Source organism: Euprymna scolopes, chromosome 5, assembly GCF_053919585.1.
Source record: "Euprymna scolopes isolate OS-2025 chromosome 5, ASM5391958v1, whole genome shotgun sequence".
Classification (NCBI taxonomy): domain Eukaryota; kingdom Metazoa; phylum Mollusca; class Cephalopoda; order Sepiida; family Sepiolidae; genus Euprymna; species Euprymna scolopes.
In genome coordinates this window covers 111,244,827-111,316,915 of record NC_136486.1, presented here as the reverse complement: position 1 = coordinate 111,316,915, position 72,089 = coordinate 111,244,827, and the positions used below count along the sequence as shown (strand labels likewise).

The following is a 72,089-nucleotide window of genomic DNA, read 5'->3' as shown; positions in this document are numbered from 1 at the left end:
GGGAAAAGAGTTGGGTGTTTCACGCGTAAACGTGTATGCATATATTTATGCGGTTCTCATGTAATCATCGAAGTTAAGCAACGTTGACCCTGATCAGTACAAGATGAGTGACATTTGGGAATACCAGGCGCTGTATATAGGAGGACGTCGATACTTCCCTGCAAAAATTGCAATGCTGAATGCGTAGTATCTGTTATGTTGTTATGTGACTATCCACCCAGACATTATCTCCTCATTTGGGCTGGGTAGTGTAGTATATGCTCGTTACTAATGATATCAGCCTCATATGTATTATATCTGAGCTTTGAGGGGTAGTACGCTATATGTCATTTCGTCATGATACCCTCTTCCCGGGCATTATCTCATGTCTTAAAGTGGCAATACATTATATATTCGTTGACCAGGATATTATCCTCACAAGCATTACCTCTTAATTTGTTTGTTTTATTTTATGGTGGTAGTGAAGTATCTGTTCCGTGCACCTGATACCATCCTTTCAGGGATTACCTTCATTTTTTTTTAAGATGGGGATAATGATATGCTAACATATTTTTGCTAATACAATTAGCCTATATTATATATATTTTTTAGACTGTCAGTCTGTTCCACTTTTTACTGAAAACTAATGAGTCGATTGGGTGAAAATTTCTTTTGTCAAAATGGATGAAATCAAATCGATTCAATCAAAATTGTACGCATAACTGATCATCTTTATGCCTAACAAATCATGATAAAATGGAGCTTTGGAGTCAGTTTGTAACTAACGTTAGTAACCCTCGACTCTTAATAATAAAAACCAACTCGTATGCAAATATATCAATGCTAGTAAAATAAATGAAGAAATCTTTTTTAAAATTGAGAAAACTTCTTTATTTTTTTTTTAAGAAAAGAAAGTTTTCTCAACTTTCAACAAATATGTTGTTTTTTTAAGAGACATATTTGTCGAAAGTTGAAAAAACTTTCTTTTTTTTTTTAAAAAAAAGAAGGCATATTTGTCGAAAATCTCAGCCTAATGATTTTATTTACTTTCTAAAAAAAAATGCATTAGTTAGTTTTTAAATTTTTATAATATCTCTATGATATTTTTAAGTGAAGGAGATTATTTTTATACGGTTTAGCATATTTTTTTTTTGTTTTTTTTTGTATATTCGCTTTTGTAATTAAGAGTTAAGGCTGGCTGTTTTTATAAGGATAGCTCTTAAACGTATTATTAGACTTGTTAATGAAAACATCAAGAAATGGTATTTCATTATTTACGTTTGTTTTTGTTTGTTTTTTTTGTTTTTTTTTTCCAACGGTGAATTTAAAAACAAGTTATTTTTGGAAAAGTTCTGTAGATAATGTGTTTAGTCATTGTTTCCAGCTAAAATAAGAATATCATCGACATAGCGTAGATACACAAATAGTTTTATAATGTTAAATATTCTATTTTTTTAAGTTTATCACATAGAAATCAATAAAAGGTGGCACATCAGAACTCCGTTAATTTAATTGTAAATATTTCCTTTGAAATAATAATGAAGTACTTAAGTGTAGCAAATTGAAAGCAACTTTTTTTAGTACAGTAGAACCCCGAAATATGGTGGCCCTAAGATACGTTTTTTTTCAGGTTACGATCCTTTTCCGACCCCTGGTTACGTTATTTGCCCCGCCTTATGGTGCTATTTATAATGTTATTTGATTATATACGTGTGTATTATATACTGTACTGCATTTCGTTACTAATTTTTAATATGTACTGTACAAAATTTCTACTCAATAATTTTTCACAAATTTTGGTGGGATACTTTTGTTTTTTTTTTGCTTAACCTCTACTTATGTATTCAAGGCACGTTGTGTGTGTGTGTGTGTGTGTGTGTGTGTGTTTGCGTTCATCCGCTATGGACTCAGAAAAGGTTGGGTCGATTTTTTAAAGTTCACACAAATGTACTTTATGTGCCTGTGAGTGTCCTGAGAGAGGTTTTGTATTGGAATGCCTCCGATAAGTATTGAACAATTCTATTAAAGAAGAAACAGTTCGATTTTGATAAAAGTTAACATCCTTAAACAGCCTGACATCACAAGTGCATTTCAGAAGTTTTATCACCACACAAAAAGAAAGACTCAGAATATAAAATCAATAGTAAGTCTTTGATAAGACATGAGCGCGTTCAAAATGAATGTTTCTGTATAGAACATAATTGAACTATGATACTTTTGTATTTTAAACTTAAATTCAAGCCGTTATATAATTTTGTAGATAAAATCAACAGTATAATTTCCACAGTAACTACACGATAGAACCATAAAATCGTCACCCTAGAAAAACATGATTCCATTTCCGTTTGATGAAAACCGATTTTCTTTCTTTTCTTTTTTGTTGTTGTTGTAGACGATCTACCAGTTGGCCAGTTGTGTACAAATACCAAGAGCGATAGAGGCCTTTTATCATGTCTGAAAGTGACAGAATGTTGAGCGAGCGAGATCGAAGATGCGTCGTTGTACAATTCATGCTTTCTACAGATCCAAGTTATGACAAAACCATTGTCAGCAATCTCCAAATGCATCGCTGGATTTCCACGAATAACGAATAACAGGGATGTGCCCAGGGTGATGAAAACAAAGTTTCCGGCCATGGTTATGGTCTTTGGTGTAGTTTCAAATGATGGCTACATCATGCAACTCATATCTTCGAAGTCGAGTTGAAAGTCAACACTAAAGTGTACTTGGGTGTGCTGAAGAGTGTGGTCATCCCCTACTGCAATCAGGTGGCCGTTGGCAGATCCTAGGTGTGTCAGCAGGACTCGGCGCCGGCCCACAAGTTCAAAGAGACCCAGGCTTGGCTTCAGGAGTGGTACGATTTTTTTACCTTTCTCTCACAAGCCTCCCGTCTCCATCTTCTCCCCCGACCTAAACCCATTGGAGTACTTCGTTTGACCATACGTCGAGAACATCACCAACATGACTTCTCACAACACCAAAGCCAGCCTGATCGCCACCATCTGCCGAGTATTCGCCAAGCACCCGTCGGCGTTTGTGGAAAAAGCATGCTCCAAGTTTCGGGCCCATATCGAGGCGGTGATTGAGACTGAAGGCGAGTACATTGAATAGATGTCAGCTCTATTACATAATCCGGTTACCTGAATTGATTTTTTTTTTAAATAAAAGTTTAAAAATAAAGCTGTAGTGTCGGTCTTTTGTTTTGTTTTTTTTTTTGTTTTTTTTAGGGCGAGAATTTTATCATTCCATCATCCTGTATGTACGGTATTTTTATGCACGAACGAATCAAAACAGAATAAAATTTTCAGCGGTAAATATAGTCAATGGTTGGAAGAACGCGGTCATGTTATAAACCGACTTTGTATTGCATTTTATGGTGAAAAGTCGATCAACTAAAACATTAGTCAAAAAAAAAAAAAAAAAAAAAAAAGATCGATAGAGGAAGATGAGAAAACTGTACAAAGAAAATTTTTTTTATTCATTTATTTTTATTTAATTTTTTATTCTATATATATCGACACTCCCGTCGATTTCGACGTATGAGGTTCCACCACAACAACTAAGTTGCTCGGAAATCCACACCGATGATTTGCTTATAGTGGTGAAGGCTTTGTGTAGAACTACCCTCCTCGCTAGTTTGATTATAAAATGTTAATTGAAAATACTAAAATATCTTTTCCATTTTTCCTTCTCCTACCGTTTTAAAAGAACAAAAATGTGAGAAGCTAAACCGTTGAACGACACGGGATTCGCTAAGTAGTAAAACGTTCGGTTTTCATGACATTAAACAACACATTTGATTGAAATGCCATTCAGATATCTCAATGAGATGTGGAGGTGCATATGCAGAAACGCCGTCGAGATCAGGCCCTGAAACAGTGTGTATTCTCTCCTGATGTCCCGACATTATCTGGAAACCGAAATGAAATACCCCAAGAAGAGAGAACAGCCGATAAACACGATTAAATACAAGTCTAAAAGGTAAGCTGTTTCTTCCAAACAACATATCCTGTTGGTCGCTCGCTTATAGCGAGTTTCTGCTACTGTTCCGATAATAAATACTATTCATTTTAATGTACTAACGATTCACCATTTGTCAAGGCCCATTGGTTATTCGAGGATAAGTGTTAATGAAATTGTCAGGACAGTGAAACATGAAAATTCGTGACAATGTGTGAGATTGGCCAGAAATACAATTATTTAAGAAGACGGCTCGGTAAGAATTTGTTAACATTGGACTTGAAAACGACTATGCTATAAAACGCTAGGAAGTAGTCCGGTGGTATTGTGCCCCATGAATAGGTAGTTGTTGGAAAGAAACTTTGCTCGTGAAAATTCAATTTAGTATTAATTACACAGGGGGAGAAATGAATATTTACAGTTGTTATAACTAGGCGCGTTCCTTAAATGTTTTAGAGTGGGGGAATCAAATATTGGAGCTCAGTCGAGTACCTATAAATCAGTATATACTACAAAGGTCACAAGTTCATGGCTGTATTCTATCTGTATGAATTACTATGGAAAAAAAGGTTGTTATTACGTCTCAATATTGGGGCGTGTACGTGCGTATTTACACACGCGTCTTTGCGTACACTGGTGTATTTAAATTTGTAAATTTGCCAATGTGTATGTACCGTATCCTGCTTTTGCACACACACCCCTCTCTTCTCACCCCGACACGCCCACAAACTCTTTGAATATTTTCTTGGCAGACTCGTCAGGTATTTGTCATTCTATTCATCCATCGGCCATTTTTATCTTCTGATTACCCCTCTCACCATTTCCGGTTCCCCATTACCCCCTTTTTATCTCCTTCTCAGTCAGCCTCACTTTCATTTACCGCCCTTGCGACGTCTGACGTCGGCCATCTTCTTCATTTTACGTTCAATTTTGTTGTTGTTGTTGTTGTTCGCTATTTTCTCATTCGGACGCAGAAATCATAACCTCCTTTTATTATTTTCAATAAAAATAATGGCAATCATTTTGCCCTGTTCTTATGCGTCGATTATTATTATTATTATTATTATTATTATTATTATTATTATTATTATTATTATTATTTCGATTACGATCATCTGCCAGTATTTTATTACTGATCCACCTCACAAAATACAGAATAACTACCCAACCACTTCGCTATAATTAATAGAGACTCAATTTGCCAAGATAACCAGTCACGTGCGACCTCTTCTTCCCAAATCACTTCGTTCTGATCGTCCATATTTCACTCCAGCACAATTCAAGTAGCATCCTCTCTCCATATTTAATACTTAGCGTCTTTCTTCTTCTTCTTCTTCTTCTTCTTCTTCTTCTTCTTCTTCTTCTTCTTCTTCTTCTTCTTCTTCTTCTTCCTTTCCGAGTTGCATTATTTTAACTCATTCCCCTTTTTTCCTTGCATCCGAATCCATCCAAAATATAGATGCGCCGTGGTGTCACTTTAAGAGGCGTCGTCCGTCGATATCTGTCGCGCTTGAAATAGATGTTTCTTGGTCTGTCGCTTTAAAGTGTAAAATAGCATCATTTGATCTGTTACGCTTAAGTTTGGAATAGGATGTCCTTTATTTAGTGTGAAATACCATTGTCGTTGGTCTGTCACGCTTAACTTTGAAATGGAACTTTCTTTATACTGTCATGCTTAAGTTTGAAATCGCATTTTTATTGGCCTGTTATGTTTAAGTTCGAAATAACATACTCATTGGTGGTGTGTTACACTTAAATTTGAAATAGAATTTTTATTGTTAAAGCTGGGGTTGAAATTGAATCTTATATGCTTTCATCTTATTTGACAATTTTTCTCAGTTTTTATTTCTTAATAACTATTGGATTGTGATGTTGTAGACAAAGTAATTAACCTGAAGAAATTTTTTGGAAGGTAATTCTTCGTAGCTAAATACGAGTTACGTATAACAAGTAGAAGACTGAAACAATTAAGGAAGAAACAACAACAGCAACAACAACAACAACAACAACAACAAAGGGTAAAAGAGAAATTTAATTTATTAAATACTAGCATGAGTGCCCGGCGTTGCCCGGGTGTTTTGAGGTGTGCGACATTTGAAGAAATATCGTCAGTTGAGAAAAGGACATCGTCGAGAGAACGAGAAAGATGCATCGGATGCATTCAACAAAAAAAAAACAAAAAAAACGGTCAATTTTTAAAACTTTGACCCCTATTATGACCCCTTAAAATTTATTGTTTAGGGCTCAAATAAAGTTAATAAGTTTGATCCATTTCCAAGAAATCTATATCTAAAATCTCACGTGTTTAGACCCAAAATTGTAGGAGGAGGTTGGTAGAGTTCTCAAAGGTTAAATCGTTGAACTTTGACCCCTTAATCGCCAGATTTCTGTCCGAAAACCAATCACATCGATTTTCCCAAATCTCAGTACCCTGTATATCAAATTTCGAATCTGTAGGCTTAAAATTGACAGAGTTATTGCGTAGGGAAATGTACACAGACAAACACACACACACACACAGACACTTTCACTTATATATATATATATATATATATATATATGTATATATATATATATATATATATATATAAAAGTGAACGTGTCTGTCTGTCTGTCTGTGTGTCTGTGTGTCTGTCTGTCTGTGTACATTTCCCTACGCAATAACTCTGTCAATTTTTAGTCTATAGACTCGAAATTTGAAATACCGGGTACTGAGATTTGGGAAAATCGATGTGACGGGTGTCAGCCAGAAATTTGGCTGTTAAGGGGTCAAATTTCAACGATTTGACCTTTAAGAACTCTACCAAACTCCTCCAACAATTTTGGGTCTAGACACTTGAAATTTTAGATATAGGTTCCTTGAACATGGATCTAACTTAATAAAGTGATTTGAGCCTGAAACAATAAATTTTAAGGGGTCATAATAGGGGTCAAAGTTTTAAAAAATTAACCATTTTTTTGTTTTTTTGCTTTTTTGCACAGCATACACCTCCAAACACCCGAGCAACGCCGGGCACCCCTGCTAGTATATATATATATATATATATATATATATATATATATATATATATATATATATATATATATATATATATATATATAATGACAGAAAGTAAAGTTTGTGACCTCATAAGGCAGCCAAAACATGTCCATCTGGTTTACAAGGTTTCTTGTAGTAGTAATTTTTGAAGGGAGAGTATGAAGGAAGAGAGAGAGAGAGAGAGAGAGAGAGAGAGAGAGAGAGAGAGAGAGAGAGAGAGGGGTGCACTTACTGGAAGCTTTTAGGTGCTTTTATCCGAATGGAAACAATATAAAGCTCCTTTGGGCCAAGATCAAAGCGTAGTATCTGTTCTTTAGATGTTGCACTTCAATTTCTTGTTCTCTCTCAGTGGAGGAAAAGTCCTTCATGACTGAGACAATTTTTAATTTTTGTTCCTTTTCTCACCGTTATAAAAAACGACGCTGGTGTCTAACTCCGTTCCGTGGGGAGGCATTGTAAATAGGAATAATATAAAGCTACTTCTTTCTTTTCTTTTTTTGTTTTTTTTAAATATTCAGAGTCCTTATTTTAATAGTTATCAGTCCTTTTCCTGAAGGCTCGTCTCCGTGTTCCTTTTTTCACGAAGGTTAAATTTCCATGAAGGCAGAATGTTTTAGTTTTTTTTCAAGTTTCTTTGAAAACTTTCTCGAGATAAATTTTCTTCTTAATCCTCAATTTTCCTTCTCGACAACTGAATTCACGCCTCTCTGTCTTGTTCTTCTCAACAATTTTAATGTCCTGTTAGGACAGAGTTGTACATCGCCTTTAGCAATTCTTCGGGTATCCTTTTCCCTCGAGACCTTAAAAGAATGCATCCGATACATCTTTCTCGTTCTCTCGACGATGTCCTTTTCTCAACTGACGATATTTCTTCAAAAGTCCCACACGTGCTTCAATTTGGCGCAAAAAACGTCCCTTTCCAATCATCGGGTATAAGGCAGTCACGTGACGTAAAAACAGTGAGGAAAGGGCAAGGAAGCTAGGTAAGGGGCAGGAAAGAAGGAAGAAAAGAAAGAGCAAAAGGAAGAAAGAAAGAAAGAAACAAAGATGGTAGAAATAATTTCCACAGACCATCAAAACTCAGATTCTTGCTTTGCTTCGGTGGAGATGAATGGCTCTCTACTTCATGGAGACCCTTTGTTTAATAAGCGCCTAGAACTGATTTTCAATTCAAGTCTAAAACAGAAGACTTATATACAATTTTTTATTAAGGGAAAAATGATTGGATCTTTCTATCGCTCAAGAAAGTCTCTAGCTTATTATGCTATTCTCTACCTATGTAAGGATTAGAGAGGTGACGGTAGTCAAGTGGTTAACAACACGGACTGACGACCTGGGTGCCCCAAGTTCAAATCCAGTTTGTTCCACAAAAATCAGTTTAACTTAGGATGTTAGTAACCTTCATGAGGTCCCTCCCGTAATCCTCGAAGAATAAAGAATAAAAATATTATATTCTATATATATTGTAGAATATTCTAGAAGAATAAAAAATATCGGGGAAATATCGGGGAAAATATCGGGGAAACCAATGCCAACAATAGAATCTTCGGATTCATATGATGATGCTGATGTTGATGATGTTGGTGAGGATCGGATACGTCGTAAGATGGAGTACTGTAGCCACATCTTTTGAATCTAATTCTGACATAAAGAACAGCAAGGATCAGCGGTTTCATACAAAGTCGGGGAAGGTTTGGTCTGGGGCATAAAAGGAATGGCCGAAAAACATCTTTTCTGCTTTCAATCCAGTGGTTTGCGGTCTCGCGGCTTACGCGTTTTTGTATAGCACATGCAGGAGCAGAGACGATCAAAAGACCACAGCTCCTGATGCCAACTCCTCTTCAAGAGAGACGTGTTAGCCGAGTACCTCTGGCACTACCACGTTACCACCTTGGAAGAGTTGGATTTTAGAGTAGAACGATTTTGCGTCCCTTTTATGACTCGTTCAAAAATCAAAATCAACTATCGCTACTAGTGTTGAGACAATTAATCGAAATCAGAAAAATTTGAACTTGTGTGTGTGGGGGGGGGTATTAGAATTGGAAAAATCTGTACCTATTTTCCGATTCCAAAAACGATTCCTTTAATTATCTTTCGGAAATCGGAACTTGAGGGGCTATCGGAATCAGTATCAGTATCGGAAAAATGTGTGTCTATTTTCCGATGCCAAAAACGATTCCTTTAATTATCTTTCTTTTTTTTTTATTTGATTTTGTTTAAAATAAAATCTTACACTATTGGTAGTAATGATAGCTTAATAAATATTTATTGATTTTAAACTATCAGAAAAACAAAAATCTATAGATCACTCCCACCACCACCACAAGTGTGTTTTTACGTTTATGTTCAGATCTTGGTTTTGCTCCAGTTGAAAAAAAAATGATACTATCAACCCCGGCATGCGTCAAGATTTTATTCTGGACCCTGCTCTCTTTCTTATATTCATTAATGATCTTTGAAATCATATTCTCAGATTATTAGTAAACATCTATGTTGACATCTGTTCATGGCAGCATTTCCAAGAGCATTGATGATCAAGATCTTGCTAATTCTCATTCTTCTTATCTAGAATATGTGATGCAACGAGAAAAAGTGGCTTGTTACATTTAACACCAGTAAATTCAAGCTTCTCCCCTTTCGCCACCAATACTCATATCATTGGCTTTCTTCTTGAGAAGACCATTGTTTTGTTATGCCCTTAAGACTGTCCCGCTATCCAGATTTAGAATGGGTCACTTTTATCCAATCGGTTACTACGTATCTCATTCATGAACTAATCCTCTACCAATGTAAGGGTCAGATACGCTCTAAGATGGAGTACTGCTGCCACATTTGGAGAGGTGACGCCCATGTTTGGAGAGGTCGCTTACATTTGGAAAGGTGATGACCTAATTTAGAGAGGTGGCGCCCATATTTAAGGAGGTGCCACTCACATTTGGAGATGTGTCGCCCACATTTGGGGAGGGTACCCTCACATTTGGGAAAAAGGTGCTGCTCACATTTGGGGGAGGTGACACCCACATTAAGAGAGGTGGCGCCGATATTGAAGGAGGTGCCACTCATATTTGGAGACGTGCTGCTCACATTTATGGAGGTTACGCCCTCATTTGGGAAGGTGTTGCTCACGGTTGGGAGAGGTGACACTGTATTTGGAGAGGCACCGCCCTATTTTGGAGAGGTACCACCCACATTTGAGGAGGTGCCATTTACATTTGAAGAGGTGACACCCACATTTTGAAAGATGATGCCCGCATTTGGAGAGGTGACGCCCACGTTTGAGGAGGTGCCGCCCACAAAAAGAGATGATCTCTTCTGTTCTCTACTAATTCTTTTCTTGCAGAAATGACGTTTGCTAGTCTTTCTACTCAAACATCTATATATATAAAAGCGAAAATATATGTATGTAGGTATGTGTGTATGTTTGGATGTCTGCTAAAAACTTTCGACAGACGCGACGAAAATTCACAAACTCGGTATCAAATCGAAGCTCCATCCTTTGCTTGGAAAATATCGAAAAATTGGCCCAAAACGTTAACTTTTTCACCCCGAAATCGACAATTTTCGACAGGGGGGGTCAACAAAAACGGTCCTCTCGTGACGATGACCGATTCTACGCATGCGTCAGATGACGTCGTGACCTGATTTACTTTAAATAGTTGAAAAACCGAAAAACTTTCGTGAACGTCCCCTTAGCTCAGTTGGTTAAGACCTTGGTTCATTACCTAAACGTTTTGGGTTCGAATCGTGGTGTGAGATGTTTTTTTTTTTCGATTTTTTAAATTTTAATATCGAAACAGGCTTATTTAAGCCATTTTTCACGTGTTCGTTTTTTCTGTTTTCATCGTTCGTTTGCCTTACGTTAGTTTTTTGTGTGTTTTTCCCCGCTTAAGTTTTAACGTTGTTTTCTTTTTTTTTACTTCGCTTATAACAAACAAACCTGGTCATTGACGTCGTCGTTGTAACGCTCGACGACTTCCGGGCGCGCACCTGTCAATTTGGTTCTTACTTAAATAAATTCAAACATCTTTTACTAACTCATTCTGGCTGGCCGATTTTATTTTCAAACTTCGCCTCAGGGCTCCGGGTTCAATCCTACCAACTTTTATCCCCCCCAGGTTCTTTTTTATTTAACACCACACACACCTACAAGCACCAGGGAAACGCCGGGTACCCCCGCGAGTTTCCATGAAAGATGCTCGACTGAGCTGCAATCTCTGGTTTCTCGTTGTAAGATATTCACAACAAGAACTCGTCTCACTACAACAGCTGCAAAGAACGTTGCTCTCTTTCTCCATGTGCCGAGCATCAAAAGGAATTTCTTTTTCAAACAATTTGATTCCAAATACTTAACGTCTACGAAACACGTTACGGGGGATTGTTTTCCCCATGGGCTACAATATAGTCGTTTTCAAATCCGGAGCTATCAAACACTTGTTATAAAACCTCCTTATAAGTAAACAAATTTTGTGTTATTTTTATTATTCAGACTATTGTTCCTATCTTGAGTGTTTCAGCAATATCTAAGATCACGTCCATACGAGGTTATCCTGGCCGAGAGTGCATATCGGCCAAGCTCCAACCTCTGTCTCATCACTGCAATGTTGCATCCCTGTGTCTGTTTTAGAAGTACTTTAATAGAATGTGTTCTGATGAACTCATAGTATTCGACGTACATACTCCCAACTAACCCAATAAGCAACAACATCCCTCTCCCCCACTGTTGAGATCAGTAGATGTCGGAGAAACGTCTACATTAATAATTTTTTATTCTCTGAGATTGCTAGACTTTGGAATTGCCTCCCTGTTTCCTGCTTCCCTGATTGCAGAGACGCGCAGAAGGTTAAATGTAATGTGAACGGACATCTCACTACTCAACTTCCCACAATTCCTTGTTAAACAGGGTCATAAATAGTATCCCCTTACATTCAAATGACAATATGCCCATTTTAGAGTAAAGTAAACGAGACGGATGAGTGTCAGCCGAAAAATAAGGAACACTATTTGAGTATTAACATTAATTGATAATATGAATTGCGTTAAGTTACTTATGGGGCAATTTATCACAATAATTTGTTCATATTAGATTTGAAGACGACCAAGTTGTAATCAGAAGAAAAGCAGTTCAACGGTAATGTGTTCCACATGTGGGAAGCTTTGTCCATGGAAATTTCGTCTGACACTAATTACTTAGCGGGGAACTATATATTTTTGTTTGTTCATTATGAACATCTAAAACACAGGATGGACTTCTTGCTTGAGGAGAGCTTATTTTTTAATAATTATAGATCGAAGCATCATCATGTCAATGTCGAAGCGTCTATACGTGTCTGTATAAATAGGCATAGTAATATAAATACTTCTGTTTACTATGAAGCGCTATTATATAAAACTTGATGAAATCCTTTGGATTTTTATTCTGGATTAATGTATATATATATATATATATATATATATATATATATATATATATATATATATATATATATATATATATTATATATATTATTTATATATATATTATATATATATTATTTATATATATATATATTATTTATATATATATTATTTATATATATATTATATATATATATATATATTATTTATATATATATATTATTTATATATATATATTATTTATATATATATATTATTTATATATATATTATTTATATATATATTATTTATATATATATTATTTATATATATATTATTTATATATATATTATTTATATATATATTATTTATATATATATATTATTTATATAAATATTATTTATATAAATATTATTTATATATAGATATATATTATTTATATATATATTATTTATATATATATTATTTATTATTTATATATATATATATTATTTATATATATATTATTTATATATATATTATTTATTATTTATATATATATATATTATTTATATATATATTATTTATTTATATATATATTATTTATATATATATTATTTATTATTTATATATATATATTATTTATATATATATATTATTTATATATATATTATTTATATATATATTATTTATATATATATATATTATTTATATATATATATTATTTATATATATATATTATTTATATATATATATTATTTATATATATATATATATTATTTATATATATATATATATTATTTATATATATATATTATTTATATATATATATTATTTATATATATATTATTTATATATATATATTATTTATATATATATATTATTTATTTATATATATTATTTATTTATATATTATTTATATATTATTTATATATATATTATTTATATATATATATATATTATTTATATATATATATTGTTTATATATATATATATTATTTATATATATATATATATTATTTATATATATTTATATATATATATAAAAATATTTATATATATTTATATATATACTAGCTGTACCCTGCCACGCGTTGCAGTGGCTCTATTTGGTGTAATGGAAAAATTTAATAAGAGAAAATGCATGTTTCTTATATTAGTACAGCAATCTACTGCAAAAAGTGAAAAAGGCGAAACTGAAAAAAATGGTACTCTTGCAGAATTTGATCTGGATCCTCGAGAGTTTCTGTCAATCATTCATGTTTTGGACTTGACCAACAATCAGTGGATGAAGCCGAACGTAGCAAAAATGTTGAAACGCTAAATGCTTTTTTGTTGTTGTTGTTGTTTTAAAAAATGTGAGTTAGTAATTAATATTTGGTTGATGGTGGGGGGAGGAGGGGTTACTATACACAGATTCGAAAAAGTCGTCCAAAAACAAATAAATGAAAGCAAAGGTAAGGTAATTTACGTTTCTACCTAATTGGATAATTGTTTAGTGTTTTTATGTAATGTAAAATGTTTAATTGGCTCAAAAAACAGAAATGGTCGCGAATTCTGTTAAATACGTTAAGTTTGGGAAAGTAAGTTGAAAACTAAAAACTATACAAAACAGTGTCTGAAACTCACCGAACATATGTTACCATGACATAGGCTGGCATAATCGGTAGGTTTCTGACAGTATTTTTTATAGTTTTTTTAGTTTTAACTCACTTTCTCTAACTTAAAGTAATCAACAGTGTCCACCACCATTTGTAGCTTTCAAATACACCAATAAACACTGTTTTTCGAGCCGACTAAACGTTACATTAAATGAAAAGGGTTTATATTACTAAACACAGATACAAAGAAGTTGCCAAAAAATAAATATATAACAAATAAATGTTATCAAAGGCAAGAAAAGTAAGTGTTCTACCTAACTGGATAAGATTTTAGTGTTTTTATGTAATGTATAATCGGTTCAAAAACATTCAATGTTTATCGGTATATCTGAAAAATACAAATGGCGGCAGACTGTATCGAACACGTTAAGTTTGGGGAAATTTTGGGAAAATGAGTTTAAACTAAAAAACTATACAAAATACTGTTAGGAACTCACTCAATATATGTTACCATGATGTAGGCTGGCATATAATCGGTGGTTTTAAACTTTTGCTCGATACAGGTGACGACTTTTAAAAATCCCTTTTAGTGATTACCTGGTTTGAGGATATTTGTACAACTAAACGGCAAATCTGCTCAAAAAAATCCGGTATTATTTTACTTTAAGGCCCGTTTCACATTCATATATAACGAAATATTTTATTGTAGATTTCGGTGTGCTAAAAACGAATCTGCAAACCGTTTACGTAGCAAAAAATAAGTTTTCATGACATTCATGAAATTACTTTTTCGAAAAGTGGGTGATCACTTTTCAATGTAAATTTAACTTAGAATGAGCACCCACTTTCTGGCCACCTGAGAGAGGGGCATTTTTCTGTTTCTTGGCTAAAAAGTTTTTTGTTTGATTTCTTTTGCATGGTAATAACCCCTGAACTCTGGGACTATTTTCCATTTAACAGCCGTAGCCTTCGTTTACACTATGCGTAAGCATAAACGTAAGCTGTTTAGCCAATAAACATGGGAAAAAATCCCCCCTCTCTCAGGTGGCTAGAAAGTGGGTGCTCATTTTAAGTTAAATTTACATGGAAAAGTGATCGCCACTTTTTCGAAAAAGTAATTTCTTCATATCATAAAAACTATTTTTTTGCGACGGAAACGGTTTGCAGATTCGTTTTTAGAACACAAAAATCTACAAAAAAAATTTGTTATTTACGAACGTGAGACGCACAGCCCTTAATGGAAAATTATATCAAAAATCCGGGGGAAAATAGTTTTCAATAAAAACAGCAAATGAATTCGATAGAAAAAAAATGGATGCTATTTTTTTTTCTTTCTGTGTGTCTTGGCTAAAAAGTCTTTTTGTTTGATTTCTTTTGCATGGTATTAACCCCTGAACTCTGGGACTATTTTCCATTTCACAGACGTAGCCTTTGTTTATGCTATGCGTGAGCATAAACGAAAACTGTTAAATATGCATTCGCGTACCAAACTGCCTTGTATAAAAACCTTTAAACCAATAAACACGAAAATAAATGCCCCTTCCTCAGGTGGCCAGAAAGTGGGTGCTCATTTTAAGTTAAATTTAGATGGAAAAGTGATCACCCACTTTTCAGAAAAAAGATTTCTTCAGATCATGAAAACTATTTTGGTACTCCTTGGGAGTTGAGTTCCATGCCGACCCGCATAATTATTTAATGGTCGTTCCCTTAGTACCCCCCTAGTCAAGGCTAACGCATGCGCACGTAACGTTTTTTATTTATTTACTTACGTGGTGGAGTTTCTATACTGATAGGTTTTTTGAAATTTTTTCACTGGATTATTATTGATTGAACACTAACCAGATTATGAAAAAAAATTGAAAAAAAAAAAAAATCATTTCAACATTTGAAAGGGGTACTCACTTTTTAGTTACCACGTTCTGGTAAATCGGTCACTTTTTATTTATTTATTTTTTTTTTTTCTAAATACGGAAGTGTCTTCGGGAGATATAAAATGGTCGCATGTTGACGAAGCAATGTATCGGGAGGCGTACGGGATTAAAAATTATTGGTAAATTTTTAGATTAGGTCCACCTCCACCTCCTCAATTTTCTTTTAAATGACGACTTGAAATGGTTTTCGACTATGCTGAATACGAAAATCGCATCGAAATTTTGCAGAAATAAGTAGTTATCAAGACATAAAAAGTTGTATTATGCATTGTAATCTTTGGCGGCCATCTTTTTTACGTGTGTGTATTTGTTTATGGCGCGTGTGCACGTAAAAAGATGGCCGCCGAAGAATACAATGCATAATACAACTATTTATTTCCGCAAAATTTCAATGCAATTTGCGTGTTCAGCATACTCGGAAACCTATAAATGTCGTCATTGAAAGGAAAATTGTGGCGGTGGACCTAATCTAAAAAAATACCAAATTATTAAACATTTCTCCAGCATGTTAGTGAAATTTATAATACTTTAAAAAAAATTAAAAAGAAACAAAACAAAAGTTTTGAAAAAAAACTCACCTTTCACAAAAACAATTTAAAAAAAAAAACACAAACTGACTAAATAAGTAAAAAAAAATAATTAAAAATCTCGAAACTTTATTTTCATGAAAATATAAAAAAAAATCCTGTTCTCTCTATTTTTTTTTCTTTGAGAAACAAATATATTTCTGACTTACAAATGCGGTAGAGACTCATTATTTTTACTTTCTATGGTTTTGATATACCGCGTTTTTATTGCTTACAAAATGGGTGACTGATTTATCAGAACGTTGTAACTAAAAAGTGAGCACCACTTTCAAATGTCGAAATAATGATTTCTTTTTTACATTTTTTTTTTTAATAATCTGTTTAATTAGTGTCCAATCAATAATAATCCAGTGAAAAACATTCCAAAAACCTATAAGTATAGAAATTAAGCATGGGAGTAATAGTTGTACAACAACGTCGCCTTTCGCACTTTTACAAACATTTTTTAAAAAAAGTAACTAAACCATTTATTGATAATTTGTCACGTGTACAAACATTTATTTATTTACGTAGGCTTAACTCCCTTTCATGAATAAGAAAAGTTTTACTCTTTAAGAATAATAAAAGGAAAAAGTTACTGAACATTTATAAAAGGACTTCTTTTCATGAAGGCCAGAGGAATAGTTGGCCGAAAATTCGTGAAACAACAACTAATAAAGATGAGAATTATAGTCCGCAATAAATAAAAATGGTGCTAATGCAGAGAGCGATCCGCGCTATTTTTTAAATCATATTTCCACGTTTAAATAACGTTTTATGATGTTTTTTTTTTATTTATTTATTCAACTGTAAGGTTAAAGTACAGAATAGGTACAAAACATCCTTACCTCCCCATGTTATGAATGACTTTTTAAATAATAACATTATTTCAGCACGGATCCCTCTCTGCATGAGTAATCTTATATAGAAAAACAAAAAAAACAAAACTCAAAAGCAAGCAACAAAATTTTTTTTTTGGGCCTTATATAATAAAGAAAAGATGTGTAAATTAAAAAATTTGGAAGATAAACAAATGAAATATGTTTTTTTTGTTTTTTTTTTTTACTTATCGAGTTAACAGAAAATGAAACCTTTCGTCAATTCGTGGCTATGAAATGAATCGAACCGGAAGTTCAGTTTTATCAACAGAACAGATTCGCAGAAACGATTAAATAAATATATTTATTTTATTTAATATTTTAATTTTAATTAGGTAAATTTATTTTAATAACATAAAAACACACCTCGACTCTAAAAATGGGTTGTCTGAAAATTTCAAATAAATTGGTAACGTATAAACATGGTTTTATTTGTTTAGAACGAACCAACTTTACATTTTTATATATATAGATATATCATTTATATATATTTATATATATATTATATATATATATATTATTTATATATATTATTTATATATATATTATTTATATATATATATTATTTATATATATATATTATTAATATATATATATTATTTATATATATATATATTATTTATATATATATATATATATTATTTATATATATATATATTATTTATATATATATATATATTATTTATATATATATTATTTATATATATATATATAAATAATATATATATATATTATTTATATATATATATATTATTTATATATATATATATATTATTTATATATATATATTATTTATATATATATATATATTATTTATATATATATATATTATTTATATATATATATATATTATTTATATATATATATATATTATTTATATATATATATATATATATATATATATATATATATATATATATATATATATATATATGTATACACTCACATACATGCATACATAATACATACATGTATTAGTTCGTACAACTAGATATGCATTCCAAAAGTAATGTATATAGCTTAATTAACATGGCCGTTATCACTTGCCTATTGTAATATCCAAAATCACCGTTTGAGTCATCAGCTATCAAACCAGTTCATTCAGTTCCAGCCTCGTTTGGTGATGGTCGTGCACTCGTGCAATCATCTCCTTCAATTCAGAAATGCGATGGTCATTGCATCCTGCAGATGAGGGAGGGGGGAGGGCGGAATCTGTGGTCGGTGGATTGAAAAATCGATCGGGTCTCAATCAATTCGGTTTCAATTTAATAATTTCTGCCTCGCTTTTAATCTGACTTCCTTTAGCGTATAAAAATGGCCGACGTTATGGCTTGGAGTAATTTCCGCTTTGAGTGTTTATTTTGCAAAATACAATCCAGCTCGGCTTATTTTGTCTTTTGTTTACTTGGAACGAAAAGAGAAACGTAAATGAACACAATGCACGGGCCAACGGAAGAAGAAGGAAGAGGGGGGGGGCGAGAAGACGGAGAATAATATAGGAAAAAAAGGATGTACAAGAAGGAAAAACAAAAATGGAAGACGTAAAATTAAAGAGGAAATAAAGAAAAGAATTACGAGAAGAGAACTTGGATAGTGTAAAGACGAGAACAAAAATTAAAAAAGGAAAGAAAAAAAATGATAAGAAATAATAAAAATGAATTATAAATAAAAACCAGAGAACATAGTCATTAAGGAAGAGGAAAAAGAAAATAAAGAAAAAGATGAAAAGAATAACGGAAGAAAAAAACTGACAGCAAAATACTACTACTACTACTACTACTACTACTAATAATAATAATAATAGAAGAAGAAGAAGAAGAAGAAGAAGAAGAAGAAGGGACATGGAGGTACAAACAGATAAACCAATCCATTCAAGGAGACCGGATGTCATATTAGTTAACAAGAAGGAAAATCCTGTCAGATCATATATTTCGACATCGCAGCAGTCCACAGGGTGAACATCAAGAAGTGAAGCTCGTGCACTGAACTGGCCAGGGAGATAGAAATAATAGGAAGATGAAGAAACTCAAGCTGACACCAACAATCATAGGGACACTAGGAAAAATACCTAAAAACTTTGAATAAAAAATGGGATAAAATGGCATCAGAGCGAAAGCCGAGAAGATACAAACGATAACAATAATTAAAAAAAAAAAAACGGCTAAAATCTTGAGGAAAATCCTCGAGCTCGAAAACTAATCCACATGTGCTTCAAAAGCTAACTTGCCATATAAAAACTACAACAGAAGTAAAACAAAAAGATAGAGGAATACAACATGGAGCCAAGAAGATTGAAACGGTAAAGTTGTAGGTTAACTACTTCCCCTTCCCAAATAATAGTAGTGTCGGCGTCAACTGGCACCACATCAATAGTCAAGAAGTCGTCTTTCATGTGTTGGAAACCTTCACAATCGCCATCATATGTACGGCTTTTGAACTAAAATGAGTCAACAAGGATTGATATGCCGCAAAACCCAACAACCAATCGAATATCAGGCCTTGTTCAAGTGATACGTTCAACCAATTGATCTAGTTAACTCCTTACATCATGTAGCTTCATACCCTGTCTGGAGTGATTTTCATAAAAAATTAAATAAAGATCAGCTCAAAGAATTATTCTTGCTCTCATATGTATAACGCATATATAAAACGACATCCAAATCCCAAAACTGAAATTTATGTAATTTCCAATGACTTCAGCTGTGTGATTGGCGTAATGGATAGCACGACCAACAGAAAATCGACTGAAATCAAACCACATCGGATCTGTGTTAAATTATGTACTAATATCATATTAGAAAGGAATAGACATCACATTGATAAATACGATAGCAACTTATATTCAATTAATTGTGTATACACAAATCATTTGCAGTGTGTTATTGCATGGCATTAAATAATATCAAGATCATGATGATGCTGTAAAACATAAACCAAAGCAAAGAATTCAATCGTAAACAAAACTACACAAACGGTAAATCAAACTAAATTAAACCGTAACAGTAAACTAAACCAAATTGAACAATGCAATGGTAAACAAAATCAAATTAAACCATGCAACAGTAAATAAAAAAAATTAAACCATGCAACAGTAACCAAACCAAATTAAAAAATGCAACGGTAAACTAAATCAAATTAAACCATGCAACAGTAAACCAAACCAAATTAAACCGTGCAACAGTTAAACAAACCAAATTAAACCATACGACATTATGCCAAAAACAAATAAAACCATGTAACAGTAAATCAAACCAAATTAAACCATGCAATAGTTAACCGAACCAAATTAAACCGTGCAATAGTTAAACAAACCAAATTAAACCACACAACAGTAAACTAAACCAACTTAAACCACTCAACAGTTAACCAAATCAAATTAAATTATGCAACAGTAAATCAAACCAAATTTAATTATGTAACAGTAAATCAAACCAACTTAAACGATACAACATTAAACCCAATCAAATTAACTCATGCAACAGTAAACCGAACTAAATTAAACCATGAAACATTAAAGCAAGCCAAATTAAACCCACAACAGCAAATCAAACTAAATTAAACAATGATATAATAAACCAAATCAAATTAAACAATGCAACTGTAAACTAAACCAAATTAAACCATGCAATAATAAATTAAACCAAATTAAACCATAGTAAACCAAATTAAACTATGGGACAGTTAACCAAACAAAATTAGGCCATGCATCGATAAACAAAACCAAATTAAACCATGCAACGGTAAAAGAAAACTAAACGAAACCGTGAAATAATAAAGCAAATCTAACTGATAACGTAGCACCGGACTTACTACTTAGATATAAATAAGTCACTTGTACCCATTCCTCTCCTCCCCTTTTTTTTTTTTTTAAATGGAGAGTAGATAATACAGTGAATGTGTTATCGGCAGCTCCAGTAACTCTCGCTTCTCCTTTTTTGTCCCTCAGTCCTCATTCAATGAGTGATTTTTCTAACAAAGGGTGACGAAAAAGCTGCTTAAAGGTTGGTAGTACTTGGTGACCAGTAGTCTGAGATGTCGGAAATTTTTCTGTCTCTATGTCTATGCTTGTGGCCATGTCACTAGTAAGGGTGCTGGAGGTAAACGTTTTGTCTGGGCTGACGTTATCCGCCTGATAGTCAGGGACCCGAACCTTGGATTAACCACTAAGGAGGCTGTCCTATCAGCAGGCGCAAAGTACTGGGACTGCTGTATTGCCATTTGGTGAGTGGATCTGGACCATGCAGTAGTCTCTGGTGGGGCCTCTCGATGCCATACTAGTGGGTAATTGTTACGGCTTTACCTTTTCATGTGCTACAAAAAAAAAAAAAAAAAATTCCTGTCTTTTTCTCTCTTCCTTTCCCTCTCTGTACTGCTCTAACCAAATATGCCGACCTGTTCCACGAATCCCAAAACCTCAACATGAAATATCTCCAGAAAAAAAGACTCGAAAAAACCTAGAACCCCATCTTCCAACGTAGACCCCTACTACCAGGTCTCCTTCTCCAACATCAGGGGTCTACGTTCCAACCTTCCAGAGGTGAAACCCAATTACAGGAGACTAAACCGAACATATTATTTCTAAGTGAAACTGGAATAGGGCCGACCACTTCCCTAGATGAGTTCATAATTAACGGATACTCTAATTTAACAGCTAAATCTGACCCTCAAGATCGCCATGGGCATGGAATATGTGCCTACATTAAAGATGGCTTCCCGTGTGGCAGGGATATCTCTAGAGAAGATCCTAACTTACCCTATAGGGTCTTCCGGGTTGCACTTGCTAACACCACTGCATTTATATTTGCCCTCTATCGGCCCCACAACAACGGAGTTACTATCTTTAAGAGCATATCTGAGAAAATAGACCACATCCTGTCTGCACATCCCTCGGCTAACATCCACATCTGTGGTGACTTCAACGTCCATAACGTGGAATGGCTGACCCATTCAAATAAGACAGACGATAAGGTGAGGTTTTGTCATGATTTTGCCATTGCTTATGATTGTTCGCGAACCCACCTATGTGCCTGATACACCCGGTCAATATGCAAGCCTCCTAGACCTTTTTCTCTCAACTTCCCCTGAGCTATGTTCATGTTCCATTCATTCTCCTCTAGGATCCTCCGACCACTCCGTTGTAACAGTTAAGATAAAAACGAAATGTAATAAGTCTCCAAACGTACCCCTCCACCGTACTGTATACCGATACTCTATGGCTGACTGGGATAGCTTCCGTACATTCATATCTGATTTACCTCTGCACTCCATGTTTAAAAAGGAAGTGTCCTCTATAGTATCAGATCTGACCGAATGGTTAATTGTAGGCATAGGCCAATTCATACCATCTAAAAAATTCCAACAAAAACCTAACAGCCAGCCATGGTTCTCCCCAGAATGTGCTGCTGCTATCGGGCACAGAAATCACTTTTTCCATAGCTACCAACGTAATAGATGCACTGAGACTAAAGTTGCTTTCAGGACTGCCAGCAACCACTGTAAAAGAGTAATAAAAAATACAAGAGAGCTATATGCCCAGTCTGTTAAATCCACGGTAGCTGATCAGCGGCTTGGTTCCCACCAGTTTTGGCAAATAATAAATAGGATCCTGAACAGAAGTGTGCGTTCTATCCCAACTATTATCAATGGACCAGAGGTCATCTCGTCAGCATCAGACAAGGCCAAACTATTTGCAAAGAACTTTGCAGCTAATTCTACCCTATGCGACAAAGGCCATCAACTCCCCATATTTCCTTCTATAACACAGAACACGCTAGGTAACATACAAATATCCGTGCATGAGGTCGCCAAGCTAATCAAGAACCTTGATTCCAGTAAAGCAACTGGCCCTGACGGCATCCCAATTATAGTGTTAAAAAAGCTTCAACCTGAACTTGCTCCCATACTTACGAAACTGTTTAAGCGCTGCCTTAAGGAGAAGTGCTTTCCGACTCCCTGGAAGACCTAATCAGTTTGCCCTGTATTTAAGAATTCAGGTGATAAGTCATCTCCCTCTCAGTACAGATCAATAAGTCTCCTGTGTGTTATGAGTAAGTTGCTGGAATCCATATTAAATAGAGAAATAGTCAACCACCTCAGCAGAAATAACCTTCTTAGTGACACACAATATGGTTTCCGCTCTGCAAGATCTACCGCAGATGTGCTGACGGTTATATCTCACAGGATTAGTGAATCTCTTGACAAAGGCTTCCTTTCCAGGGCAATTGCTCTTGACATCTCAAAAGCCTTCGACAAGGTATGGCATAAGGGTCTACTTCACAAGATTTCCAGCTACGGTATAACTGGAAATGTTTTCTCAATCATTAAATCATTTCTCTCCGATAGGCTCATAAGAGTAGTGGTCGATGGACAAAAATCAGAGGCCTGCGGTATTAATGCTGGAGTCCCTCAGGGGTCAATCCTGGGCCCAACTCTCTTCCTGATCTACATCAATGACCTCCCTAAACACATACTTAAATCATTCGTTGACATCTATGCTGATGACACGACCATCTACAGCAACACATCAAAGGCTGTAAATGACAAAGTTCTCTCTGATTCTCTCTCCTCTGATCTCGAGCGCGTGATTCAGTGGGGGAATTCATAGCTGGTTACCTTTAATGCATCCAAAACCAAACTCCTATCCTTGCATCATCAACGCTCTGATCCCTATCTGGCATCAATTGTGATGGATGGCTCTCGTCTGGGAGAGGCCCCGTGTTTTGACAAGCTTCTGGGTTTGACCTTTACTCCTGATCTGAAATGGAACACGTACATCAAGTCTGTTGCCAAGGTCGCTGGAAAGATGGTGGGATCCTTCTACGGCTCCAGAAGATATCTCACTACTGATGCAATTCTCTATCTATATAAAAGCCAAGTACGTCCAAGGATGGAATACTGCTGCCATATCTGGGCAGGAGCTGCTAAAAACAGCCTATCTTGCCTTGACAGAGTACAAAATAGACCGTGGCTTAGTGGGGGATACCCTTTTCTCTACCCTGCAACCTCTCTCCCACAGAAGAGACGTTGCGAGCCTATCCTTGTTTTATCGTTATTTCCATGGCAGGTGCTCGTCTGAACTTCAATCTCTGGTCCCCCCCCTCGTCAATCTTTCACAAAAAACACCCGTCTAGCCGAATCCACTGTGAAAAATTTCCCCCACTCTTTATCTGTGCCTAAATCAAAACGTGGATTCCATGAACAAAGCTTCTTTCTTAGAACTGCACGCCTGTGGAACTCTGTTCCGTTTCTCTGCTTCCCACCTGACTACAACTTGGATGTGTTCAAGTCAACGTTAACAAATTCTTAATGAACCGCCCCCTTAAGTAAACACTTCATCAAATCTCCACACTAACGTAATGTACTTGCAATAACCCTTATCCCTGAGTGGCTTCCGGGCCTTGGTAAGTGGTGACCACTGTGTAAAAAAAAACCCAAAAAAACTAAACCATGCAACAGTAAATTAAACAAAAATGTAACAATACAACGATAAACCAAAATAATTCAGACAACGTTTAAGCAAACTAAAATAAACCATGCAACTGTAAATTAAACCAAACTAATTTATGCAAACAAATAAAACTATCTACGAGAAACATGTGTAAAAGTGGGCGATAATTTCACAATCAAATATTAACAAAGAGCTGGTTTTTATAATATAACTAAATCCTTAACCGAAATAATTATCTGTATACAAAAAAGACTAACAGTAAATGTGTGTGTGTGTGTGTGTGTAAATATTTAACCGATAGACTCTTTAACTACTGGTCACATGACACTGAAATTAACAGGAAATAGTAATACACCAAGGGTGGTTTATAACGAGTAAAATATTTGTTTAGATAGATGAATAATGCGGACAGAAATATGTCGGTAAATTGAAATGCAAAATGTTCATTTTAATAAGCCTCTTCAAGGTCCCAGTTTTCCTCGCACTCATTCAGTGGCGGTCTGGTTAGTGATTTCTCTCTTCGATCTTTCCATCCTTTTTGACTCTCCGTTCTATTTGGCGCACCGCAGCGGCGCAGCAGTGCACTAGTGCAGCACTGCAGCACTAGTTTATGGTGACAAAAAAAAGGAGGTGGAAAGGCGGGTCAAACTTACAGTTATGTAATTGTCCATTTTTTTTTAATTTTATTTTATTTATTTATATATATATTTTATTATTATTATTATTATTATTATTATTATTATTATTATTATTATTATTATTATAATAATAATAATAATAATAATAATAATAATAATAATAATAATAATAATAATAATAATAATAATAATATATTGAGATATCATTTTTTTCTTCTCAACATTCAATCATTTTACGACTATGTTCAAAAACCAACGTCAATTGTCTCCCTTGAACCATTTTAACTTGTAAGAGTTATCGAACGTGTGTTTCCTAATGAGTTACTTCCCTTTCATTTACATTACAGATGATTGATGTACTATCGACGGAAAATATGAGATGGGAATAACCTTTATGGTTATTGTATTTTTTTGCTTCCCCACCAAAGCAAATAAGGCACAAGGCCGTTTTTAATGTGGGATAAAAACCAGCTCCCCTAAAAGTAAGCAAAAAAAGGGCACTCTGATTACCAAAAATAATAATTGTCCCAGTATAGAGGGTTTCCTCTCCATTGACTGGTAGTAGTAGTACTAGTACACATTATATTAAGTGCAGCATCTGCAGAACAGATACTACACTTTGATCCCGGCCCGAAGGCCAAGATATTTATTTGCACCCCCCCCCCCACCGAGCAAATTAGGCACAAGGCCGATTTTTAATGTGAGGAGCGAAGGGGAATTGGGGACCAGCTCACCAGGGAGTAGGGGAGCTGGATAGTGACAATTGGTATGAAGGGTTGCCCTCCCTACATTGACCAAGGTCTTATGTGTGGGGTTGGTATTTATTTGCCCCCCCCCACCGAGCAAATTAGGCACAAGGCCGATTTTTAATGTGAGGAGTGAAGGGGGAATGGGGACCAGCTCCTCGGGGAGTAGGGAAGCTGGATAGTGACAATTGGTATGAAGGGTTGCCCCTACATTGACCAAGGTCTTATGTGTGGGGTTGGTATTTATTTGCTCCCCCACCGAGCAAATTAGGCACAAGGCCGATTTTTAATGTGAGGAGTGAAGGGGGAATGGGGACCAGCTCCCCGGGGAGTAGAGGAGCTGGATAGTGACAATTGGTATGAAGGGTTGCCCCTACATTGACCAAGGTCTTATATGTGGGGTTTCCCCCACATATCGTCTTTGCTTGCAGTATCTGGCGGAACAGATGGTATTTATTTGCTTCCCCACCGAGCAAATTAGGCACAAGGCCGATTTTTAATGTGAGGAATGAAGGGGAAATGGGGACCAGCTCCCCGGGGAGTAGGGGAGCTGGATAGTGACAATTGGTATGAAGGGTTGCCCCTACATTGACCAAGGTCTTATATGTGGGGCTTCCCCCACATATCGTCTTTGCTTGCAGTATCTGGCGGAACAGATGGTATTTATTTGCTCCCCCACCGAGCAAATTAGGCACAAGGCCGATTTTTAATGTGAGGAATGAAGGGGAAATGGGGACCAGCTCCCCGGGGAGTAGGGGAGCTGGATGGTGACAATTGGTATGAAGGGTTGCCCCTACATTGACCAAGGTCTTATATGTGGGGTTTCCCCCACATATCGTCTTTGCTTGCAGTATCTGGCGGAACAGATGGTATTTATTTGCTTCCCCACCGAGCAAATTAGGCACAAGGCCGATTTTTAATGTGAGGAATGAAGGGGAAATGGGGACCAGCTCCCCGGGGAGTAGGGGAGCTGGATAGTGACAATTGGTATGAAGGGTTGCCCCTACATTGACCAAGGTCTTATATGTGGGGCTTCCCCCACATATCGTCTTTGCTTGCAGTATCTGGCGGAACAGATGGTATTTATTTGCTCCCCCACCGAGCAAATTAGGCACAAGGCCGATTTTTAATGTGAGGAATGAAGGGGAAATGGGGACCAGCTCCCCGGGGAGTAGGGGAGCTGGATAGTGACAATTGGTATGAAGGGTTGCCCCTACATTGACCAAGGTCTTATGTGTGGGGTTGGTATTTATTTGCTCCCCCACCGAGCAAATTAGGCACAAGGCCGATTTTTAATGTGAGGAGTGAAGGGGGAATGGGGACCAGCTCCCCGGGGAGTAGAGGAGCTGGATAGTGACAATTGGTATGAAGGGTTGCCCCTACATTGACCAAGGTCTTATATGTGGGGTTTCCCCCACATATCGTCTTTGCTTGCAGTATCTGGCGGAACAGATGGTATTTATTTGCTTCCCCACCGAGCAAATTAGGCACAAGGCCGATTTTTAATGTGAGGAATGAAGGGGAAATGGGGACCAGCTCCCCGGGGAGTAGGGGAGCTGGATAGTGACAATTGGTATGAAGGGTTGCCCCTACATTGACCAAGGTCTTATATGTGGGGCTTCCCCCACATATCGTCTTTGCTTGCAGTATCTGGCGGAACAGATGGTATTTATTTGCTCCCCCACCGAGCAAATTAGGCACAAGGCCGATTTTTAATGTGAGGAATGAAGGGGAAATGGGGACCAGCTCCCCGGGGAGTAGGGGAGCTGGATGGTGACAATTGGTATGAAGGGTTGCCCCTACATTGACCAAGGTCTTATATGTGGGGTTTCCCCCACATATCGTCTTTGCTTGCAGTATCTGCGGAACAGATGGTATTTATTTTCTCCCCCACCGAGCAAATTAGGCACAAGGCCGATTTTTAATGTGAGGAGTGAAGGGGAAATGGGGACCAACTCCCCGGGGAGTAGGGGAGCTGGATGGTGACAATTGGTATGAAGGGTTTCCCCTACATTGACCAAGGTCTGATATGTGGGGTTACCCCCACATATGGTCTTTGCTTGCAGTATCTGCCGGAACAGATGCTACACTTTGATTTTGGCCAAAAGGCCAAGATCCTTTATGGTTATTATAACTAAAAATACTAGTAGCATACTAATTTGGCTTTCAAGAGATCAACTTCCATAAGAAATTAAAAAAAAAAAAAGCAATCAAAACTGGTAGAGATACACCAGCAAATAAACATTTGTAAATCATTTTTCGATTTGAATGAGCCAAGACCCGAATTTTTGAATATCAGTACCACCCGGGGTGATTAATTCTCTCAGGTGTTTTTAGCTTGCTACATGTCTCTAGTTCATGTTTGATATGATAGCCCTTGCACACTGGTAGCTTAATGGTCGTTATCACTTGGCGAATAAACATACCCTACCGAAAATTCAGACACTGTCCAAACTGTTACACACCTGCAAAAAAATATCACCATTAAATAGTGTTGACAAACAAACACATAGAAACCATTCTACGTATGTTTGCTCCTTCCAATAATAAATAATCCCCAAAATAACACTCCCTAAATCTGAAATAAATCCCTAAATATGGGGAAACTTGAAAGATACATCAGAATAACTCTTGTAGAGAATCAAATTCTACAAAGGTGCCAAAAGTTTTGCGCTGATCGTGTGATTGGTTTTAAAGAAAATGAGGAAAACCCAGAGCATCACGCTGAAAATCTTTTTTTTTGGGGGGGGGAGGGGGGGAGCGCTTTCATTGCATCAAAAAATTAGACTAAGCTACCAGTGCAAGAATATCTTAATGTACTTACAGTGACTCTATAAACATTTTAGTACCATTTGTGTTTAGTTAACCAGGTACATGGCTCATGTACAAATTGGTATCAATGCGATGGTCAAACAGTGAAAAAAATTAAATTAAATAAATAAAAACAAAGAACACAGGATTAAGGATTTTTGGAAACATAACTTTAGTGCAGTCAATATATTTAACACGCGTTAAGCATTCTTTTAACAAAATATTTCTTATGCAATAGAAAAAAAAATCAGTCATCTAAATATTTTTCTATTCTGAAATATATGCGCAAGGGACGTTCCAGAAGTAATGCCTCATATTTTTTATTCGATCCGAATGGATCAAAGAGGATTACAAATTGCATTGTTACGATGACTGAACTTATGCATCATGGCCTGTAAGTTTCATCTCTTTGTTGCAGATATTGAAAGTGTGATACTGTAAGAAAGCAATCCCTGTCAAGGATGTGCGTCAGAAGTAGAGATGTGTCACTGACTTCCTCCATGTGGAAAACACTGAACCGAGCAATGGTCACTGGCGCCTCTTCAATGTTTACAAAGCTAATGTGGTTAATGTTAGCACAGTTAGGAGATGTGCTTGTCGTCGATTTCAGGGTGGCAACAGTCGTGGAATAAAAAAAGGCTGACAAGAGGGTTTGAGAATGGTGGTGACTTTGTAGAAAAATAACTTCTGGAGTACAAATGGTTGCTTGTTTTATTGGTACAACTCCCATCTTTGTAGCTCTCAAAGGTTTTAGTTTTTTAATGAAAAAAATAGTAGGCTTTACTTTTGGTACGACCCTCGTACGTATATATTGTTACATAATAAAGGGCTTTTAAGTATATCACAGCATAGCATTTGTGAGCCGCGTAGTGTTTTTTTTTTTTTAATTTTCCTGCTTTAAAAACACACATTTTGTAGGCATAAAACATAGAGTTACTTCCCTTGGCTTTTATCCTCATACAAGCATACTCATCATATTTGATGAAATCGTGCAACACAAAAAGTCATTCATAGGATTTGTAGTATATATATATGTGTGTGTGTGTGTGTGTGTGTGTGTATATATATATATATATATATATATATAAAATATATATATAAAATATATTCGTAGTTATATATATATATATATATAACTACTTAATTTACTCACATAAAATTAATATACAAAAGTATAAATTTATGCGTAAACTTTAAGTATTTACTTCAAAAGTGCTCAATACGTAGGTAGAGCTAGTTAGTAAGTTATAAAATATATATGGCGATTAAGCTACACTGAATATTCCGCGTTTCATCCACTCTAGGACTCTTCAATATTCAGTGTAGCTTAATCGCCCTATATATATTATATAACTTATTATATATATATATATATATATATATATATATATATATATATATATATATGAATTCCGTTATTTATACGTAAGTGCCTTTTTACCTAAATGCGAGTTTGGAATAATTTTCTCTTTTACGAATTTGGTAACCCAAAATGGGGAGTGGCATATATATTGTTTTTAAAATATAATTATTCACTGACACTCAGAGTGGCTGAATCTAGCGAGATTCGAAAACGGGACTGATGGAAAGAAGCCTAAACATCTACCACTGCATGTATGGACTTAGGTACAAATAATTGAATTCATTCAAAAAGTATAAAATAAGATAACATCTACATAAAAATCGCAATATTTTTTTCATCTTTTTACGTACCGTTATGGCGGTGGTAGCGCCCAGCACACTTTTCTTCAGATGTTGTCGAAGCTTAGAGTTCAAATGTCCGATCCAGTCCAGTAGGAATGCTGGTCCATATATATATATATATATATATATATATATATATATATATATATATATATATATATATACTATTGAGGTATATATTCTATAAATCATATTTCGAATTGTAACAAATATTAAATTGAACAAAAGTGTGTTTCTACCTTCCAGACATGTATATCATTAGTTATTATTCCAAAAATTAAAAGATGGAATTGATTTTTTATTGAAAACTTTATAAAAATTTATGTGTGTATGTGTTTATATGTGTTTATATGTGTGTATGTTTTGGTTTCTTGGTTGTTTTGTTTTACGGCATATCAACCCTTTTCAGGTTATTTAATGCCAAATCCAGTTATTTTGGAAATAGTATTCATGTTGCATCAAGTTATTTTGTAGAATGTTTTTATTCTTCAATCTTTTTGTATCTTCAATCGCTAGTTTGTAGTGTTTGGTTTGGTTTGGTTGTTTTATAGTTTTTGTTCCCTGCCCTGTAGGACATAAATGAGTTTTGCAATGGGAGAGGGAAAAGGGTTACAGTATTAATATTTGGTACATTTTAAGTTAGGAAACCAGTAAGGAAGTGGGGGGAGATAGAAACAGAAAAGGGGAAATGAGAAGGAAAAGAGGGAAAAGGTGGGTTGTTGTTTTTGTTTTTGGTTTTGCAGAACATAATTAAGTTTTGCAAAAGAAAGTAGAAAAACAAAAGGCATCAATGTTAGGTGCATTTCGTCTCAGAAAGCAAATATCTTCAGACAGCCTGATCTGATAGCACCAGTATGTGTATGTGTGTATGTGTTTGTGAATTTGTATGTGTGTGTGCGTGTGTGTGTGTGTGTGTGTGCGCGTGCGTGTGTGTGCATATTATATGTATTTTTTCATTTTTTCTCTCACTCTCTTTCTCTGTATAAAAAAAGGATTATTGGAAGAAGGCATATTAAATTCTGTGAAAACAGTCACATATTGATGAGCTATCTTCACCTTTTTCTAGATTGAGATATTCAAAGTACCCAAAGGTACAGAACTGAATTGACGGCGATAGCTTTCAATCTTGCGTCTCGGCTTCACATGATACGCTGGATAATCAGTTCTTTGCGTGGTTTCACTTCGAAACTTCCCTCCGCTGAGCAAAAATACTTTGCGCTTTGACTGAAAAATAAAAATAATGCAATCGATATCAATGCAGATTAACACAATAATAAATAAACAGTAAGTTTTCTAAAATTATCAATAGAAATGGAACTACACTCAGTTATTGTCCATAGTTAATCGCCTACCTACAATGGCAAAGTTGGACACAAGGTCGGTTTTTAATGTGAGGAAAATCCAGCTCATTAAAAAAAGGGCACTGGAACAAAAATAAAACGTGTCTCAGTCTAGAAGGACCCCTCCTTCCTTAATCGAGGATAGAAAAAATGTAACATCAGAAGAAACACCACACTCAAGGGATGAAATTTAATAATGGCCTGCAAGGCCACAACACTGGCGACGAGTAATTTAAAACTAACACTGCTTTTGCTCATCAGAAGACTAATACGTTTTTATTCTACAAATATATAAGTCAATATTAGAATAGCATTAATACCGTGCTAATATATATATATATATATATATATATATTTAATGCCGTAATTACTATTAATAATGTTACTAGTGTTTATATTTTAATCGTGCTTATTATTAGTTACTGTAGCAGTGTAAGTTTTTAATTCCTCATCGCCAGTGTTAAGCTCAAACGGTAGAAAACGCGGCTGCAGCGCTAAACGTTTTGGTTTTGATTCTAGTTTTTTTTTTTAACTTTTGAAATCAGTACCATATATATATATATATATATATATATATATATATAGAGAGAGAGAGAGAGAGAGAGAGAGAGAGAAAGAGAGAGAGAGAGATCGTCATATAATGACTAGATCACTCTGACTGATGTTAAAAGCATTTAATGAAATAAACGTTTAAAATTTAACAACATCTCTCGCGGTTAATGGTAGCCGAATGGATATGGTCCTTACTAATGGAGCCAGAGATGGCTTCTGTTGCTGGGTTCAAATCTATCGACTGGTGTTAATCGTGACACCCTGCACTGAAGATTCCCGAAAGGATAAAACACTAGTGTCTGTAGTTATTTAATAATTATTATAGTAAATAATTATATATATATATATATATATATATATATATATATATATATATATATATATATATATATATATATATATAGTGTTTTTATCCGGGAATCTTCAATGCAGGGTGTCACGATTAACACCAGTCGATATATATATATATATATATATATTCTTCAGAATAATGTAATGCAATAGATCTATTGGTGTGGAAATCCAATGAATATTGGTCTTACATAATACTATTTTATAAAGACAATCCAATGAATATTGGTCTTACATAATACTATTTTATAAAGACAATCCAATGAATATTGGTCTTACATAATACTATTTTATAAAGACTATCCCAGCTAAATAAAAATTGCACATATATACCAGATAGAGCGAATAAATCAAAATTTAGTAATTTAAATTTTATGGCGTGAAATGGTTGAGTTTCAAATCTAGAATTTTTATTAAATGCAAGACAAAGAATATATTTCAAACAGTATATCTCCTTAACCTATAGGTTTTCGATGTCTACTCATCTCCTCGGAGGAGAAAATATTAGCATTATTATAAATTATTATTTGCTAAATACAATGAACATAGAAAATCCAAATTAAAATTTTTTAAGTTTTTAAATCATAGAGTAATGGAAATTATATATTGGTTCAAAATGAAAAGGATATTGAATTTTATATCCAAATTGTATGGTAAATGGATATGAAATTCAATATCCTTTTCATTTTGAACCAATATATAATTTCCCTTTCGAATCGAATCAATTTTCCAGCTATCTGGCCAGAAACGCAATTCGCTTTGATCAATGTGGGGAAAACCCGTCATATCAGACAATTGCTATTCATTTGGAGAGCTCCCCCTTCTTGGGGAGAGCTGGTTTTCCCCCAACATCGTAGGAAGCAGAAACTGGCCTGCAGCCAACCTTTATTTCTGCACGTACGTGATTCTTATTCACTTCAAGTCAATTTTTAATCATTAATTTTGAACGCTTTTCACTTCTTCTCATGTCTTAGCATAGCAGTTAAATCTCAACATTTCTTTCACTTTCTTCTTTTCCGCCTTCGCGTCACAGGTTCGAGCCTGCCTGCCTACAAACACATTTTTTTTTCCAAACACCCGGGCAACGCCGGGCACTCCCGTCAGTATACAAAATAAAAGGAAATAATTGCGCACTAATGAATAATTGTTTAACTGCTAATGTGATATACAACGCAACAGTAAATAAGAACATTTGGAAGGACAACATAATCTCTCCTGCAATAAACTATAAAGCCGTCATCATTTCCTCTTGCCAGGGCGACATCTATCCATCCATAGCCCTTGAGCCCCTGGAGGGGCATGGGCTATCTACAACTTTGTAGATGCTTTTGTAGCGAGGAGTTCTTTTTACAGAGTGAGGGTGTTGACCCCACGCCCAACCTTCCCAGAAGGTACATACAGCACCTAGCCTTTCCAAATAGTCACCCATCTGGTACTGGCCAGGCTCAACGTTGCTTAACTTCGGTGATCTGGCGAGAACCGGTATGTCAACATGATTGTGTCACACACTCGGGATGACATGCAACTAGTGAATTTAATAGTTCTCTTTTGAGAAGAAACTGATTAAACTTTCTCAGAGTGAATGCAGTATCGAATATTATTATGATTATAGGAACTACTAAAAAGAGAAAAATATCTAATTGATTATTGTTTCGCCATTTTGTGTCAGGTGATCACTTACCAGAGTACCGAAAGTTGAATTCGGTGGTAAACATTTAGGTTGGAAGTCAGAATGAGTGGTAGAATGTCCGACAGGATCATCTGCTAAAGAAATAGATGGATAAATAAAAAAAAAAAATATCCCACAATATGTGAAAACAGATGAACCGTTTCTAATTCTATAATAAATCATGAAATTACAACTTTAAAATTTGCTTCGTCTTAAGCTTTCGATCTATCGAAGCCAGTGGTTCCCAACCCTTTTTTTACATGGCGGCACACTATTGGGTTAATTTAAATTTTCACGGCACACCTATCATAAAAAAGTAGCATTTTCTACTCATAAAGCCTTTTTGCAATAAAATAAAAAGTAAAAAAATTATATACGGATAATTTTTATTCACATATATCAACATATCCTTGTATTCAATATTTTGTAAAGAATAATAACGTTGAATGTCAGTGGGACAGTTGTGCCTGGTGTTTCTTAACCACTGCTACAATATGTGTCGAATGTGAGAAACACTTAACTCTTCATTATTTTTAAGTATTTCATGTGTTTTTTTTTTAATGTTGTTTAGATAAGGCATTCCCAGTTCACGACGCTGAAAATTGCAGTAAGATTTTGATGGCTTTTTTTTTTTTTTTTTTACTTAGAGTTGATATTGAGTGTTGTCATTATGATTAAGAAATTGAGTGTTTTTTTTATTAATCAAAATAAAATTAAATCGCTTCAAGCTATTATCTCGTCACGGCACACCAGTAATTATTCTGCAGCACATTAGTGGGCCACAACATAGTGGTTGCGAACCACTGATCTAAGCGTTTAGAATTATTTTAAAAACGACTTTTAATCAAGTAAACAATTTATTATTTATCTATTATATAAAGTAAATTCAGTCTCTTTATTGCTTCTTTATCATCGATAACTTTCTTCCTACAGAATCAATATTTGATTCTGTTCATCAATTTTTGTTGTGGGTCGTTACAGCAGGTTGTTAAGAAGAATAAAAAGATATGTGATTCATCTTATTCCGGAAATTACTTGGTCAGGCTAGAAATTATTTGACAATAGCCGCCATCTTAAAAGGGGCTGTAACTAGTGCGGCTTCTTATCCTTAACGTCATTTCCTGTACACGTAGCTCTCACTCAACTTCTAATCAGAAAATTCCAATTTCCTTAATCTTAACGACATGTGCAAACTTACGATTCTGGCCCTGTTTTTACACAGCTGCTTCTAAATATTATTACATTTACATGGTTATTGATGAATTCCAGTTGTAATCGTAAATGATTGAGATGTCTATTAATAAACCTCCCCGCGACAACGAACTGCTACCTATCACACCCACACTGAGATTCTTACGTACAAAGCTTCAAAGGCGATAAAATCAAACATTTTATTTTGATAGGAGATTTTCGCTGAGCAACTTCTCTGGACATGGACGAGGGTAATCAGAATATCAATCATCCGATGGCGTTGGGGGGAGGGGCGAAGCGCAGCGTATAATCTTACCGTAACATTTGAGTGGAATGGTACCCGGAGGTTGTGGTCGATAGCGTCGGGGTATCTCAATAATGCGTACTGGTCTAAACATGTTGGAGTTTGTCGTCGAACGGTCCCACTGGGCACTTTCAACGAACTGAATGTTGCTCTTTGTCCGAACAGCGGAGCCGTCGACGTGTGTTTGAATTAATCCGCTAGCCGGTGGCTAAAAAAAAAAAAGAAAAAAAAAGAAAAGGAAGTCAGGAAAAAGAATATTTACTTTTGAAATTTACACACACATACACACACACAGGTACATACATACATGCATACATACATACATACATACATATACATATATACACACATATATATACGTACATATATATACATACATATATATACATATGTATACATACATATATATATACATATATATACATACATATGCAGTGATGCACCACACACATATATATATATATACATATATATATATACATACATACACACACACACACACACACACACACACACACACACACACATATATATATATATATATATATATATATATATATATATATATATATAGCAAAAATGGTAATTAATAAAAACCTGAAGAAAGTGCTCAATATTATTGTAGAGCAAATATGCGTTTCATTTTTTATTACAGTTTTTTTTTCTGTTTAGTTACATATGTTTCAATTGCCGGATCGTGTTGGTAATCCAGTAACCTTGTCAGACATTAAAGTTCTTTCTTTTCTGTAAAGTCTGACGAGATTACTGGATCGCCAACACGATCCGGCAACTGAAACGTATGTAACTAAACAGCAAAAAACGGTAATAAAAGAAAATGAAATGCATATATATATATATATATATATATATATATATATATATATATATATATATATATATATATATATATATATATATATAAATGTATTAAAAAAATACGAAAAGAATAAAAGTTTATAACTTTTCTTTATTCGTTTTCTATTGGTGACCTGCAGGAATACAGAATGTTGTTATGAAAAAAATTCAAAAATCTTTTTTACAACAACATATTTTTTCGACCGTACTTTCGGTCTTCTTCAATGTAATCTGTTTATCAGCACAAGTTAATATCTAGAAAAAAAGAACACATATGTGTGCATGTATTCTTTTAGAAAAACGCCTATTTATTGTTTTTTTAAAGATGTTTTGCATTCCTACACGTCAACAAATAAGAAACAAATAGAGAAAAGATATAGACATTTATATATTTTTAGTATTAGTTTTTTAATACATACATTGTGTGTGTGTGTGTGTGTGTGTGTGTGTGTGTGTGTGTGTGTGTGTGTGTGTGTGTGACTCGTGTTTCCAATTGTGTGTTCAGATATGTTCACCTAATTATCCCAAATGAAGGCGAAATTCGAGTCTTGAACTTCTGGTCTGTTGCTTTCATGGCTTGTATGAGCTACGGCGTTGTTTGATTGTGAAAATAATTATATATCATCTCACATTAAAAAATCGAATATATATATATATATATATATATATATATATATATATATATATATAAACGTCGTCAAAGACAACAGAGAACTTCCGTTTGATTAGATCATTTTTTTTTTTTTTTAAATTTTTCTGATGATCTTTTTAGTGTGCAGATCGAAGGAATTAAAATAAAGTAGTTCGAAGTTGGCTGCGGTGATGCTTTTTGTCTTTCCAAGAAGATATCATTAGAACTGCTGTATGAACATTATTTGCGAGGCGGGCTGGAAGTTTTTTTTTTTTTTTTTAAAGTAGCAGCGGTGAATGCGTGCAAGCTGTGAGTGCCCAGTGTGGGAGAGAGGGATAATCAGTTCTGTGGTCAGGACTGGGTCAGGTAGGGGACGGGGGGGGGGAGGGGTGGTACAACAGTCATTTGAGTGTGTTTTCGCTGGAATGGAATGTGATTTAATTAAGGGCATGTTTTGCGTTTTAATGCATATAGCTTAAAGTATTTTTTTTTAACTTCTTGACGTTGGTTTCGTGGTGTGTTATTTGCATTGCTGACAACTTCGGAGAGGGTTATACTTTCATTTTTGCAAATGTTGTATTATGCATGGTAAGGCGACGTGATAAGGTAGTGGTCGTATAACTAACGTAACCAGCGTAGAAACTGCACTCTCTCAAGGGGCATTTCAACTTATACATGACGTAGGTTCGTTCGAGTAGCTTAAAGGTAGCGAAGACATTGTTTTTTACTACTAGATTTTGAGTTTTAAATGTTTTATAGTATATCATAAGTCTAATCTTATTGTTGTCGGTGGGGAAAAACATGTCTATGAATAATATTTTTATGGCCTGTTTTTCTAATTTAAAGTCTGGTTGCATTTGTTTAGAGTAGAATAGATTAATGGTATTAAGATTTTTCTGTTGTGAGGTATTACTATTTATGGGTGTATTTTTTAAGTTTTGGAGCACTGATTTTATTTGACAATATAATTTTGGAGCACTGATTTTATTTGACAATATAATTTTGGAGCACTGATTTTATTTGACAATATAATTTGGAAATCTGTTATTGAAAAGTACTTGCGTGATATTTTTTAGTTAGAGGAAAAGTGTTGTTTTTTTTTATCAGAGGGGATTATGTTGGCGGAGTTCAGATGGTTTTGTTTTCGTAATGGTGAAGGCATTCACTCTTAAAATTTAGAAGGCAAAAATTTCGGCAGGTGGGCTTTTTGTAATTGAAGGTGTTGAATGAATTAAAATCTAGTTATGCCTATACAAGTGGGCATTTTGTTCAACAATTTGTTTGGATGGAACTTCGCATTACGCATTAAGGGGCAGCCTAAGCCTATTTTTAATTCTCTTAAAGATACAGCCTGTTAGGTTCATAAGAAAGTTCTTGCGGAATTTTCAATGTTGATTTCAAATGATGTACTTTCAAATAATTTTTCGTTAAAATACCTTTACTTTATATATTGTTTTAAAGAACGTTTTTCGTTCTATCTGTTCGTTTAAATAACAATCATTTTAAAACAATTATGTCTTCTTTTCAGAACGTTGAATACAAGATCGAAACAAAAACAAATTCGCATAATTTTTTTATTTCAATTCAAACAAGACCGAAAAGCTGTTGAAACAGCTTGCTATATCAACGAAACGTGTTGCCCCGGAACCACTACTAAAAGCACAGCACAATGGTGGTTTAATAAATTTTGCAGCAGCGACAAGCGTCTTGAAGATGATGAATGTAGTGGTCGGTCATCGAATGTTGACAACAATCAATTAAAAGCCTTAGTTAAAGCCAATGCACACACAATTGTTTGAGAAGTTGTTTCTTAATTAGACATAACGTATACGACGATTTCCAACCACTTGAGAGAGAATGAAAAGACAAAAAAACTTGATAAATGGGTGCCTCACAAATTGAATGACAAGCAAAAGAAACGCCATTATGAAGTGTCGTCATTTTTACGCAACAAGAATGACTCGTTTCTCGACCAGGTTGTGGGTTCTTTACAACAACTGACATCGCTCAGCTCAGTGATTAGATGCTGACGAAGTTCCATGAGATTTCCCAGAACCAGAGTTGCACCAAAAGAAGGTCATGCTGACAGTTTGGTGGTCTCGTCCATTACAGTTTTTTTTAATACAGGCGAAACCAATATGGCAGCGAAGTACTGTTAACAAATGGATGAAATGCATCCAAAACTTCGACAACAAAACCCAACATTAGTCAACAGAAAAGGCCCAATTTTCTTCTGTGACAATTCCCGCACGTTGCTAAACTGACCCTGCAGAAGTTGAATTGAGCTACGAAACTCTGTCTCATCTTTTCACCTACCGACAACCACTTCTTCAAGCATTTCGACAATTTTCTGCATGAGAAATGCTTTAAAAACCTAAGCAATATCAAAAACACCTTCAGCGTCTTAATCAGAATGCAAGATTTTTACGTTACTGGCATAAATACACTTGTTTTACGTTGGCAAAAGTGCGTTGATTCTGATGGTGCTTATTTCAATCAATATTTTTTTGTTTGAGTCGAGATATGTTCATCTGAATTTAAAAAAAAAAAAAAAATGCAAGAACTTACTTGTCAACCTGATATATATATATATATATATATATATATATATATATATATATATATATATATATATATATATATATACTTTCACTGTCAAACGACGTTGTAACTCACACGAACCATAAACGCCAACAGACCGGAAATCCAAGACTTGAGTTTCGCCCTCATTTGAGCTCACCAGTTGAACACCTCTGAACTCGGGATTCAAAATTTGAATCTCTTGCACGCGAGGCGAGTACACTTGATCAACCGCGCCACACACACAAAAAAAATCTATTAGCTAACCCTAACCCTAATACTGACCAAGCAAATCACAGTGAAATCCGACTATAAAATGTACCTACTTCATCTCATACAAAGGGTGTAAAATCCTACTTGTGAGACATCGGCTTGAGTTCTCAGTGGTTGGATGACTACACTCCTTATTCGAGATGAAGGAGATACATTCCAAATCGGATGTTGTTTGATCTGTGTGAGCTAATGGATTTTTTTGTGTTTGGTTCAGTTGCTCAGGTAACAGGATACATGCCTCACATACAAGAGATTCGGGTTTCGAATCTCGAGTTCGGACGTGTTCAAATGAGAGTAGGAAATAATAATTACTGCAGGTTGAGATATTCGAACCCAGCTACAAAGTCACCTTTGACTATTTGCTAGGACGTTACTCATGGGCCAACATCAATTAACATGCAAATTAAGGAAATTAAACACCTATAAATGCCAAATTCGGCCATAACAGTAAAACAGTCAGAGAGTTGACTGACTTAATGTTTTATTTCTCAGACGGGGCTCAACTTTAATAATTTTAAATATAATGATAATCTTTATATATATATATATATATATATATATATATATATATATTAGTTTTAATTTATCTATTTGTACAAATATTATTGGCTACATATGTGCGTACATGTTTTAGCTGCTACTTTGTTCAAAATCTAACCTCCTCAAGTCTCCAGACCAACTCGAACTGGATCTGATAGAAAAATAATTTTGCAAAGATTTGAAAAATTTATTCTCTAACACAGCTCTATTTGTTATTGAGCACTATGTAATAAAAACTGGAGCTTCATTGGATTAACATCTAAGAAACAAAAAACAATACAATCGCTTTCTCTCTCTCTCTCTCTCTCTCCCTCTCTCTCTCATATATATATATATATATATATATATATATATATATATATATATATATATATATATATATAATGTTTTTTTTAAAAAATTTTACTCTGATTCACTCCAAGCAAAGCATGTTGCCACGTGAACGTAAAAGGCTGCTATTTAGGACGTCTACAGGGGAGTATGCAAAGTGTTGAGTAGCAAGTCTGCTTACATTATATTTCAACTTCTGAAAATTAGCACAATCAAGGAAGCAGGAAACAGGGAGGGAATCCCATAGTCTAGTAGTCAGAAGGAAGACATACAATACGGTTTCCGTTCTGCTAGATCTACAGCAAATGTACTGACAGTTATATCTTATAGAATTAGTGAATCTCTTAATGGAGGCTTTCTTTCTAGGGCAATTGCTCTTGACATATCAAAGGACTGTGATAGGGTATGGCATAAAGGCCTAGTTCATAAGATATCCAGCTATGGTATAGCTGGAAATGTTTTCTCAATTATTAAATCATTTCTGTCAGATAGATTCATAAGAGTAGTAGTTGATGGGCAGAAATCAGAAGCTCACAGTATTAATGCTGGACTCCCTCAGGGGTCTATCCTGGGCCCAACTCTCTTCCTGATCTAGATCAATGATCTTCCAAATAACATCCTAAGATCATTCGTTAACATCTCTGCTGACGACACTACCATCTATGGCAACACATCAAAGGCCGTAAATGACAAAGTTCTCTCTGACTCTCTCTCCTCTGATCTTGAGCATGCGGTACAATGGGGAAAGCGGTGGCTGGGTAATTCTAATGCATCTAAAACCAAGCTCCTATCTTTATATCATCACCGCTTTGATCCTCATCTGGCATCAATTGAAATGAATGGTTCTCGTCTTAGGGAGGCTGTATGTTTTGACAAACTTCTGAGCCTGACCTTTACTTCTGATCTGAAATAAACACATACATCAAATCCATTGCCAAGGCCGCTCCAATAGATATCTCACTCCTGATGCAATTTTCTACCTATATAAAAGCAAGGTGCAACCAATAATGGAGCACTGTTGCCAAATCTGGGCAGGAGCTACTAAACTCTTATCCTGCCTTGACAGAGTTCAAAATAGACTTTGTAGCCTAGTGGGGGATGCCCTTTTCTCTTTCCTGCAACCTCTTTCCCACAGAAGAGACGTTGCGAGCCTGTCTCTGCTTTATCGTTATTTTCATGGCAAGTGCTCGTCTGAGCTTCAATCTATGGTCCCCCCCTCGCTACGCTTTCATGAAAAACACTCTAGCCAAAACCACTATCAATAATTTCCTACATTCCTTATCTGAGCCTAAACCTAAACATACATTCCATGAACAAAGTTTCTTTCTTAGAACTTCACGCCTGTTAACTCTCTTCCATTTGCCTGCTTTCCAGCTGACTACAATTTGATTGTCTTCAAGTCCAACGTAAACAAGCTCTTGATGAACCATCCCCCTAAGTAATCCAATTTACAAAATTTCCCCTACTTATGTATACTCATTAACCCTTATCCTCGAATGTCCTCCGGGCCTTGATAAGTGATGGCTCCTTTGTATAAAAAAAAAAACTATTAGAGTAGAAGGCCTTCCAGCATCTAGGAATCTCAACAGTAAAGGGAAGGGGTGGGGTTTTGCTGATGTCGAGTTAGTTGGGATAGGTACGTCGAGGGAGGACCAGTGCTATGAGTTCGTCAGAGCACGTTTCACAAACATATTTGTCACACAGGGATGCAACATTTCGGCGATGGAACAGGGGTTGAAGTTTTGTTCATAGTTCAGGGCCTATTATATTGGAAACTTATTTTTGGATCTTGTTCAATAAAACGTGAGACTAACCCAGATGTGGCAACAATACTCCATCCATAAGCAAGTGGTAACTTTGTAGAGATAAAGGATATTCTTGGGTGTGAGTAATTTTTCTAGTACGATAGAGGGAGCCCATTTTCTTTGCAATAGCCTTTGCAGTGTCCTCAATATATTTGTCACAATTCATGTGGCCTGTGAATATTAAACGGAGGCGTTTGATCGATGAGTAGGGTGTTATTAGTGATGGCTATCGATGGTAGAGAAGATTCTTGTAATTGTTAAAGGAAAGCAGTTTAGTCTTAGTAGCATAAAATGTTACCATCCATTTTTTATCTCTATTCAACTAGATTGAAAGTCGTTTTCTAAGGTTTCTGCTATTACTTTGGCTATGTTCGCATTTGTTTTTCCTGTCTAGTATATGGTGTCATCAACAAATATAGCCATCTTGGACAAAATTTTACTGGGGAAGTCATTTATGAATATCAGAAATTAATAAAGGTCCAAGGATCGACCCCTGAGGCACACCCGCATTAATATCATGTTTCTTGGATGTACATTCATCGTGGATAACCTAGATTTTTCATTTGATTATATTAAATACTCGTTCAGTAATATCGTAAGATTTAGTTTTCATAAGAAGACCTTGTCAAAGTCTTTGAATTTAGCAATGTATTAGCGGGGCGGGGTAGGCGCTCGGCTTTTTCTGGGCGTAAAATACGCTTAAATATGATATTTTAATTCATCCAGATTATGTATATAGAGTTGTGATTTCAAAAGTAAAAAAAAATAAAGTATTCAGGTGCCATCAGCTAGAATTGAAATCGAAACTGTAGAATTCAAAGCTGGTGACGTTACCACTGTACCAACGTGACATGAATATAAACCGATTAAAAATTAAAAATTTTAAATAAACTAAGATGAATGTACAAAATGTATAACGATTTTTTCAATTTTGACCCATTTTTTGATCCCTTAAAAACAATTTTAACCCCTTAAAAACAATTTTAACCGGCTTAAGACCCATAAAAGAACGGTCCGTAAAAAAAATTCAATCATTTGAGGCCGCTAGCGCCGCTCTGCGACTTTTAATTTCGGAGGAGATAGAGTTTGAAAATATGGACACGGACAGACAGACCGATAAAGAGACAGGCCAACAGACAGACAGTCATATAGCCGTTTATGTATTAGCTTTCAGAATCCGTCATTCATTCACATTATTACGAGTAACAACATTCATCTACTTTAACCTTTTCACACAATGCAAGTCTAATGTCGTTTTAATTGTTCGATTGAAGGTTGTGTATTTGAAAATTAGTAACTGCAACAATCTCTCATAGACTTGTGATTTATCTCAGCCGATTTCCATGAAGCAACATTTTTTTTTTAATCTGCTAACCTTTCACGTATTAAACAAGTTCTGACAAATAATACTAACATGATTTGTAAAAGATATGCTTATAAAAATGAAATAACCTGCAATCAATAGTCAAATATGAATGGGAACGAGGCGTTATTGAATACCGAGGGCCTCTTTGTCGTACTATGCCGTATTTCCTTAATAATAATGTCCACGCATTAAAAAGTTCAGCATTCATATTAACGTCTTTAACCGGCATTAACTTTGAACTTTAATTTTGTTTTTTGTTTTTTTGCGAGTGAATATCACCCGAGTTGATTGAATGATTGAATCCAAAAATATGAATTTGGGAAAATTTCTATGGAACATTCGTTCAGAAAGAAGGACAGTACGACAATTTGATATATATATATATATATATATATATATATATATATATATATATATATATATATATATAATTGATTAGTTTTTTTGGAAAAAGAATTCCAGCAGAGTGCTCAATTAAAAGGAAAATCCAAATTTTAAGAGCGTACTTATATTTTGTGTACAGAAAGTTGTTAGTTGAGACAGGTCATTGGTACCGTCGGTTTCAAGCCCGATAATAAGGCCCGTTTAAGGTATCCTTATCGAGCTCTCTTCAGCCAATATTCGTCTATCTTATAACCGGAAGTGTGAAGTATATATACCTCGCGAATCCACGTTCAAATCTCGTTTTGTTTAATCCCCCCCCTTTTTTTTTTTTTTTTTTTTTTTTTTTTCTATCTATATCTATATATATATCTATATATATATCGGGTAATGTAATACCTAATTTTCAACTTTGAATTATTTAAATTTAAGATCTAATTTCGAAAAAATGTTTTTTTTTTTTTTTTATATGAATCGATTTTAATTTGAACCCCATTTAATTTTAAAATCTCTTTCCTTATGTGTAAAAACTTTAAAATCTGTATTGGTATCGGTTAAAAACTTAAAAATTCGTTTAATTATATCGAACATTTAAAATTTCTAAAAATACGTTTAAAGTTTTAAAAAATATATTTTTAATTATATCGAATCACGTTTAAAAATTTCGAAGTACGTTTAAAAATTATTTTTTAAAAACCCAAATCTTTCAAGGTTTGGGGAAGTGAGTATTTATCTATCCTAAGTGATTTCCCTAGTTTATTAACATTATTATATTTTTCTATAGTTTTAAATTCGAAATAGATTATAAATTACATTTATAAAATATAATATATATATATATATATATATATGACATTAATTAAAAATCTATAATATAATTGCGATTAAAATCCAAGTTTACCGACTAATTATTTATGTATTTACAATTTTTTTCCTTATATATATATATATATATATATAAAAAACAACATCTAAGTGTTGTTCTTTTCATTGATCCAATTTATTAGGAGACCCTTCCTTCTATGTATGCAACTTTTCAAAGCTTCACTCCTCACATTTAAACATTTTATTTTTGGGTCATGAATGGACCGGAGGATGTGGTATTTCTCTGCGTTACAGAGTGAGCATTGACTTAATTCCGGGGCGTAGGCTGGTCTATGCTCTATTTTTCTCCATTTTATGGAAAAGGGTGTATTTTTTTCTTTAAGCTCCCACACGCGGGTAGCTAATGCTGTATTCATCCTTGTTTTAGCTCTAAAGGAGCTCATATGTGCATAATATCTTTGTTTAAATTGGCCTTTTGTCATACCTATATATATTTCCGGTATATTTGTGGATTGTTCCGTTACTGTGGCCTCATAGACAAGGGATTCAGCTTTACAATTACCCTCCAATGGACAGCTATTTTTGGTCCTGCAAGAGCAGCCTGCGTTATCTATCTTTTTTGGTTCTTTGGATATTATCGACTTTATTGATGGAGCTGTCGAGTAACTAACTTTCACCGTGTTTCTATTAAAAAGTTTATGTAGTCTATGTGTTCTTGGAAAATGTTTGTCTAGAAGGCTAAGAAAACAATGCCCTACTCTAGTTTTAGTGTTCAATGAAAACGGAGGTAAGAACCAGATTATTTTCCGTTTCCTCTTTCGTTTTATATTTTCTTTATTCTGGGTTTGTTGAAATTTTATGTTTTCATTGAACCCACTTTGATGCAGTGCGTCATTATAATATGGTGCTGCTTTCTCGAACACTTCAGCGTTCGAAGAAAGCCGTGAAATCCTTTGGCTAATGTTCGCTACCATATTTTTAAACACTGTGGGTGGGTGGCATGAACCCTTATTTATATACATGAGTTTTTCATTTAGTTTGTGAAAGGGTTTGTGTATTTTCTTCTCGAGATCTAGAGTGGCATCTAAAAAATCTACTCTATCTAAATTTGTCTGTATTATTATTTTAAAGCCTAGTTCCTTAAAAAATTCAGTTAGGTCTTTTCTAAGCCTGTCTAGTGCACATCCATTGTAGTCACGCGATAGGCAAAGTCCATCATCTCTATATAATCCAAAAAAGTGATCTGGGAATTTATATTTCATGGTCTCCAGTAGAAAAAGTCCAACCAGATCGCAGATATCAGCACTGTCATACGCCCCCATCGCAACGTCAAAGGGGTCTTCGGGGTTTGATTTTTTGACCCACGTTTTATCGTCAAAAAATAAAAGGGTCTGTCGAGCTTGCATGATTGTTTCCTTATCGAGCTCACTTATCTTTCTATATTTTGATGCGAAGATCAACGATTTTTCTAGGATTTCCTTAGTGATTGAAGGGTAAAAATCGACGATATCCAGTTGTGTAAACTTACATTTGTGTGGTTCAGTTATGTTTTTAAACCAGTCCAGTACCGCGCTAGCGTCTGCCCACAAATTAAGATTTGATTTTCTTTTTATCTCTTTTACTATTTCTCTAAGTATAGACTTGCTAGCTAGACCGATTTCGCTTTTAGCCGGGTTTATTAACCTGCAGGTTGGCCTATTATTAAAATTTTCCTTGTGGTCTTTTAAAGTTATAAACACCTTTTTCTTTGCTAACCTATTTACTCTGTATTCTATACCTAATTTTGTGGCAACTTCTGTAGCCTCTTGGTTAATAGATTTATAAGTATCTTTTCTTGCTACCTGGTATTTTTCTGTAATTGAGTTTAGTACAAGTTGTTTTTTCTGTTCCTTTTCCATTTTATATAAATTTTTCGTTTTATCTGAGAAAACAATCGTCTCATTTTCTCTTTTTATTTTTTTGATATCAGCTGTCATTGTTTTTTGAAATTGATTTGATCTATGTTTAAATTCAAGCTTAGCGATAATGTCTAGTAAATCTTTTTCAAAATGTTCTAATTCTTCCACTTTACTCGGGTATTTTATAGATTTTAATCCAAAATTGTTTTTCACATTCTCTTGGATGTTTGTTTCGTTTATAACCTTCCATCTCATCCTCTGAATTACATCTTCAATTTTCGATAGTAGGATTCTTGTATACAGCTGGTTACTTGGTGTTGGTATATTTTTAGTGGAGTAATTTAAGGTATATTGTTCCATCTCCGGTTGTTTTTAAAGAAGGTGGTCTTTACTTCCTGTTTTGTGGTGTTCTTTCCCGATAGTGCTCAACCACTAGGCTATTGGTATTTACCGTAAATTCCTGGTGGGGGCGAATATGATTAGTTTTTTTGGAAAAAGAATTCCAGCAGAGTGCTCAATTAAAAGGAAAATCCAAATTTTAAGAGCGTACTTATATTTTGTGTACAGAAAGTTGTTAGTTGAGACAGGTCATTGGTACCGTCGGTTTTAAGCCCGATAATAAGGCCCGTTTAAGGTACCCTTATCGAGCTCTCTTCAGCCAATATTCGTCTATCTTATAACCGGAAGTGTGAAGTATATATACCTCGCGAATCCACGTTCAAATCTCGTTTTGTTTAATCCCCCCTTTTTTTTTTTTTTTTTTTTTTTTTTTTCTATCTATATCTATATATATATCTATATATATATCGGGTAATGTAATACCTAATTTTCAACTTTGAATTATTTAAATTTAAGATCTAATTTCGAAAAAATGTTTTTTTTTTTTTTTTTTTTTTTTTTTTTATATGAATCGATTTTAATTTGAACCCCATTTAATTTTAAAATCTCTTTCCTTATGTGTAAAAACTGTAAAATCTGTATTGGTATCGGTTAAAAACTTAAAAATTCGTTTAATTATATCGAACATTTAAAATTTCTAAAAATACGTTTAAAGTTTTAAAAAATATATTTTTAATTATATCGAATCACGTTTAAAAATTTCGAAGTACGTTTAAAAATTATTTTTTAAAAACCCAAATCTTTCAAGGTTTGGGGAAGTGAGTATTTATCTATCCTAAGTGATTTCCCTAGTTTATTAACATTATTATATTTTTCTATAGTTTTAAATTCGAAATAGATTATAAATTACATTTATAAAATATAATATATATATATATATATATATATATGACATTAATTAAAAATCTATAATATAATTGCGATTAAAATCCAAGTTTACCGACTAATTATTTATGTATTTACAATTTTTTTCCTTATATATATATATATATATATAAAAAACAACATCTAAGTGTTGTTCATGACCCAAAAATAAAATGTTTAAATGTGAGGAGTGAAGCTTTGAAAAGTTGCATACATAGAAGGAAGGGTCTCCTAATAAATTGGATCAATGAAAAGAACAACACTTAGATGTTGTTTTTTATATATATATATATATATATATAAGGAAAAAAATTGTAAATACATAAATAATTAGTCGGTAAACTTGGATTTTAATCGCAATTATATTATAGATTTTTAATTAATGTCATATATATATATATATATATATATATATTATATTTTATAAATGTAATTTATAATCTATTTCGAATTTAAAACTATAGAAAAATATAATAATGTTAATAAACTAGGGAAATCACTTAGGATAGATAAATACTCACTTCCCCAAACCTTGAAAGATTTGGGTTTTTAAAAAATAATTTTTAAACGTACTTCGAAATTTTTAAACGTGATTCGATATAATTAAAAATATATTTTTTAAAACTTTAAACGTATTTTTAGAAATTTTAAATGTTCGATATAATTAAACGAATTTTTAAGTTTTTAACCGATACCAATACAGATTTTAAAGTTTTTACACATAAGGAAAGAGATTTTAAAATTAAATGGGGTTCAAATTAAAATCGATTCATATAAAAAAAAAAAAAAAACATTTTTTCGAAATTAGATCTTAAATTTAAATAATTCAAAGTTGAAAATTAGGTATTACATTACCCGATATATATATAGATATATATATAGATATAGATAGAAAAAAAAAAAAAAAAAAAAAAAAAAAAAAGGGGGGGGATTAAACAAAACGAGATTTGAACGTGGATTCGCGAGGTATATATACTTCACACTTCCGGTTATAAGATAGACGAATATTGGCTGAAGAGAGCTCGATAAGGATACCTTAAACGGGCCTTATTATCGGGCTTGAAACCGACGGTACCAATGACCTGTCTCAACTAACAACTTTCTGTACACAAAATATAAGTACGCTCTTAAAATTTGGATTTTCCTTTTAATTGAGCACTCTGCTGGAATTCTTTTTCCAAAAAAACTAATCATATTCGCCCCCACCAGGAATTTACGGTAAATACCAATAGCCTAGTGGTTGAGCACTATCGGGAAAGAACACCACAAAACAGGAAGTAAAGACCACCTTCTTTAAAAACAACCGGAGATGGAACAATATACCTTAAATTACTCCACTAAAAATATACCAACACCAAGTAACCAGCTGTATACAAGAATCCTACTATCGAAAATTGAAGATGTAATTCAGAGGATGAGATGGAAGGTTATAAACGAAACAAACATCCAAGAGAATGTGAAAAACAATTTTGGATTAAAATCTATAAAATACCCGAGTAAAGTGGAAGAATTAGAACATTTTGAAAAAGATTTACTAGACATTATCGCTAAGCTTGAATTTAAACATAGATCAAATCAATTTCAAAAAACAATGACAGCTGATATCAAAAAAATAAAAAGAGAAAATGAGACGATTGTTTTCTCAGATAAAACGAAAAATTTATATAAAATGGAAAAGGAACAGAAAAAACAACTTGTACTAAACTCAATTACAGAAAAATACCAGGTAGCAAGAAAAGATACTTATAAATCTATTAACCAAGAGGCTACAGAAGTTGCCACAAAATTAGGTATAGAATACAGAGTAAATAGGTTAGCAAAGAAAAAGGTGTTTATAACTTTAAAAGACCACAAGGAAAATTTTAATAATAGGCCAACCTGCAGGTTAATAAACCCGGCTAAAAGCGAAATCGGTCTAGCTAGCAAGTCTATACTTAGAGAAATAGTAAAAGAGATAAAAAGAAAATCAAATCTTAATTTGTGGGCAGACGCTAGCGCGGTACTGGACTGGTTTAAAAACATAACTGAACCACACAAATGTAAGTTTACACAACTGGATATCGTCGATTTTTACCCTTCAATCACTAAGGAAATCCTAGAAAAATCGTTGATCTTCGCATCAAAATATAGAAAGATAAGTGAGCTCGATAAGGAAACAATCATGCAAGCTCGACAGACCCTTTTATTTTTTGACGATAAAACGTGGGTCAAAAAATCAAACCCCGAAGACCCCTTTGACGTCGCGATGGGGGCGTATGACAGTGCTGATATCTGCGATCTGGTTGGACTTTTTCTACTGGAGACCATGAAATATAAATTCCCAGATCACTTTTTTGGATTATATAGAGATGATGGACTTTGCCTATCGCGTGACTACAATGGATGTGCACTAGACAGGCTTAGAAAAGACCTAACTGAATTTTTTAAGGAACTAGGCTTTAAAATAATAATACAGACAAATTTAGATAGAGTAGATTTTTTAGATGCCACTCTAGATCTCGAGAAGAAAATACACAAACCCTTTCACAAACTAAATGAAAAACTCATGTATATAAATAAGGGTTCATGCCACCCACCCACAGTGTTTAAAAATATGGTAGCGAACATTAGCCAAAGGATTTCACGGCTTTCTTCGAACGCTGAAGTGTTCGAGAAAGCAGCACCATATTATAATGACGCACTGCATCAAAGTGGGTTCAATGAAAACATAAAATTTCAACAAACCCAGAATAAAGAAAATATAAAACGAAAGAGGAAACGGAAAATAATCTGGTTCTTACCTCCGTTTTCATTGAACACTAAAACTAGAGTAGGGCATTGTTTTCTTAGCCTTCTAGACAAACATTTTCCAAGAACACATAGACTACATAAACTTTTTAATAGAAACACGGTGAAAGTTAGTTACTCGACAGCTCCATCAATAAAGTCGATAATATCCAAAGAACCAAAAAAGATAGATAACGCAGGCTGCTCTTGCAGGACCAAAAATAGCTGTCCATTGGAGGGTAATTGTAAAGCTGAATCCCTTGTCTATGAGGCCACAGTAACGGAACAATCCACAAATATACCGGAAATATATATAGGTATGACAAAAGGCCAATTTAAACAAAGATATTATGCACATATGAGCTCCTTTAGAGCTAAAACAAGGATGAATACAGCATTAGCTACCCGCGTGTGGGAGCTTAAAGAAAAAAATACACCCTTTTCCATAAAATGGAGAAAAATAGAGCATAGACCAGCCTACGCCCCGGAATTAAGTCAATGCTCACTCTGTAACGCAGAGAAATACCACATCCTCCGGTCCATTCATGACCCAAAAATAAAATGTTTAAATGTGAGGAGTGAAGCTTTGAAAAGTTGCATACATAGAAGGAAGGGTCTCCTAATAAATTGGATCAATGAAAAGAACAACACTTAGATGTTGTTTTTTATATATATATATATATATATATAAGGAAAAAAATTGTAAATACATAAATAATTAGTCGGTAAACTTGGATTTTAATCGCAATTATATTATAGATTTTTAATTAATGTCATATATATATATATATATATATATTATATTTTATAAATGTAATTTATAATCTATTTCGAATTTAAAACTATAGAAAAATATAATAATGTTAATAAACTAGGGAAATCACTTAGGATAGATAAATACTCACTTCCCCAAACCTTGAAAGATTTGGGTTTTTAAAAAATAATTTTTAAACGTACTTCGAAATTTTTAAACGTGATTCGATATAATTAAAAATATATTTTTTAAAACTTTAAACGTATTTTTAGAAATTTTAAATGTTCGATATAATTAAACGAATTTTTAAGTTTTTAACCGATACCAATACAGATTTTAAAGTTTTTACACATAAGGAAAGAGATTTTAAAATTAAATGGGGTTCAAATTAAAATCGATTCATATAAAAAAAAAAAAAAAAAAAAAAAAAACATTTTTTCGAAATTAGATCTTAAATTTAAATAATTCAAAGTTGAAAATTAGGTATTACATTACCCGATATATATATAGATATATATATAGATATAGATAGAAAAAAAAAAAAAAAGGGGGGATTAAACAAAACGATATATATATATATATATATATATATATATATATATATATATAATTATTCATTTTTACACACATACATACATATATATATATATATATATATATATACTAGACTACCCATGACCCGTTGGGTCAGTATATATTAACTATGGAATTAATGTATGAGCGTGACACTTTTGACGTAAAGAAAATAGTTTTTTGTGACGTAACAGAAACATTTCTATGAAAGTATATTAAAATGAAAAAAGAATATAGATAGATGTCTATGAGTCGTTCTGTTTATAATTGTTTATTCTTGAAAAAAAAAAAAACAACTTACAGCCATTGAATTATAAGTGGTTTGCCATACTTATAGGTAAATGTGCACTGAACAGATACCATAATACTTAAAGTTAAATTCAAATTTTTAAATATCTTTTAATTTAAACGTGAAAAAAATGAATTGGGTCGCTGAAAACGTACACAGTAAAACAATACATTGTAAAATAGTAGATTTATTTGTAAGACAATTGCGTTAAAATAACTTAAACGTAATACGGAAATGAACGATGTAAAAAATGCAGTAGTAGAGTAGTAGTAGGGAAAATACATGTCAACCAGTAGTAGTAATAGTAGGATAAGGAAGAGGAGGCGTAGTAGTAGTAGTAAGAGGAGAAAGAGGAGGCGTAGTAGTAGTAGTAGTAGTAGTAGTAAGATGAGGAAGAGGAGCCGTAGTAGTAGTTGTAAAGAGGAGAAGTAATAGTAGTAGCAAGAAGAGCAGACATAGTAGTAGTAGTAGTAGTAGGAGGAGGATAGTGCACAAGCAAACAAGCAAACAACCAAGAACGACAGAGTTTTAGTATTATATAGATACACACATACACACACACACACACACACACACACACACACACACACAGTGGGTACAATAAGTATCTGATACAAATCAAAAAGTTGATTTATTTTTATTACGCGAAAACAAAAACAATAACAAAGTGTTATTCCAATGTACTTTTGTATGATAGATACAAATTTCATATCAAAAAATCATATATAATTGCACATTCACTATATATCTAAGGTTCAAAAGTATCCAACACAAAGAAAAAATAGTTTTAATTAGTCAAATATTTGTCAGGTGATGGTTCAGACAGTTACGTAAATTCAGATAACTCTTACGTCTAGCTGTACACACTATCAATAATTCCCCCCACTCTTTATCTGTGCCTAAACCTAAACGTAGATTCCATGAACAAAGCTTCTTTCTTAGAACTGCACGCCTGTGGAATTGTCTTCCGTTTTCCTGCTTTCCGGCTGACTACAATATGGTTGTGTTCAAGTCTAATGTAAATAAGTTCTTGATGAGCCGTTCTATATAAGTTATCAAATTTACCAAATTTTCATTACTAATGATTACTATGTTGTCCAATTTCTACTGTACACTCTTTAACCCTTATCCTTGAGTGACCTCTTGGCCTTGATAAGTGGTGATGCCTATGTAAAAAAAAAAAAAACACAGCGTATCATTTATTTTGGTCAATTTGGTCGCACTGTTTATACAATGTCTAAAACTGGAGAATTGCCGGAAAAGACAAGAAAATTAATTGTTCAGCTACACATGGATGGTTCAGGGTACAGAAAAATTTCAACAATGTTGAATATTTCAATTTCGACCGTCGAATGGATGGACGTCCTACCAGTGCACTTCAAATCTGCCATGTTCCAAAATTTCTAACCGTATGGCTCGATTTTTGGTCCATAAAGTGTAGAAGGATCCATGAATAACTTGTTCTGAACCCCAGAAAACATTGGAAGCATCTGGGACGCGTGTATGCAAGAATACAATTAGGACAGTGCTTTGAAAGAAAAGATTCACGGAAACCAAGAAAAACTCCTTTGTTAAAGCCGATTCATATCAAGAATCGTCTGAAATTTGCCAAAAAAACATTTAACGAAGCCTTCAAGTTTGGGGGATAAAATATTATGGTCAGACGAAACGAAAATTTAGTCATTTGGTCGAAATAGTGTAAGTCATGTCTGGGGACAGAAGAACTCAGCGTTTGACCCAAAGAACACCATCCCTACAGTGAAGTTTTGAGGGGGGGAGTATAATGGTTTGGGGTTGTTTCTCTTCAGCCGGCCCTGGAAAACTTAACATCACATAAGGGAAAATGAATTCTCAAATGTATTGGGTTATACTTAACGATAATCTCTCGAAGTCTGCAGAGGATTTGAACTGGCCTAATGGTTGGAAATTCCAACAGGACAACGATCCCAACCACACGGCTTAGGCAACTACTGCATAGTTTCGGAAGAAGGAAATAGAGATATTAGGATGGCCAAGTCAATCACCTGACCTCAACCCAATTGAAAATCTGTAGCAAGAGTTAAAGTTGATAATACAAAAGAGAGATCTTAAGAATCTGACATAACTTAAACGAATCTGCCAAGAAGAGTGGGATAAAAATCTTGTAAGGAAGTATCCCAAACGTTTGGAACCTGTTATGGCGAGTGAAGGCCATATTACTAAATACTAATACTATTTTTTCTTTGGGTTGGATACTTTTTGAACCTTAGATATGACATTTATGAAAATATATGATTTTTGATATGAGATTTGTATATATCATACAAAAATACATTAGAATGTTTTAGACATTATTTTTGATGGGGAGGGAGTGTATTCCATCACATCTATTGCATGGTCAATTCCAATCGGAATACAAATCCTTTTTTACTTGCTCGATTCCTAAATGATTTTACTTACTTGGGTATAGAAATGGCGATAGGAATTGAACTGTTGTCTATTGGCCTCCCTTGTAGGATCTAGATCACCAACAGGGAGATCACTGTGCGTCTGTGGTAGCAAAGGTTTCACTATTTTTGCTGTAAATAAAAATGTGCAACATATATATATATTGGGAAGATGGTGTTTAATCAACACTGCTGGGGAGTAACGATATAATATACTGCTTTGTTTTTAAATCCCCAAAATAGTGTTTCATGGTAAACAACTGATGATCCCTGAAAACGAAGAACTATTGTTGGTTTGAGAAAGCAGGTTTGTTCAGAGATTAAATGACGTACTGACAAAATAATTTTTTTATGAAGAACTAAAAATTAAATTTTCATAAAAAAAAATTTGTTATATAATTTTTAAGGTTAAAATACTTCCAAAACTATATATATATATATATATATATATATATATATATATATATATATATATATATATACATATTAGTAATGGGACGAATCCAATATTTTTCCTGATTCCAATACAATTACCGATTCCAATTGTTTATAAATCTTTAAATATTTAAAGAAAAAAAAAATTGTTATATAATTTTTAAGGTTAAAAGACTTCCAAAACTATATATATATATATATATATATATATATATATATATATATATATATATATGTATATATATATATATATATATATATATATATGTATATATATATATATATGTATATATATATATATATATATATATATATATATATATATATATATATATATATATATATATATTAGTAATGGGACGAATCCAATATTTTTCCCGATTCCAATTCTTTATAAATCTTTAAATATTTAACTATGAAGTGGTTATTTTTTCCCGAATACCAAAAAAAATACATGTTAAATGTGCAGATATTTTCTCAAATGTAAAAACACACTGGAGGGAGGGGGGGATGACCTATAAATTTAAAATAAATAAATATTTATTATTTTTATCATAACTAGCAGCAACGGAAAATGCAATCCAAGGACAAATATGGTTAAATGACGTTTTAGGAATTTTACTTGACTAGATTCTATAAACAATAACAATAAGTAGTTTTATATATAAAAAAAAACAAAAAGCAAATAAGTTTCCAGAAAAAGAAATGTGCGTTAACAATAATTATACTTAGATACGTGATACAGATGTCGGCTGATAGGATTGTTCATGGACGTGCAAAAGACGTAAGCACAAAAAATTAGTTCAATCTGTACACGGACGTTAGTTTGTAGTTTAAACTCAGTGGAAGAAGTCAAACGAGAAGCCGGGGGGGAAAAGACACCGTGGAAGCCGGTGAAATCAAGATCCAAAATGTGAAGTCAAAACGTTGTAATCTCCAAAATGTTGACACGGTGTGTGAATAAATATTATATGAAATATAACTTTGTGTGGTGTCATCTTTCGAAGAAACAGGTATGTGAACTGATCCCGGTTGTTACTGTCATGTTAAATGTTCATCTGACTCTCAAATGTTCACAGACTCTGTCTATTATACAGACTTCTTTACCAAAGAACATTTGTCTAACTCTCCATAATGGAACATTATCTCCTCTCATCGTTTGAAACCTCCTCAGGTACAAGTATTAGTTATCTCATCAAAATAACATGTTGATATATCCACGTCATTGTTTCAGTCCAGCTCAAACCAAACATTGTTCATCGATAATTTGATACCCTGCTATCCAACACAGACTCCTTATTTCAATTTTGATTCAAATCAATTACCTCATTTTCATTCTAGAAAACGTCTAAAATTTAAGGCTTAAGCTTAAGAGGATTTAAAAAGAAATTCAAATTCAGAGAATCTTTCTTAATTGGTGTCTAGTGGCTATAGATCAAATTCAATGCAAAGCTGGTGTGATTGAATTTTCATACGGGATGTTGTATCCATTGTACGGCACAATCACGTCGACACACCGGATCTCACCAGATCGCTGAAGTTAAGCAACGTTGAGCCTAGCCAGTACCATATGGTGACCATTTGGGAAGGTTAGGCGCTGTATGTACGTTCTCAGAAGGTTTGGTGTGGGACCAGTACTTTCACCCCGACAAAAAAAGAACTCCTCACTACAAAAACATCTACAAAGTTGTGGATAGCCCATGCCTCTCCAGGGGCTCAAGGTTATGGATGGATGCTGTGTCCATATTATGCCCAATAAAACGCTTTAAAACGCTGAAAGAGACTGAAATCTGAGGATTATTTATTAATTGATATTGTTAAAATTTTACAAAATTTGGAGGTTTCAGAATTTTCACAAACGGCTTCTATCTCCTCTTCATCACCTTTGCATAAAACTAAATCAAACTAAATATATCACACAGTATATAACCTTATACCTAGTAGCGTTGTTCCCAAAGTCATAATAATGGGTTAATTACATGAAGAGTGAAACCTGCACATGATAGCTGTCTACTCGGTACCTGTGTATGTAATTGTGAAGCAAGTGTTGCTCAATTTCCAACCACTCTTCTCCTGAATCGGCACTGCTGGATTCAAGTGGCAAGGAGAAACTGAGGACGATTGGAAATAATACGGAGATAAGCAGAGCATACATACAGAACCTGGTATTCCCATATGGTCACCCATTTTAGTACTGACCAAGTTCAATGTCACTTAACTTTGGTGATCTAACAAATCCTGTACATACAAATACGTAAATATATATACATATCTAACTAAATAAATAGAGATTTGACCGCCATAAATGTTTATATCTAGGGAGATTAACTGGTGACGCAAATTTGATATATTTTCCGAATATTAAGATGTTACCGTTGACGATTTTAGGCGTATAATCTTCTTGGTTCGATGTTGCATAGCTGTGAGTATCATCCCAGGGACGGATGCTGCACTTCTTTACAAAATCATTTAATGTCGGCTGATTTCCATCTGTTGTTGGGAGGATCTTAAACTTGTCATGGTATGTCGATTGCCCGATCTTCTCTCTTGGGTCCAGATTGAGAACTGAGCTGGAATATTGCTAAAAGTACAAAGACGTGAGACTTAGTAATAATAATAATAATAAAAATAATAATAATAATAATAATAATAATGTGCGTGTCTACATAAACTAGCACCACACCAAATAAGTCAGGAGGGTTAAGGAGGATGGAAAGACCCAGGAGCGAAAGCTCTAGCCAGAACTCCATTGGATGAGTGCAAAGAGAGCTTGGACATTGGGGAGTCTTATTGTCACCCAAGTTCCAGTAAAGACTAATAATCGCTGCCAACAAAAACTCAATGATAAGCGGCTGTTGCGATAACACAGTCATCTGTAAAAGTTTACCGAAAGTGGTGGAGAGTACTGGAAATCTGAGGAGACTTGTTGTCACTCAGACTCCAGATAACACCACAAGTTATGATTACTCCTAGTGAGTAAAATAATAAAACTGCCACACAAACAATTCATAAGGATGACAAAAGATGAAACTAATGAAAACACTTGGACATGGCTACAAAAAGGAAACCTAAACAGAGAAACTGAATCCCTAATCACAACAGCACAAGATAAAGCGATTAGATCAAACCACTTCAAAGTAAAGATAGGCAAGACACAATAAAACAGTAAATACACAACTCTGTGAACAAAGAGACGAAACAATAAACCACATAATAAGCAAATGCAGCAAACTAGCCCCAAAAGAATATAAAAATAGACACGATCGAGTGGAGAAGACAGTACACTGGGAATCTCTGGCCCCCCCTCGCCAAACTTTCACAAGAAACACCCGTCTAGCAGAAAACACGAGCAACAATTTCCCCTACTATTTATCTGTGCCTAGACCTAAACGTAGATTCCATGAGCAAAGCTTCTTTCTTAGAACTGCACGCCTATGGAATTGTCTTCCGTTTTCCTGCTTTCCAGCTGACTACAATAAGGTTGTCTTCAAGTCTAATGTAAACAAGTTTTTGATGAGCCGTTCCATATAACTTCACAAATTTACTGAATTTCCATTACTAACAATTACTATATTGTCCAATTTCTACTGTGCACTCTTTAACTCTTATCCTCGAATGGCCTGTTGGCCTTGATAAGTGGTGATGCCTATGTAAAAAAAAAAAATATGCAGATAACTGAATGTTAAACACCCAGGCAAATGATACAAACACAAAACGACAGATGTACTTAAAAACGAAAGTCACAGAATCCTATGGAACATGGATATACAAACAGATAAACACATCCAAGTAAGAAAATTAGATGTCATAATAATTAACAAGAAAGATAAGTCATGCCAGAATGTAGATTTTGCCGTCCTAGCAGACCATAGAGTGAAGATCAAGAAGAGAGATGAGTGGAGCAAATACACAGAACTGGCCAGAGAGCTCAAAGAGATATGGTAGATGAAGAAAGTCCAGATGGCACCACTAATTGTCGGAGCACTAGGAACATTACTGAAAAACTTGGGAAAAAAAGAATGGGAGAGATTGGAAACTGAGAGGTGGCTGAGAAGATATGACGAATAACAATAACGAAAATAGCTGAAATATTAAGAAAAACCTTTGAGTGTGGAGACTAATACACATGAGCTATAGACGCAAGTTGGACAAAGAAACTGCTACAGATGTAAAACACAAAGAAACACCACATGGAATCATAAAAACTGAAACTCTATAATTGTAGATTAACCCCCCTCTCCCTCCGCGCCTCCACCCAAAGTTGTAGTGTCATCATAAACTGGTGTCACACCAAAACAGAATAGAGAAGGATTAAGGAGGATGGAAAGACCGAGCAGAGAAAGCACTAACCAGATCTCCACTGGATGAGTGCAAAAAGGACAGACCTTCGGGAGGCTTATCACCATCCAAATTCCATTGAAGACAAATGGTCGCTGCCAACAAGAAATCAATGATAAATGGTTATTGTGATGACACAAACTAATTTGCAAAGGTTATTGAAAGAGGTGGCGAGTACTGGAAATCTGAGCAGACTTGTTGTCATCCAGACTCAAAGGAACACCATAGGTTGTTTTCAAAGAGAACTTTTTGATGAGGACCTATGTGAAAACTGCTAGTGAATAATAATAATAATAATAATAATAATAATAATAATAATAAATGGCTAATACCACAGGAAATAGGCATGAACGGTTAAGGGGGATGGAAAGACAGAGGAGGGAAAGCACTAGCCAGACCACCACTTGAAGATGACGAAGAGTAATGGGACATTGGGGAGGTGTGTTGACAACTAAATTCCAGTGAATGGTCATTCAAGCAAGAACATAAGGGCAAGCAGCTGTTATGATAACGCAAAGTCAATTGCAAAGGTTATTGAAAAAGGCAGAGAGTACTGAAAATATGGGAGACTTATCACTCAGACTCCAGGGAATGCCACTAGTTATTGCCTGTGCACAATCACTAATGATGATCTGTGAGTAAATAAATAATAATAGCACGATGTCTTCACTGAAAGGAGAGCCGATAAGGTCAATCATGTCCCAAATTATAACATGAATATATAATCTTAAGATACGTCCATTCAATCTGTGCATTTAGCAATTGCAATGATATTTCAAAGTTAAGCATGACAGACTGACGAAAATGATACCGGGTGACCTATCAAAAATGACACCAACTGAATCATTAATTAATGAAAGTCGATCTTTGGTTTATTTTGGACATCCTCATGACTCTTACTCTCCTTATTTTATCCTTTTGTCCCCTGAGCGATGTTTCTGGCAAAGGGGAAAGAAATGCTGTTTTCTGGGTAAGAATCTATCCATATAAGACTTATTCTTGTTACTGTTGGCTAGCTTTTGACCTTGTTATTATTATTATTGTTATTATTATTGTTATTATGTTATATTATTGTAATTGTTGGCTAACTTTTGAACTTAAAGTGATATTTTTTTTTAGCTCATTGCATCAAGTGGCTTCGTGCGTTGTCTGGAGCGATTTCTAAAAAGAAAAAGTTAATCATTTTTGTAATCAACCAAATTTGGTACAAATAAACATCAGTCTATGTGTGACTTGTCCACCAAGTTTCAATCATGAATGTCCAACAGTCTTTGTATTATCGCCGTTCAATGATAAACACACTTAGATATGATATCCAAAATCTTTACTTATATATACATGTGTGTGTGTGTGTGTGTGAGTTCGTTCTCTATGGACTCCAAAATGGCTGCACTAATCATTTTGAAATTTCACACAAATGTACTTCATGTGTCTCTAACAGTGTTCTTAGATAGGGTTTATATCGGAATGCCACCGAAAAGTATCAAAAATCGATAATTGAAAATAACCAATTAAATAAGGAATAGTTCAATTTTGACCAAAGTTAACACCCTTATTCAGACGAACATCACACGTGGATTTGAGAAGTTTTATCACCACACAAACAGAAGAGCCCTGCATATAAAATCAACAGTATGTTCTTTGGTAAGACAAGGACGCATTCGAAGTAAATGTTTCTGTTTAGAGCTAAATTGAACCATGATACTTGACCCCCACATGGCTACGATTTAAATGAATGGCTCTCGTTTTGGGGAAGCACCATGTTTCGAAAAGTTACTGACTTTCACTCCTGATCTGAAATGGAGCACATACATCAAATCCGTTGCCAGGGTCGCGAGGAAAATCGTTGCATCATTCTACCGATCTAGTAGATATCTCACTGCTGATGCAATCCTTTTCCTGTATAAGAGCCAATTACGTCTTAGGATGGAGTACTGTTGCCACATCTGAGGAGGAGCTATTCAGAGCATCTTCTTCTGCCTCGACAGGGTATAAGACTGACTGTCATCTAGTGGGTGATGTCTATTTCTCCTCCCTGCAGCCTCTATCTCATAGAAGAGACGTTGCCAGCATCTCTTTGCTCCACTGTTATTTTCATGGCAGGTATTCAAACAAATTTCATCCTATGGTTCCCTCCCTGGTAAGTCTTTCACGGCAAACACTCAACCAGCTATAACAACTATCAACAATTTCCCTTATTATCTATCTGTGCCTAAATCTATGCGAAAATTCCATGAGCAGAGTTTTTTGTTTTTTTTTTCCCTAGAGCTGCTCGTCTCTGGAACACAATTCCACAAAGCTGCTTCCCGGCTGACTATAACATGGTTGTTTTCAAGTACAACATGAACAGGTTTTTGAAGAGCTGTTCTCTAAAATAAATTATTATTAAATTTCCATTGCGGTACCAATTAACTCTTGTTCTTGAGTGACTTTCGGACCTTGATGAGTCGTGATTATACAAAGTAAAACAAAATACTGACGCAACGCTATAGGAGAATCTTGAATTAATACTCGGTTGTCTACGTCTCCCAGATAGAAATCAAGTGTTGATTTCTGAGGACTTTTATTAACGTAGACTGACACACAAAAAACAGGCTAAATAATAAGAATACTCACTACGGGCGCTTTCGGAGCTGATGGCGCCCACTTTCCTTGAAAGGTGTCCATGTTGGTTGTCTGGTATCTTTTACAATGATCACCTTGAATCGTATTTAAGGGTCGATAAGCTGAAAAATCGAATCATTGTGTATTACTATTAAAAGAATCAGACAGAAACACATTATGAAGAATGCAAATTTTATATTTGACTAGTGAGACGGGGGGGGGGGTCCGGCTATGCCCGGATGTAAAATGCATTTAAATATGATATTTTAATTTGCCCAAATTTCGTATATATTATTATAGAGTTGTGATTTCAAAAATAAAAAAAAAAGTATTTAGGTGCCATCAGCTAGAATTGAAACCGAAACTGTAGTATTCAAAGCTGGTGACGTTACCACTAAATTAATGTGACACGCATATAAATTGATTAAAAATTAGACCAAGATAAATGCACAAAATGTATAATGATTTTTACAATTTTGACTCATTTTTGACCACTTAAAAACTATTTTTACCAGCTAAAGACCCAAAAAGGATGGCCTGTAAAAACTCCAATCATTTGAGGCCCCCTAGAGCTCCTCTGTGACTTTTAGTTTCGGGGGAGATAGAGTTTGAAAATATGGAGATAGACGGATGTATAACCGTTTATATATTAGATTACAAAGATCATTAATAACATTTTAGCATTTATTATATATATTTTGAGTTTTTATTTTACTTCAATAAGTTCTCAGATTATTTTTGTGAAAATCTCTCCAGACATAGTACGAAGCCACTTGATGTGAAGAGCTAAAAAAATATAATACTTCAAGCCAACAAACAATAAATATAGAGATAAAAAAATTAAAAAAAAAAAAACGTCTTCAAGTTCAACGCAGAAAACAGCAATATTTTTCTAGTGGAATATGAGGACTAAAGGACAAAATAGGGTGAAACGATGGTTACGAGACCGATAAAAAATAAAATTTATGATTTACATTAGACCTCCCGATGCTATTTATTTGCTTTTATGGAAATCGCTCCAGACAAGACATAAAGCCACTTGATGTAAGGAGCTAAACAAATACTACTTCAAGGTCAACCACGTTCCGACGATGTGTTAGAAGGAATAGATTCTGGCCCAGAAAACAGCAATTCTTTCCCCTTTGTCAGCAGAAACATCGCTCCTGGAATGTGAGGACTAAAGGACAAAAGGGAAGCAAGAGTTACGAGATTTCTATATGAGATGCATAGATATCCGAGTATTCAATCAAGATTCTTCTCTACGTCTTCTCAAACATTGAGTTACTAAGGCAGTGAAGAACACTAAATTTCCCTCTTCTGAACTGATCATTTAATTATGTTACGGTTTATCCTTATTGTGGTCTTTTCTGAATTTTGCTGGATTCCAGGACAAGAATTCATCTGGTCTAGTGGAGTGTTATGTAATAGGTCGAACACAAGAAAGTGTTGATCTATCTATTTAGTTATCTATTTCTGTATCTATCCATCTCGGTCTATCTATCTATCTAGCTAGAGAGATGGACGGGAGATGAATATGAAGAATATTTATAAAACCTGTCAAAATATAACAAACTAGATCATAGACAAGTTTACCGAAAGGTCTGGTCAGCTGATCGGATCTATGGGAGAGTCACGTGATCAGGTTAGCTGGAGATCGAAGAGTTGGAACTTGGATTTGAAGCAGAGCAGTTTAACAGGTCGTCTCCCATTCACTGAAGAGAGAGCTGACGTGTCTTACAATGGCGACTTGGAATTAACCACACAAGCAAAGATATTCACTTTCCATTCTTCTGCGATCGACACCTAGAAAGTGAATAAAAAACTAAATCCCACCTGACAATATAATAGGAGTATCCAGCTAACTGCTGTTATCTGAGGTAACATCGCTAAGAAAAAGTGCACTGTTCATTGTATGACCAATAGTATAGTCATGTTAACGAGGATCTTATTTAGGCTTTGAATGCTCTGTTATTTTGGATATTTGGTTAGGGTTTATTTGTAAGGTGAACTATCCTCATGTCAAGTTGTCCTAACAAACCCTTGCATAATGTTTAAGGATCGCAATCAGAGAAAGAATGCAAGAAAACATTATGTATAGGCTACAAAAGGTTTTATGTTGTTTTTTTTTTGTTATCGCCATATAAATTATTTTGATTGCAGAAATTCCCCTCTCAACTAACGTACCGTAGGTTTTCAACAAAAAGATGCCACATACAAATTCAATACATCTACCATGATAGTCATTATCTTATGTAGCTTACGACCACCATTTCTGCCACATTCACTCGTGATAATAAAAGCCTACATTACATCCGATGAGCAACACCATCACAATCGCCACAATCTACAGAGGAAGGAGTTCCTATTTTTCTCTCTCAATATTTAGTGCTCCCACCGCTACCAGTTGAGACTGGATCAAATTCTATATTTTTCTACAATATTGTGCTTCACCACCATTAACTGTTTTTTACATACATACACAACATACTCTTTCCATTTTTCGATTCACAAATAATAAAGTCTCTCTATCGCTTGATTCCATCCATTGTAATTGGCTGAGCCCTGAATATTCTTATATTCGGTATTAATGGTATTCGCATCAATAAATGAACACTTACTTACCATTCAAATATAGCGTCACAATGATACCTATTTTCCCCCCACTGACTACATTGCTGCGCTCTTTTTCTTAGATTATACCTACAAAACACACCGGACCTATAATACACAAAATAAAATACATTGGTTCTTTCTGTTTTTATGTGATTTTTCATTATTTAAAATTACTGCTACATGGTGAAATTGCGGTAGATGACGAACACATGAACACATGCACACAAAAGTAGATTTGTTTATCATGCGTGCATCTTTGTATGTAGAAAATTGTCTCCGCAAAATCTAATCGAGATTTTCGTAACCTATAAAAGTCATCAATTTAAAGAGATTTGAGGAGGTGGACCTAATGTAAAAATATACCTTAAAAAAAAAAACATAAGAAAACAGTAGGAAAAGAAAAGTAAATAATCCAAAGCATTAAAAAGTTATGAATTTAATAGGGTAGGTAGGTTTTTTTTTTGGTCATTTTTGTTATGAAGTCTGTTCGCTCGGTAAAGGCCGATGGTTTTCGTCGAAAAAAAGAAATAGTAAAAGTTATGAATTGTTTAGGGCTGTTTTCATGGTCGTTTTGTTTAATGACGTCCATACGCTTGATATAATCTGGCTCACAGAGAAACAGGATGTAAACTGCAAAAGATGAGAAAGAGAGAGTTGGGAAGAATATACATATATATATTCTTCCCAACTCTCTCTCTCTCTCTCTCTCACTCTCTCTCTCTCTCTTTCTCTCTCTCTCTATCTAAGGATATTTTTTATAATAATAAAATAAAAAACAGTTTGCCACAATAATTCCTTCTGATATAAAAATTAAATTTTGTCTGTTTTGTGGGTGGCGGGTCTACTTAAACAAACTGAGCTACAGCAACGCGTGGCTGGGTACGGCTAGTATATTGATAAATGAGGAATCATTTCCATTTAAAATCCAGTTAGTATTATGCATATTAGATTGAGAAAAGTATGTTTGAAATGTGTACACATTATGTGAATAAGCTAAATTAAAATAAAATGGCAACCGAATTTGACCTTATGTCATGTTTATCTAAATACGAAACTCGAATTTTAACTCAAAATGATTCTTCATTTAATAATACTTATTAATGATTATATATTTTTTTCATTTGGAGGGTTTACACTTATCAAGGCCTGGAGGCCACTCTAGCATAAGGATTAAGTACTAGATAGATAATGAGGTAACAACATCAGTCACGGTTGAACTTGGATAGGGCTAAATTATTTAAATGAACAAGTCAATAGAAATTTATTCACATTAGACTTGTAGACGACCATGTTATAGTCAACAGGGAAGCAGGCAATAATAATAATAATAATAATAATAATAATAATAAAAACATAAAACCATTTTTAATGCATATGCTGTATTTTTCTTGTGTTATTCTCCGGCTAGGGATTTTTATTCTCATCCCCCAAACAACAGATAATGATCTGGTCTATATTGATTGTGGTATAATGCTGTTCCTGTGCAGTTCTAGGAGGTCCACCCTCCCAGACTTTGCCTTCTCTCTTTGAGAGACGGTTAGTTTATTGCTAATCGCCCAAGGCATCCTTACTGGGGAATGGCAATGAGGTTGCTGAGAAACTTTTTGCAGGTCAGAGTGCCTCTCTTCAGGATCATTCATTTCTGAATCCCACTTTCCGACCCTGGTGTCTAAGTTCTTGCAGTGGGAGAGAATTAAAACCTTCCCTGGCCCCGACTTTTAAACATTACTATGTATGGAGAGACCAAACAAGAGCTTTATCATACATATTAGGTTTTGAGTCTAAGAAAAAGTTTCCTTATATTCAACTACATGGAATCTTACCTACTGTGGTGAAACCAATTTCTCTAGTCCAGTTGACTGTGTCTCTCTCCCAAAGGTAAAGCACCTCACCGGTATCCTTAGCAATCAGTGTCTTTCTCTCTTATTACCCTACAGAACTAGTGCTTTTCTATTTTTCAAAGTGAGATTGTCACGTGGAGCTGACATCTGAATTTCTAGTGTTATTTTCTTTGTTTCAGATCAACCCAGATACCCTCTCTCGCTGTGAGCCAAGATCCGCAACAATGGGAGGAAATGATTCATTAGCAAACAACAGGAAATGAAATGAGTAAAAAGACGATGAGGTGGGGGCTGCCAAGATCTTTTATCTCGGCAGCTCCCACCTCATGGTCAGTGGTTAATTTTGGAATAATCAACTACTCCCAGCTGACATGACCAGATAAATAGCCATTAACCTGTACAATAGAGGAAGTGGCATAGAAAGGCACAGAAAGGCACAAAAAGGCACACAAAGGAGATGATAATCCACTAGGATTGACCAAGACGGAGTGACATTTCCACCTGTAAGTCTTTCTGAGACAAAGGTGAAATTTTTAGAATCTCCAATCCTGATTCAATAAATTTAAAAGTCAGAGTTAGTTTGGCAACAGTTTACAGTTTGCTGTTTGAATTACATCTGGAGAGCTTTAGCAGACCCGAGATGCGCTAACTTCAATTGACCAACAGTGATGGTTTCAATATACAGGGTGTAACGATAAATTGATCACCCTAAAGAAAACAATACTAAAGCTTTATTTTAAAACTTTTATTGAAAAAAACAATTCAGATAACTTGATCATGTAGTAGAGCTGACATCTATTCAATGTAGTCACCATCAACCTAAATCACCGCCTCAACACTGGTCCAGAACTGGGAGCATGCCTGTTGCACAAGTGCCAGCCGGAGCTTGGAAAATATTTGGCAGATGATGACGATCAGGCTGGTTTTGGTGTTGTGAGAGGTCATGTTAGTGATGTTCTCGACGTATGACTGAATGAAGTAGTCCAGCAGGTTCTCATTGGGGGGTGGGGCAGTGAGAGAATGGTACAAAGTTGTAGCACTCCTTCTGAAGCCAAGCCTGGGTCTCTTTGGACTTGGACTTGTTGGCCGGCACCAAGCCCTTCTACCACACCCAGGCTCTGCCAGTGACCACCTGATTGCACCAGGGAATCATCACACTCTTTAGCACATCCAGGTACACTTTGGTGTTGACTTTCAAGCCGACTTCGAATATGTGAGGTGGCATGATGTGGCCCTCACTTGAAATCACACCAAAGACCATTCGTGATGCATTTTGAGGGTGCTGGCAACGGCCCTGTTGTCATAAATTGGATCGGTAGAGAGCATGAGTTGTACAGTGGTGCATCGCTGATCATTGAACATTGTGTCACTTTCAGACATGATACAAGGCTCCTATCGCTCTTGGGATTTGTACACAACTGGCTAACTAGTAGATAGTCTGCAACAGCAACAACAACAAAAAAAAAACGGTTTTCATCAAACGGAAATGGAATCATATCTTTTTTTTATGGCAGCAATTTTTTTGTTTCACCCTGTACAACTAAGATGTGGACATTAGCGTTTGGAAGATCATTTTCTCACGCATGGCAAGAGTACAATTGATCTATGTACAATGTGTTGGGAGTCTGTGTTTTCTTTTATAAGTTTATGTTTGTTGTTTTATTTTTTGGCAGTCATTAATGTGAGAGACGACGACACGGTCAGAAGGAAGAGAATATGAGAAAAAGAGAAGATAAAGTAGAAGAAAGCCACAACAAAAAGTGTTGCATTAGCGATTGTCAAAAGTAGGGGACGCACATAGCTTTACAATCCATGCATACTAGTTTTGGAAAAGGTATGAGCCCAATTGGAGGGTTCTGGTTTCATATCTTTACAAACGCTATTATCAGTAGAGGGCCACATCTTTGCTTAAAATAGCAACTTGTATATAATTAATAGTATACAATGAATTGTTAAAATAGACATCTAGTTTCAGCATGAGATAATCCAAAAAGAATTGATATGCCATAAAAAGTTTTGGTTGATGAAATGTAACCGCTTGTCGAACACAGGAATCTTTCTGTCAAACTCGGGAATCTGCATGGAATTTCGAACCAAACCCTTTATTTAATCTATGGAGATAGCATGTTCTCATTTCATCAGCCATGACTGGGTAGAAGTCCTAAGTAATTTGTAATTGTGTTTTGAATGTCGTCTGTACTGAGAATTGAACCTTCAACCTCTAGAAGAGTGTCTTTTTTTAAGTCCATTTTCACCCCCCCGAACAAGGCACAGAGTCACTTTAATTTAGGGGGCTACTATCAGGGACATAAGTTGCAAGGATACTATGTAGGGAGTTGAGCAGCAAGATGTCTGTTCACATTACAGTTGGGGAATCAGGAACCTGGAAGGGAATTACAAAGTCTAGCAGTTCTGAAGAAGAAACTATAAGAGTAGAAGGTTTTCTTATATCTAGAGATCTCTACTGTGTATGGGTGGAACTTTGCAGCTTGTTGGCTTTATTGGGGGAAATTATTTTGAGGGAGTACAAGGGCCTATAGTTCGTTGGAACAGCCATTATTAAAATACTTGTAAAAAAGGCAGAGGGATGTAACATTTTGTCGATGGGACACAGGTTGAAGCTTAGATGACAGTTCAGGACCCATTATGTTGACGACTCTCTTTTGAACCCTGTCCAGGAATGAGAGACTATTAGCAGATGCACCAGCCCAAATGTGACAACAATACCCTATATATGGGCGAATAGTGGCCTTGTAGAGGTACAGGATATTTTCAGGTGTAAGTAACTTTCTAGCACGGTAGAGAGAGCCCACCTTCCTCCCAGCAGTCTTGGCAATGCTCTCAATGTATCTGTTCCAACTCATGTTCCCCGTGAACGTTAAGCGGAGAAGTTTGAACGAAGTACTTTCAGGTAATGTATCTTTAGCCATAGTTATTAGTGGTTGAAAAGGTTTCTTGTAATTATTGAAGGAAACAAAGTCTTAGCAGCATTGAATGTAACCATCCATTTTTGACCCCATTCCATTACAGACTGGAAGTCTTCCTCTAGGGTTTCCGCCATTGCCTTGGATATGTGTTCATTTGTTTTCCCTTCGTGCCTGTTATAGAGCGTTGTATCGTCAGCAAATATGTCCGTCTCAGAGTCTATTTTATCAGGGAGGTCATTTATGAATATCAAGAATAATAAAGGTTCAAGGATCGACCCATGGGGCACACCCACATTTATATCATATTGTTTAGACGTACGACCATCGAGGATAACCTGGATTCTTCTCTTTTTTTAAGAAGGACATAATTATGTAAATTTAAATCTGAATTTTACCAAGTATATTATACTATGTATAGTATACCAAGTATATTATACTAGGTATATTATACTAGGTATATGATACTATGCTTTGAGTCCTTGCTGACAAGATGAGCGCATGCTATTCATGTGGATTAAACGAAAAGTTACGTTTGAAATTTCATGTAGATTCCCAAGTCCGATAGAAAGATTCCTGTGTTCGACAAGTTAGACTTAAAGAAAGTTGGAGATTATATCGATCGAAACGTCGCAAAAATAACACTAAAGATGAGAACAGTAGCCGGAAGGATCCAAATAATACGAATAATCAATCTTGATCTTAGAAATTTAGAACCAATGCTTACTTTTATTAGTTTTTAATGCAACGTCCGTTTTTTCTTCTTTTCCTTCAACTAAATTCCTGAATTTGTCCTGTTGCTCTGAAACCAATATTTCTACAGTTCGAGCTCTCGGCAATATCCGATCCACTGTCTCTGTAGATGGAAGACATTTCTCTCTCCTCGAGATTCCGGTCTGTGCAGGGAATTCCTCACTGTAGCTCGATTGGCAATTCGTGCCAATTCTTTTGTCAACGTGCATCTGAATAGAGACCTTATCCACTCGATCCGAACGAATGGCCGGTTCCAGTCGAGGTAACTTTTCATCGTACTGATGACGAAACTCGGTAGCTTGCTTTCCGAAATGGTGGATGTCTTTGCTTATCTCGGTGGCGGGAGGATAGCTGAACGGACGCGGGTTGAGAGTGTTCAATGAGCGAAGTGGAAACTCTGAGGTGTATGTACTGGTCAAAGTTTTCAAATTGTCGTCTTGTAATGGCTGAAGCATCGACAGTCGGTTCTTTTCTAAGATTTTGATTGGTGGATCATATTTATCTCCCTTTGTGAATGGCGCCATCTTTAAGTTCTGCAAATAAAATAAGAAGGACTTATTATGTGAATATTTTTAAATGATAAAATAGACAATTACAAATGCAATAAAGACCTACGTGTGAAAAAAAAAACACCACCAAAACATTATATTTAAGAAATTAATGTCCAACCAGTTTATATCTGCTCGTAGAGTTGTGTTGGTATTATACTTGGGTGAATCAATTTCCATCTTTACATATATTCTACCATCGTATAGTGAGTACAAAAAATGTTTGTGAAATTTCGTGAAAAATACGTTAGTAAGATTTGCATGTGAGAGTAAGCAACGGCAAGGAATGTATTTACATACTGTTTTTATTGGCAATAAATAAATAAATAAATAATAAACAGTATATATGTTTTTAAACAAAATAATTCGGTTTGAAATAATGCTTTATGCTAACTTTTTACATTTCATCAAAAACTAG

The 72,089-nt window shown here is 34.6% G+C and overlaps 1 protein-coding gene across 1 annotated transcript; it reads right to left on the bottom strand.

The window, feature by feature from the left end:
* Window positions 1-31,580: 31,580 nt before the first annotated feature.
* LOC145276953 (uncharacterized) lies at window positions 31,581-71,650 on the bottom strand. The gene is made up of 7 exons (XM_080128469.1): window positions 71,098-71,650; window positions 63,005-63,114; window positions 58,424-58,631; window positions 55,629-55,747; window positions 36,073-36,268; window positions 34,578-34,660; window positions 31,581-31,877 (listed from the first exon to the last, which is right to left on the bottom strand). The coding sequence occupies exons 1-7, from the start codon at window positions 71,645-71,647 to the stop codon at window positions 31,716-31,718; spliced, it is 1,428 nt and encodes a 475-aa protein (XP_079984595.1). The 5' UTR covers window positions 71,648-71,650; the 3' UTR covers window positions 31,581-31,715.
* Between the last annotated feature and the right edge of the window lie 439 nt (window positions 71,651-72,089).

Excerpts from the sequence above, each read along its gene's own strand:
- LOC145276953 (XM_080128469.1), bottom strand. The coding sequence starts at position 71,647 with ATGGCGCCATTCACAAAGGGAGATAAATATGATCCACCAATCAAAATC. Across the intron at positions 55,748-58,423 it reads TACGCCTAAAATCGTCAACG|CAAAAATAGTGAAACCTTTG; the intron begins GTAACATCTTAA and ends TTTTATTTACAG. Across the intron at positions 36,269-55,628 it reads ATCGCCATTTCTATACCCAA|CCACCGGCTAGCGGATTAAT; the intron begins GTAAGTAAAATC and ends TTTTTTTTTTAG.